General features: G+C 37.6%; 1 protein-coding gene across 1 annotated transcript; it reads right to left on the bottom strand.

Annotated features, from left to right (window-relative positions):
• Nucleotides 1–6,519: 6,519 nt before the first annotated feature.
• On the bottom strand, nucleotides 6,520–26,353 carry tbx20 (T-box transcription factor 20). The gene is made up of 8 exons (XM_041793755.1): nucleotides 26,224–26,353; nucleotides 24,678–24,918; nucleotides 19,638–19,802; nucleotides 18,144–18,252; nucleotides 15,611–15,769; nucleotides 15,104–15,180; nucleotides 10,370–10,482; nucleotides 6,520–9,661 (listed from the first exon to the last, which is right to left on the bottom strand). The coding sequence occupies exons 1-8, from the start codon at nucleotides 26,351–26,353 to the stop codon at nucleotides 9,333–9,335; spliced, it is 1,323 nt and encodes a 440-aa protein (XP_041649689.1). The 3' UTR covers nucleotides 6,520–9,332.
• Between the last annotated feature and the right edge of the window lie 31,990 nt (nucleotides 26,354–58,343).

The raw sequence follows: 58,343 nt of genomic DNA on the forward strand, positions 1-58,343 counted from the left end.
TTCTTATCAGGGCAGAAGTGGGGCCTTCTTTCTGGTGAAACGATGACTAACGTCCAGCCATCGATCCGTCAGTTCGTCTGCGGTGGCGGGTGATGCCTCTGGTGATAGGGCTGCATGTTTGTGTGTTAGAGCCGGTAGTGCAGATGTGGGTCTGGTTTTTAGACCACGTTTAAGGTACATCAAAACAAAAGCACCAATCAGGAATGGTATTTTGGCTGGGTTTCATTTGTAGATCTGATCCATATAGATCCATCATAGTTCTGATAATTAACACGTTCCCTTGTTTTTATCTATCTGTACTCATAAGGTTATGTTGAACCAATAAAAGCTTTAGTTAAATCCATGATAGTGCTTCCATATGTACGCCAAGCTTGCAAAAATGTCCTGAAATTTTGGTAATAAGCTGCATATGCGGTCATATGAGGCTGAACCTTCCTCAAATTTTACCAAGTATTTTTGTAAATTCAAGTGGGGATGAGTTGTTGTAAGAATACAGCAGGAATATTCAGGAAAATTCATTGTGACGGTTTACATTGACATCCAGTATTTTGCTTGTGATTGGTGCCATTTTTGTGCACATAACAAAGCTGCTCCATAATGTTTTCTTTTAGCCAGTATGTTCTTCTCATGGAGTTTATAAAATATAGACAAACTCTTAGTGACTGAAGCAGACTCAGGTCTGTGTCCAAGGCCAGTACTTTTAAAAGGGGTCTGGCTGCAGCCTGTACATCTTGGACTGCCCCTCTTGCAGACCGTGGATCTAAGACTCCACATCTGTCAGCACAGATCTACACATTCAAACTGTCATATTAAAATAGGATTAAACTTTATCTTCGGTTAGGGTCTGGATTAAGGTAAAGATTATTATTCCAAAAGTTAAAGCTGAAAAGCTAATCTGTAAAACCTGATTACAAAATGTCAAAAAAAGCTGAGTAAACAGTCTGGTTACAGGAAAGAAAGCTCATCCTCCAAAAAATATTCTAACGTAGCAAAGATAGCTCATGTAGCTAACATAGCTAACGTAGCTCAAGCTCATGGATGACTACACTAATGTAGCTACAGAGCTAAAATTAGCTACATTTCTATGTTGTACGTTGCTTATGTAGCTCTGTTAGCTGTGTGAGCTACGTGGATAACGTAGCTAATGTAGCCGTAGCCCATGGATATCTTTACTAAAAAACATACAAAGCTATTATTAGCTACATTTCAAAATAATGCAAGTAGCTTACGCAGCTCATTAGCTGCATAAATTACGTGAATACCATAGCTATGTAGATAATATAGCTAAAGCTCAAGCTCATGGATATCTATACTAATAAAGCTACAACGCTAACATTAGCTACATTTCTACTTCATATATGTAGCTCTGTTAGCTGTGTAAGCTACGTGGATACCATAGCTATGTAGCTAACATAGCTAAAGCTCAGGCTCATGGATATCTAAATCACAAAGCTACAAAGCTGACATTAAGTACATTTCTACTTCATGTATGTAGCTCTGTTAGCTGCATAATCTACATGGATAACGTAGCTAATGTAGCTCAGGCCCATGGATATCTATACTAACAAACAAAGCTATTATTAGCTACATTTCTACATAATGTATGTAGCTTATGCAGCTCGTTGGCTGCTTAAGATACGTGGATACCATAGCTATGTAGCTAACATAGCTAAAGCTCAGGCTCAAGGATATCTATGATGGCAAAGCTACAAAGCTGACATTAGCTACATTTCTATGTTATGTATGTAGCTTGTGTAGCTCCGTTAGCTGTGTAAGCAACATGTATAATGTCACACTGGCTACATTTCAATGTCATGAATGCAACTTATGTAGCTCCATTAGCTGTGTGGATAACATAGCTATGTAGCTAATGTAGCTCAAGCTCATGGATATCTATACTAACAATGCTACAAAGCAAACATTAGCTACATTTCTACATTATACATAAACAATAAAGATGGTTTCTTCTGCTCACGGTGTCAAGACCAGAAAACGTCGAAGAAGATTGAATTTCATTACAAATGAACACTGCCAATGCTGAAAGTGTCAGCTGACACAGGCCCTTGGTGGATATCCTATTAGAAATACTTGCTGTTTCTATCTGCTGACTCGTGTTTAACAGTCCAGGATGGACTCTTACCATACCTCCGTAGGACCTGACTCGGAAACAGCAACTGTCTCAACCTAACTTTCAGGTGGGCAGTGGTGGCCATGACCACTCCAGAAATCTGATTGGCCACTCCAAAATTCCACGTTATGATTGGCTGTGTTTTGTCAGAGACTTGGTATATTTTGTGTTGCAGGCTGCTTGTAGCTCTCTTTGCATGGCACATTTGCTTTTGTTTGTATTTGAAATTGAGAATCCTGACATCTAAGAGGGCTTACAGCATATTTTGTCACTCTATAGTACTACATTTCAAAAAGGAAGATATATGTAAATATATATACAGTATAAAATACCTGAGTATACTGTAGTGGTAGATTTTTAATTCATAAAAAGATAAAACATAATAGGAGATATGTTTATGGTGACGACTGCCATGAATCTTTCATTTGTTGTCTTGTTGTTTCTCTTGTCCTTCTCCTCTTCTTGTTTTTCTCCCCTCCCTCCTTCCAGCCCTTTCCAACCCCATAGTCATTATGCAATCATCACAGATAAACTTTAGATGTTGGAGTTAAGGAATATGATTTTAAAGCTAATTTAGCTGTTCCACCTTTCTCTTATTTGCTTTATTTAGACATGACAAAAAAATTACATAATGTAAAATATCACAAAAACAACAGTGGCATTTGGTCAATTTTTAAACATTTAATGGTTGTGTTTTGCAAAGGCTAGAGATGCTGAAGGTACAGGATTCATCCTGCCTTTTTTCAAGTCTTGTTCCACCACCTATTCTCACTATTTCATGAAACAGTCACAAAGTGTAAGCTCTGCTGGTGAACAGTACTCTCTTCAATAGGAAAATCCTGTCATGCCAGTAAAACCCAGCACAGTGCTGTGAGACTGGGTTACTGTCTAGCATGCACTGTTGACAAATACCCACCTCTTGTTGTCGGGGTTTCTTGAGGTTGGGAGGAGAAAAAAACGTGTTTCCATCCGCGAGAAAATCTGTTTCGACTAAAAAAAAAGGTGCTTGGTTGACCCTGAATTGTGTTGCCCAAATTCAGGAATGCTTCATTGTGGGAGTGGCCTCATCTACAGGGAGCCAAATGATTGGTTTACTTTTGTTAGACTGGATTTTCTTTAGTCCACCATTTGTGTCTCTACTTGAGAAGCTAAGTAACCCACAATTCACTACTCACTGATGTTCATTGTTACTGGATTTAAAGTTTGAACTCTGATGTACTTTGTATCACCCAAACTTTTAATGCTGAACATAACTTGTGCAGTCCAAGTTCTTTATAATATATTGAAGGTAGTTATTGTAAATGGATGCTTGAAGACAATTTATTTTTTTGCTAACTTGTCCTTCATATTTTTTTTATTTCTTATCTTTCACTAAAAAATATGCAGAGATGTTATGATGTCTTTGTTGGTAGATTGACAGGTATTTCAAAACCATAACAAGAAGTTGAGCTTGCAGGGTTCTTTGCTAAATAGTATTTCAAATATAACCCTTTGATTCAAATGCTTTGCAAAAAACAATCACGTAACTTAAATAGGTCAGGTAGAGTGCCATATATGGAAGCTGGTCTTCCAAGTCCATGGCCGAGATCTGAGTCCAAACTGAGGCTTTTCACCTCATGTTAGTCCTGTCCTCTCCAAAACAAAGGTAAAGGGCACAAAAATAGAATATAAAAAATAATAAGTCTAATTGCTCATATTATCTATTAATGTAATTGTTTTGTTATCATAAATGTTCTGCTTATTTGACTTGCCTGGTGCACAAGTGGAAGTTTAATGGCCTGTTTAGCATGAGATCAATCAAACTGACCACTAGGTGGCAGTGTAGGATTTTGTTTGTGTTGTGAAGGAAGTTTGAAAGCATCAAGATTATTGCAGCTGGTTTTCCTTTTAATATTTTTTTCTTTTTCCCTTTCAGTTATGATTGTATTTTTATAGAGTTATAAAACATCTGCTTTGCTTTGAACACTGAACTGTCTAATCTAAATAAATGTCTGCTCCACTGTTATTCTTCAGATTATTTCATGTTTCATTTATTTCTGAAAATGTGTGATTATTAAAAAAAAAAGAAAAAGCTTAATTTAATCAGTGAGGGAAAAAAACAAGTCAAAAAGGTTTGCGTGGTGATATATATTTCTCAGGGTTTACAAATAACTATTTTTAAATGTGGTATAGTACATTACACAATATTTCCAGAGAGCAAAATAAATATATTGCACTTAAAATCATCGAAACACAATCTCATCTGGTGTCATTTTCATGTCATGGCATACAAAAGAAAACTCATCCTTAAAAAATAAAAAAAGAGAAATCTTTCCGTGGTGAGTCGGATCTGTGCGTATGGTTTCAGGAGTGCCTGACATTTACATCATTGAAGATTAATGTTCAGCTTTTACAGATCTGTGGTTTCATTTACAAACAAAATGTTTAAAGCATTTCTTCAACAATCAGATGAGGATGAATGAACTTCTTGCAGATGAAGGGTAAGAAATGTGGTAACAAAAGATTGATGTTGATATTCAAATGCATCAAACATCAGCTGCACTGAAACACTAACATCACTTATCTTTTTTAAATGATAAAATGACTGAAACAGGACATTTACAGTGTTTGTGTAGCCAGCTCTGGGATCACTTTTAAACATGAGTTTGTTCACACAGTGCTTTAACAGTTTGCTCACACCAAAATCTCCATTCTTTCTCCACACCATCGCAGCTGCTTTCATGGAACAGAAAACACATCATACCAACAGATTCTGTGCATACAACATACAGCCTCACTGCTTCTGATTGAGAGTTTTTCAGTCATTTTGGGGAAAATACTTCAAGTTTTTCTAGTTTAGCCAACTGATATTAGTTAGAACTTTTCAGTGTTTCTCATAAGAAAACTAGAAAGACTTTTTCCACATGTTTAGAAAATATTGATATTACACAGTCTGGTTTAATCAGGATTTGTGTGGCTGACACTAATATCAGAAAATGATGTGCTGGTATATCTTTAAATAAAACAGTAAAAAATATATATTAATGGGTATTATATGATTCTAGTAAACATTTTTGCCCTGTGGGGATGCACAATATTATCTGCAACATATCAGTATAAGCAGATATGAAACTTTCTGCCAATTTTTACAACAGCAATGATACTTAGACCAATGGGGTGTATGTGCTGATCATTTTTTATTTCTTTTATATCAATCTGCATATAATTCCCATCTATGCATGGTAGAGAGAGACATCCACTGGTACACTCTTCATAACGCACCCTATTAGGAGCAATGTCTCATATTCAAAGTGAAGCTTATCTGCTCCTGCTTGCTGCCACTATTCCTCTGTATTCCTGCACTCATTAACAATTAGATTTCACACAGGAAGCTCAACTGCAATGACTCTGAAATATCAAGCAAAATTTTTAAGAAGGTCATTGATATTATGTGTCTATAAAGTCGAAAACACTAAATATAGCTGCAAAATGCTGTACGACAGATGACCCCCTCTACAGCCAAATACAGTGTCACTCTGTAGGAAACTGAGATATAGCTGATGTAAATATTAGGCTATATTGGCTGTAAATATCAGCTGCATGTACAAATGAGAGGAGTTTTAGGCAGCCCTACTTCAGCCTAAGTCTTTTTCTTTGTTCATCCTTATTCCTTAAAGTTTGTCACACACATCAATCACATCACATCAATATCTGCAAAAATTCAATATTGTGCATCCCTAGTTTCTTTGCTACATTGCTTGTAGATTTTCCGTCTTCGGCTGTAGCTTTAAAAATATAAAATCTTGTGCATTACTGCACTTTAAACCTGCTGACACATGGTCATTTTGAACTCTTATCTCTTTTGCATACAGTACAGCTTGCTCTTGTTTTTATTTTTAATCTTATAGTTCCTTATTTTGGTCTCTTTGTTCTTGTCTACTGCTGCAGACTGTTTGCCACCTATGAAATTTTGTTGTATTGCATACAATACAATAAAGCAGGGGTGTCCAAACTATGGCCCGGAGGCCAAATGTGGCCCACAGTCTCCTTCTGATTGGCCTGTAGCTAATTTGAAAAATAAAATGACATATGGCCGCATTAGTACATGAAGCTTTTGCTTGTATGTATTTTACTTCTTAGTTTTAGCACAAAGTGGTGCTAGGTGGCACAAGGTGCTACCATGCTAAATCTGCAAACAAACATTTTTGACAAGCAGAATCTAATTATCTGTTGGGGTTTTTTTGTTTGTTTGTTTGTTTTTGTTTTTTTATTAATTTGGCAACAAAAATTATAACAATATCTTGATTTATAATGGCCTGTTCAATTAAGCAAATAGCAGCACCAATGACATTCCAAGGCTGAGGCCAGTGGTTGCCAGGGCCAACTAGGGCCCCCTAAATCTGATTGGCCTCCCAAAATCCTTAAATAGATTGGCTGTTTGCCTCGTCAACCACTAACTAGCCATGTGAGCACACACAATCTCAATACCTTCACCTACATTAGACTGGTTATGATAACTTTTTACTTTAGGTGCGGTATATGAAAGTGGCCCCATCATTCTTATATATTTCTACATGTGGCCCTAAGTGGAAAAAGTTTGGACACCCCTGCATAAAAGGATCTTATCTTCATGGATAAAAAAGTAGCTTAGAAACAGGAAAACTGAATATGCAACAAATCACGATGCTGTGGGATATCAGATTGAACTGAACCATTGATGGGAAATGCAGAGTCCTTATTGATTTCTTTCATTATTTTGGTCTAGAATTTAAAACTAAAAAACTTTGATAGTTAAATCAGTTCAATAATTCACAAGAAAATTAAACCTGCAGATATATTGATAAATAATTACAAACAAACAATTCTTGACTCTTGAATGGCTGCTATTTTTTTTACCTTTTTATATAACAGTAATTTATTTTTGGGCTATTTCAACTATTTGTAAATAAAAAATAATAATAATAATTAAAAATAATCAATTTGTCACTTGAAGGAATTATGATTTATATTTCCACCAATGTCCTTAAATTTTCCAAACAAATGCATGTTCTACCTTTAAATACTTCTGTTTTTATGACGCTCTGAAAGATTTTTGAGAGAATAAAACTAAGCATTGCAAAAGTAGACCACTGCTATTTTCCTTTGATGTACTGCTCAATTTACTTCAATTTTGCTTGACAATATACTTTTGATTTTGACTTTTCTCTGACATATAAAAACTAAAAATACAAATATTAATAACTCGTCTTATTTTTCATCCATGTGGAGTTATTTTAAACTTGTAACATCTATTTGTTAAATAAATAACTAATTCCTCTACCAGTGAGCTGCTGTTCTCTGCATCAGCACTGTTTCAGAGTGTGGGTTTCCTGCTCCCTCCTCCTCGCTGGCTTTAACCGAGACAGCCCAGAGTCATTATTTCCAGGTGAAGACGGCCTGTCGACACGCTCTGATGCAGACATGAATCAGCTCGCTAACACCTGCTGGGAACGGGCTGCAGGCAGCAAACGCCCAAATGAAAACAAGCGTGGAGACAAACTTCATGTTTCTTCACAGACGCTGCTGCTGTCTGTTCACAGAGAAAAACAACCTGCTGCTTCTGTAATGACAGTGTGGGGCTGATTTATGGCCAATGCTCCCTTTGCTTGGAAATATGACTAAACTGATGATAAAAATCAATATTTTGGTTCAATCACTCTCTGCTAAGACTCGGTCACACCAGAAATCAAAACAATGAAATTAATCTGTATGTTTATGAAAAAAAAAGGACTATGTGCAAGGCTACTGAGTGCTTGTTTAAAGGATCTTATGTTCTCCTATATTTTTAGAGATTCATACATGCTGTGTTAGCATTTACTAACTTGCAAGTGTGTGATTATGGCACATCAACTCTGGGAAACATAATTTAACATCTGATTTAGGGAAGAAACATCACTGAGAGCATAAAAGCCCTTATAAGGTCATTTAGATATTTAATTTTGAGAATATCTTTAACAAGAGAGAATAGGATCCTAAGATAATTCCTGCTAGTGAGCTAAAGTCCAAATTGCTCTTATGATTTTGTGGTATTTTATCTCTTCTTTTCCTATAAATTCCTTGCTTGCATCTCGAAATCTGAGCTAGCTGCTCCTGTGCTGCTCGTTCTATTATTCCACAAAGCTCACAGCCATCACACTTTGTGGTTTGTTATTGTTTGGATTAAGAGACACTTTGCAGTACAAAATCGATCATATGTGTTGAATAAAAGTGATTACAGCAGCTCAGAAAAAAAGGGTATGATTTAGGACAAAGTTTTGTATTCTTCTCAAGCGTCCCTGCCGTCTAAACTGATCGTTACTGGTCCAGTTACTCATTAATTTGCCTTCTTATATCCATATTTTGCAGCAGACTTGCACTGTTTTAAACTCTGGTGTGACCGAGCCTTTCAGGTATGCCAAAAGCCCCCCTATTGCAGTTTAACTCATTAACCCCCCTAATATTCCATATAAAAACTCACCAGCGTGTTTGTCTACTGCTTCAGCATGCGTCCTATCATTTTTGGTACTCTACAGTGAGAATTTCCTTGCAGTAAATGTTTTGTACAGTGTATTTTTACATTTCTTTTCGACATGATGGTGTGACGTTTGAGCTGTACATGTGGCTGCCTCTTTGGAAAACAGAGGAATGCTGCAATGGCTGCTCCACCATTCTGATTCGCTGAAATCCAACATGGTGTGGCATCAAGTAAGTCCTTTCCTCCTATCCAAAAATCCCCAATCTAGGCTGAGGATTCACACAGCAACCTGCCTTCTTTAAAGCCTTGAGAGCTTTCAACTAGAAGGGATGGTTAAATCTTTAGCGGCTGACAGGATCATCTGAATGTTGTTAAAATGAGTCTAAGTTGAGGATTGGAGGATCCACTTTCTGTTCTTCAAGGGCCAAGTCCAAACATGCTCCTTCTATCATCTCAGAGTAGATTTAAAGTTTGTAATGAGGTTGTAGGTGTTTGTACAATGTCTCAAAGTGTTTATAAGTCCTGTGGAGGCATCACAGGTCTTTGTTTTTTGGATTTTTGGATCAGTATCGTCTTCAAGTCACAATCTGCAGATGAACTATTTACAAAGTCCAGAGGGAACGATACAAACGGTATGAGGAGTGAAGAGCCGGAGTGGAGGAATAACTGGTAGTACTGGGTTTTGTTTGAACATCAGAGTGAGGATTTCCCGTCCCCTCTTCGTAGGTGGAGTCATACAAACGGTGTCATGACCGTGGAAGAGTGGCGGAGTCCCTGGATAGCGGCGTAGGGCCCCTGCTGGAAGTAGTGGTGATAGCGGGGCATGTGGAAGGAAGGAAAGGACGGCCCGCTGCCCTGCATGGTTCCTGCCAAAGCGGTGGGCGTCAGCGGCATGCCAAGACGGCTGTAGGGCGGCAGGGAGCCCTGGATGGGGTGAGGCAGGGAGGTGGTGCCCGTGCCCATGGCTGACAGGGTCTGTGGATGCTGGAAGCCCGAGAAGCCGGAGGTGGTGGTGACCCAGGAGCTCAGGGAGAGGTTGTCTGAGGCGGTGAATGCTGAGCCTACAAAATACATGGAAAAATATAAATTCTCAGATGATTGTCAGCCAATAAACAAGGCTTCTTCCTCACCATAAAATCTGCAATAAATAAATCACACCAGTTTAAGAGAATTGGGTATGTTTTTATATATATAAATGTTAACCACTGCATTTAGTTCAGTTGAATTAAACATTACAAAAATTGTTATTTAAATGAGAATATTTGCAGAAAACATCACAAAAGCCAAAAAGGAGACATATAATATTCCAAGAGCCAAATATCAGAATAAACACCTTACAATAGTTCTCAAAAAAGTACCCTTTCTGCTGGAGATCCAGTTCCTAAAAACTATTCATTATTCTGTACAAATATCTTAATTCTGTGCCTGTAGTGAAAAATATTAATCTGTTTTGTAAAGGAAATATTTTCATCATCAAGCTCTCACAGAATAAGAGCCATACCAGGTTAAACATGCCCCACTTCTCTCAAAACAGTTAGAAACACTGGCTTAAATCTGACTTAAAAGATTAAGTAGGCATATATAGGCATGACTGATTATGAGAAGGGAAAACACAGTGTTGTTGTTAGGTTTTTTGTTGGATTTGTTGCCAATTATCAAACTACACAGTAACACCATCCTTGTCCTACTTTAAGTTCTTTTTGTTTGTTTTGTAGGATCCCTGTAACGTCCTGTATCCATGCTGATTTTAGGGTGTGATAAAGACTCACCTCTTGTGTGTGCCGAGTGCCCGTCCTCGCTCAGGGTTTCCTCGTCTCCGGCGTAGGTTCGGATGGGCGATCGGGCGTACGAGTGCTTGTGGATCAGATTCTCAACACTTTCCCTGCAGCAAAAGCCAAAGAAAGAGAGCCCCAAAATAAATCTCTTTTTTGTTTAAGAGTTGCATTTAAAAACAAAAGAGTGTGCATGTTCATAATAACAAAAATTATGTGGAATAATTTACAACAGTCTTGAGATTGACAATCTTGTTTCTGTAAGATAATTAAAGACTATCGCTTTCAGACCATTTCACGACACTGGGATTGTTTTTATTGTATACTCTAAATCATTTCCAAGACTAAACTAAAAGTTAAATTTGTAAAAATCAATTTGCAATAAGCACTTCATAAACAGAAAGGTAACATTTTTTTTACAGTGTTGCCCAAAAAATCTTTGTTATTTTATTATTGGCTTGTATCTATCCATGAAAGACTCACTAACATTAATTTTTTTTTCTGTGGCACAAAAACAGGCAACAATAACTTTAAGTTTTCAATGAAATAAAAAATATGCCTAAAGATCAACAGCAAATCTTGAACAACATGAATGACGTTCTCAGTCATCTTTGGCGTGCTTGACAAAAATTTGGTGACCTCACATTTGCAGCTCTTATTTCTTTATGCACATTAGAGGCATATTTTCTCTTGCATTTTTAACATGGTTAACATAAACATTTAAAAATAAGGCACTGCATTGGCTTATATTTTGCCACAGCTTCAGTAATACCGAACCTCACTCTCAATAAATGGTCAATTTTTACATCTATTACACACTTAAACTGAGCTGAAATTCAAAAAGAAATATCTTAACTTTTGGATCACACCTCTCAGTTATTTAGTGAATTTTATCAACAATTTCTAGTGAAAAAATTAGGGCTGAACGAATTGGGAAAATAATCTAATTGGGATTTTTCTTCCCAATATGGCAATCGCAATTTGAAATGCAATTATTCCTTAAGTTCCACATCTTATGTATTTTCCAAGAAAGACAGGCAATGAATCATTCTACATTACAACCAACACAATATTAGACTCAACAAGGGCTGAACAATTTTGAAAAATACCTAATTGTGATGATTTTGACTCGTATTATAAACTGGATTTGAATTGTTGTATTGTCATTCACATATTTAATAAGGAAAAAAGTATAAAAATGAATAAAGTAGGATTATGTGTAGACTGTTCTAAGAAAAGCACTTAAATAATTGCATAATCATTTAATGCATAAAATCTCTGCTGCTGCAAAAAATAATTAAACTAGTATTTTGATATAAATTTCTGGTCAATTTAAACAGTATGCAGAAAGTTGCCTGCATTTTTGTTGGAGTCCTTCCTCCTACATGCATCTGTCTGTTGAAATAGATGTTGTTTTATTTACTTTATGATAAAATCGATTGTCAGTTATGACAAGGGGTCATTCTAGAAATGATAAAGTATGAAAAAATTTGACAAACAAAAAGTGTACATGTTTACTCATTTTCCAACTTTACAACCAAAATCCTTCCAGCATTAATTCCTGCCTACATATCCTCTTTCAACTGAATTTATCAAAGAAAGCTAAACACTGTCAAAACGGTGTTATGGCTGAATCAGACCACACGATTTGTTTCAGCCTTTACAATGGCACCATGTCAGAATACACAATTATAGCTACAACAAAACATGGTGTGTGATGCTAGCTATCTTGTACTTTTGAAATAATAAAAAACAAAGAAGAAATGACTGTGGACTTGTCCCTATGCACCAAGAAAAGGAAAATCTAGACTGGCTATCCCTAAAATAGAACTTCAGATATGAATGTGATAGCATGCCAAGAAAACAGCCAAATTAGCTACTTATGCTAGCCTCAATGTATAACAGAAGATCACACAGAGAGAAACAAAAGGGTGGGTGTGGGGAATTTTATAACATCACTCTGGTAAATGACAATACATGGATAGGGAGAAAATACTATACTTTAGGCAGGTGTTGATGTCAATTGATAGAGTAGATAGGAGCGGCTAGGTTATGGCAAAAATCACAATCACAAACATTTTCATTCATATTGAGATCACAGTTGCACAACCTCTGGCTACATTTGTATAGTTTGATCCAGCCTTAAGTGTCACAAAACCTGACAGGTCAAATATCTAAGTGCAACAAATGCTAGCATATTTTTCATTCTTCTGTAAAACCAGTAGAGTTTTTGTTTAAAATTGTGTGTCCATCCTGTACAGAGTTGTCGTCATGTTTCTGCAGACTGAGCGTGTAATTTTTGGCGAGATCGTGCGTCTGTGTTTACTGTCCCACAAAGTGCATTAGCTCATTTGAGTCTTGTCAGAAAGCACTTCTCAGACACAGTGACACAAATTGTTGGGGGAAGTATTGTGCACACTTGTGTGTGTGTGGTCGGAGAGGCGAGTGGTCTGCTTCATGAGAGCCATGCGTCCACATTAGCAGCCCCCCTCCTCTGCAGTCCCCTGCCCCTCCAATTAGGTTAGGAAAGTGCAATATCTGTCAGCGGAGGAGTACAAATGTGTGTGTTTTTATCAGCGTCGGGCCCCTCCGGCACAGAGGCCGCAGCAAACTCCCACAATGCACAGCAGGGCCAGGGGGAGACAAGGGGGGGCGGGACATGCTGGTTTCAATCAGTCACTGCAGCCAATTGAATTACAGTGTGTTTTAGTGCAGTGGCCGACTCCAGACTAATGTGATTTCTGCAGCTCCCCGAAGATCAATTGATCAGGTCTAATTCACAGCCCTCAAAAAGAGAGCGACAGAGAAGAAGACAACGAAGACGCAGGGAGGAAGAGGAGGGGGACTGTGTCTCGGCTGTCTCTGGTTTAAGACATCTGATTGAAGGGAAATGGACAGATGGTTTGATTTTGTCAGCTGATTTTAGCCCGAGTGCCGGAATCAGGAATTACGAGAAGTGTGTGTTTTGGCAGTGTCCATAAAAATCCTTCAGATGAGGATTTATAACTGAGAGTGTGTGTGTTTATGTGTGTGTGTGTATATGTGTGCGTGACGCTTTTGTCTCAAGCATAAACAGTAGAGCACACCAAACAGATCTGTACTATTAAAGGAAACAGATACTCAGGTGGAGGGCAGAGGAAGCAAAGAAAAAACAAGAGAAAAAATTAAAGAAATAGAAAAAAAACAGAAAGGAAGAGAACAAGAGGAAGACAGACCAGGAAGAAAATACAAAGGTAGAACAGAGAAGGAACAACTGAATGAAAGAAAAAGAAAAGGTATGGGTCTAGAAAAAGGAAAAGAGAAAGGGTACACCCAGAAAGACCAAAGGAGAAGGAGAAGAAATACCGGATAAAAAGGAACAAACAAAACAGAGAAAAAAGAAAAGAGGTGAGGGTTAAAGAGAAATATAAGAAAAATATGAGAAGATAGAAATGCAAAATGGTAACCACAGAAGAAGGGAAGCAAAACAAGAGGCTTATAAAAAAGGAAGAGAAAATAAGAGCAGGCACAAACTGAATGAGGAAAAAAATATAAGGAAAAAGGCTGCAAGAAAATGAATTAAGTAATAAAAGAAGGAGAAGAAATAAAGACAAAAATTAAATCATGAGAATAAATGGACGGCAACAAAAATAAATAAAAGGAAAGATAAAGGAATAAAAAAGTCCAAAAGGAAGGAAAGTAGAAAGAAATAAGAATTAAAAAAGAGGAAATAAACAAGGTGAATTAAGACAAAGAAAAAGAACATGAAGCAAACAGGAGGTAAAAGATCATGGAAAATTGAGCCAAAAACAGAGCAAAACAAACTAGCATGAAGCGATTATACAAAGATGTGAAAGAGACCGAGTTTGAAGAAAAACAAAGAATGAAAATAGGAAAATAATGGATTAACAGACAGGGAAAAATATGGAGGGAAAGCAATACATAGCGGAAAATCATTGAAGAAAAAAAAGACAGGATGTCAGAAAAGAAAAAAGGCTAGAAACACGCGTTAAAATGTATATAAAGAGTTAGAAACACAAATCAGAAACCAGGGATGAAGGAAATAAAACAGGAGAATTAATGCGAAGAAATGTAAAATAAAAAAAAGCTACAACCAAAAATAGGATAAAAGACGACCGAGGAAAAGTCTGCAAGACAAGAAATCAGCTGAATGAGAAAAGATGGGGATGAAATAAAGACAAGGCTCAAATTAAAATAAAAAAATGAAAGACAACAAAAAATGAAAGACATGGACAGACAGAAAGAAGGAAGTAATACAAAGAGACATGAAACAAAAAAGGGGAAATTTAGTAAAGACAAAGAAGGATAAGTTAAAAAGAGGTAAATGAACATGGAAAACTCAGATGAAAACAGGACAACAAAGTAGCATGAAGAGGCGATGAAAGAAGGCATTAAAAGAGGCTACATTTAGAGGTGAAAACAAAAAATAATGGATAAATATACAAGTTAAAAACAGATTGGGGAAAGTAAAAGTAGAGGAGAAAATAATGAAATAAAATTAAGAAAAAGTTTAAAAAATAAAAAAATAAATAAAGAAAAAGGAGCTAGAAACACAAGATAACTCTTATCTGTACCCCTGACACAAAGATAGAAATAAACATAAACACTGCAGCTTCTGTATTTACTAATGAGCAGCACGCTATCACACACACACACACACACACACACACTCCATGTGTATCTTATCCACCGTTGAAAGAAAAACAGTGCAGGACCCAGAATCCCCTGTACCTCTCCATGTCTGTGAGCCGTGACGAGTCCCGGAAACCTTTGGCGAAGGGGTTACTGTCGATCTTCAGTTTGGTGATCTGAAACCACAGCAAAGGCAGAAATATTAATGTCTTTATTTATTTTTTCATTTTCCATCTCTTTTGATCCCTCTTTTTACTCTCTCCTTTTTAAAATCAACATCAGTTTTTTATACATTTCATTTTTCCTCTCTTCTTTCTTACCAACATGTTCCTTCCTACAACTTGGCACTTGTCATTGAAATGTTAACATCACAAACATAATGGAGTGCCAGCCTTAAAGCAATTCAATGACAATGTTTGGATCTAGCTTGGCATCGCCAGACCAATTCCACAAAAATCTGTCTGGAACACTCTGTTCCAGGAGGCTGGAGCCGATCCCACAGTGAGAGGAGGAGCACACCACGAACTGGTCACAAATAACAATGAACATCTATTTTATTCCAAGAAGAGACTCATGACCATAAAAGCCCGCTGGTCAATCACTCACCAGCTGGTTCTGATAGGCCGTGACGGCGGTGAAAACGGTCTCAATGAAAACGAAGGTGCGGAACTCCTCAGACTTGAGGTTGAGCAGTGAGGCTGTGTGGTCCTTCTTCTTGATGATGTGGACCCTCGGCTGGTACTTGTGCATGGAGTTCAGGATGATCTGAGGATGACGAGAATAGACGGAATCAGTGAGATGGGGGATGTAAACATGGACGGCCTTTGAACATAATAAATAGAGCTATGAACAAATACTGAAATTAAATTTATCATTGATGGGAACATTGTGGAAATGGTTGATAAGGATCCTTTTAAACTGAGCGTGGCATTTTACTTCATCTTTCCTCTTGACTTTGTGCAGCTCTGCACATTCATATTAAAACACCCAAATACATATCAAACACATCCACTTGATATCAGCCTTTTATATGATTAATTGTCATATTAGGTGATAATCACAAAGCTAAAAAGAAGGAAGCATTTTTGAACAGTTTCAGAAAGGTGTGAGGGACAACAGGGCAGAGACAAAGATGAAAAAAAAAACAAAGAATGAGACAGGAACAGGATAAAATGCAAAGCCGAGACCTATGAACAGAGAGACCCGTTAACACTGACTGAACAGCAGGTGAGAGTTTGCTCCAGCCTAGAAACGCTTTATAAATCTCAATCACTGAATTATGATGTTCACTAATATGTAAAATACAGAAGAGATCACAAGTGTGAAGAATAACAAGCGCTAAAAGACAGATTATTGTTAAAAAAAAAATTAAGATTATTTTACTTTATTTATTCCATTTGGATTGAATACTTCTGTGAATAATGAAAAATTATGTTTAATCAAAGAATAAAGATTTTAGTACGGATTAATTTCTCTGTTTAACAACATTAATTTTATGCTTTTTTGAGAAAGGAGAGGATATACAGGTGGAAATCAGGATGTGAGAGTAAAAAAATGTGGCAAAGGAGCCACAGGCTGGGCTTGAACCCAGTCTGCAACTGCTATGAATACTGTAATCAGAATAAGCTTTGTTGGCTAAATACACTCAAACAAACAAGGGATTGGGCTCTGAATTTAGACATTTAAAAAAAGAAAATAAAGCTAAAAAAAAAAATATGTACACGCCCTAATTAAGTTGCAAGGTAGGCAGGGATGCTGAACAAACATGGTAAAAAAGTATAAAATATGTAATAGTGTGGCAGATTAATATTAAGTATTGATTTTGTGATGCAAGGCTGATTTATAGAGTTAAATTTCACACATTCAGCAGCACTAATTATAAGATGAAACATACTGAATGAAAGTAATGCAAACATTTTAACGTTGGATAATTTAAAAATGATTATTTCTGGGTTAATTTAATATTTTTGAAATTTAGTGGGGGCAAAAATAGTTGATAAAATACAAAGATGTCTTGTCTTGTGTGAATTAGAATTGACGTATCTGGACCAAAAGTTATATCTCCATATTTTTAGCTGGATGGCAATATATTTATCTTTCTCAGTGAATAAATAACAAAAACATAGCCTGCTCTGTATTAAATCCTCATTGAGAAAAAACCAAAATGACACAGCAGTTTAATTAACAGCCAGCTGAAAAACGTGAAAAAATATGGAAATGTTACAAAGCTGTTAACATAACATAATAATTGTAATATTAAATTAAGACATTAATTATATTAATTAAATAAGAAAAGAAATAAAAATAAAAAGATAATTTACCACATAGTTTAAATATTTCAAATATAAATTGTATTACCCTATATCTTGCTTAAAATATCAAAATATTAAAGAACTCGTTTAACTGTCCAAATCTTACGTTAATGGTGTTTTGAAAGCAACCTAAATATCATTTTAATGACACAATATTTCTTAAACAAGTCTGGAAATTAACCTATTCATTATATAAGTTAAATAATATGAAGTAAAGTAACGTTAATCCAACATAGTATAAATACTGTATAGAGGGTTAAAAGCTAATATTTGGTTCTATATGTTCCTGTTTGTTTTGGCTCCATGTATTCAACGTCTGGAAGCTATTTTTGGACTCGTAGTGTAACACGCCCAACCAGACAATTATAAATACTGTTTCCCTGGCTGCATTTTTACAGTTGGCTCATTAATGGATAAAGATTCAAAGTGATGGATGGCTCTGAAGTGTTTTTATTTTCTTGTGATTTCTGTGAAAGGAGGATCAAAACGGCGATTTGCTCCTGTCAGAAGTGTAATTATAATTTCACATCCGCCCCTAAAGAGGCGATGAGAGAAAAGGATTTAACATTTTGACATCTGCTCTTCACATATTCAACAAAATCAGCTTAAAATATTTTGTTACCTGCAGTTTGTTCGATATTCGTTTAAAAACGAAGCACCTTTTTCCTGTAACGAATGACAAGCAACGTTTGTTTATGCTAGGCTGTACTCGAGTTTTTAACGTGCTGTACGGTGTTTTGTTGCTGGAAAGCCTCAGTAAATATTCATAGGAGTTAACACAGGTTTTTGTCGAGAAATGGGTAGCTGATAAAGTAAGAAGTGCTCACATGTCCGTGCTGGTCCAGTTCGTTGTTTGTCAGTTTGACTTTCTCGAAGGAAACCATTTGTTTCATCAGTTGCTCCCCGGTGAATGGCGAGTCTGGGTGAACGTACAACCTGCAGGAGAAGAAGTAACAGCGGCTTGTGATTGGCTGAGAGTTGTTCGAGTCGACTGTTTGATAGCCAATCAACGAACGACAATAACCAAATCTGACTGGAAAATGACTGGGCACATAGCAACTACTTTTTATCGCCCTGTTGAATGAAAGTTAAATCTTCCTGGAGGTAAAATAAGACATTGTGCAATGTGTTTAGCAGATTATTGATGTTTGGGTGTCAATGTGTAAGAAGACAAAACTGGAATACATTTCTTTCATTTATGTAAAAGAAAGTTTCCCCTCACATTATACCAATTTTTCTTTCAATCACATTTAAAGCATTTTTTCTTTCTTTGTGTTTTCAAAACTCTAAGCGATACTTTAAAATTATTTTTCCAGTGTGTTACTTAATATGTTAATCGATTTAATTTGACAACAATGAAGCTTTGTTGATGCAGGAATTTGAGAAGAGACGTACTGTATTTATGACTAGAAAATAGTGTACAAATAATTAAATCAAATAAACCCTCGCATTTCTTCGTTGTAAAATGTGTTATTTGAAAGTTTTATTTGGGTAAATATTTATCAACATAAGAAATATTTTAATTACTAAAACCACTAAAAGTGACTTTGTCACAAATTATTATGCGCCTATTTTTTAAATTTACACCTGCTGCTAGAAGTTGACAAGTTTGGGTGGCAGAAATAGCCTGTCAGTGTTTTAAAGATATCTTTCTAATGTGTATAGCCTATTTGAAATTGCAAAGATAAACTCAAAATGCTCAAAATGTCAACAAAAGTAGAACAGCTGCTGACCCAATTTGATGTTTTGGTGCGCTAACTTGGCCTTTGTCCTAATATTTTTATTCAGCCTGAATGTCTTCTGATACTGTTGGTGAATTGTTTAATGAGTCTCAATAAGGCCCAGGTTTTTGCTTTTTTTCCTCGAAACTCTCCGATCCAACATATTGGAGATAAATGAGGGGGGAAATGCAGTTAAGAACGCATTCGTTTGTCAGAATTAAAATTATTTTCTCGTAAAAGCTGGTAGCCTACAAGAGGCTAAGAGGAAAAGTAAGAGATAAAGATTTTTTGTAACAGATTCAATGTGTAAATAAACGTAAAAAATGTAATAGTTTTCAGTTAATGGAGAATTTGTTGTGAATGTCTGTCAATTATATTATTATCATTACTATTATTAATGTAATAATAATAATAGTAATTCATTATTTATCTGAGCTTCCCTTTCCATGGTAAAAAAAAAAAAAACCCACAAGACCATCAGAAAATCAGAACATTGATGACAAACAGAACCCAGTCTAGTTGATAATCCTCTCTATAGATGATGCTCTGAGTGTGTTGTGTTCAGGTGCTGTGGGAGGTGTACAGCGTGGATGTCTTTACCTGGCGGGCAGAGGAGGGTCTGCTTTCCCGGCTACCAGCCAGGAGGAGCGGTGGTAGGCGTATCGGTACCGCTTGTTGTCTACCGGGACGATGTCCATCAACACGATGTACTTAGAGTCCTGGTCTACCCCGGAGAAAGAGACCCGGATGGTGGGGAACATCCTCCTGATGGACGGGAGATTACCATCGCCATTGTTAGTGATAATTATGAGGGAGGACATGTCAAAGAAAAAAAAAAAGGTCTATCAGTGGACTGTTTACCTCCAAGACCTCCTGAAGAGCAAATAGGCTTCAGAAGATACGAACCGTCACGAGGCTATATTTTTTTTTAATCAGAGGTTACTGTGTAAGTTTAATGGCTGACTCCATTCACTACATATTTGATAGATATGTACCGATGTTTTTAATTCGATACGATGCCGATACTTTTTAATGTAATTTTATCAATACCAGTACCGATACCGATACTTTTGAAGAAAGAATAAAATATTGGGCTAGCAAACTTTCAAAAGTTAAACATTTTAGGCAGTTAAAAAGGCGTAGGTCATTCAGAAATTCATTTGGGGGAAAATTCAATTAAATTACAGTGTTTAAGCTGGTGAAAAATAAAATAAACTATAATCATAGCACAAACTTGTATACAGAATTAAAATATCCACAACATAACCATTTTCTTTTCTTTTTTAGAATTCAGATAGGATTAGCCATCTATACCCACTAATTTGAAAAAAAAAAATATAAGAAATACAAGTCATCAAAGATTTTAATAGAAATATTTATCATGCTATGTTTGTACAATGTGGTCTATATGTTTAAAGGGATAATATATAAGTCTAAGGTCTCTCTCTCTCTCTCTCTCTCTCTCATATATCTATATATATCTATATATATCTATATATAGATATATATGTAAGCCTTAAAGGGATCGATACCAAAAGAATACTTGGTAAATACTGATTTATCATTACTTTAATATCGATACTCCCACCAATAATATTTGATCGTCTGTGCGCGTGCATAGCCCAATCAAACCAGTACACCTCCAATACAAAGCTGCAGGCTATCATATCAGCCTATAAATTTAATATGTAGCCTATAATTTTCATATTAGCCTATAACTTTCATATGTAGCCTGTATCTTATATTAGCCTGTATCTTTCATATTAGCCTGTATCTTTCATATTAGCCTGTATCTTTCATATTAGCCTGTATCTTTTATATTAGCCTGTATCTTTCATATTAGCCTGTAACTTTCATATTAGCCTGTAACTTTCATATTAGCCTGTATCTTTCATATTAGCCTGTATCTTGTAGCCTGTAACTTTCATATGTAGCCTGTAACTTTCATAGCTTATAACTTCCATGTAGCCTGTATCTTTCATATTAGCCTGTATCTTTCATATTAGCCTGTATCTTTCATATTAGCCTGTATCTTTAATATTAGCCTGTATCTTTCATATTAGCCTGTATCTTTCATATTAGCCTGTAACTTTCTTATTAGCCTGTATCTTTCATATTAGCCTGTATCTTTCATATTAGCCTGTATCTTTCATATTAGCCTGTATCTTTAATATTAGCCTGTATCTTTCATATTAGCCTGTATCTTTCATATTAGCCTGTAACTTTCTTATTAGCCTGTATCTTTCATATTAGCCTGTATCTTTCATATTAGCCTGTATCTTTCATATGTAGCCTGTATCTTTCATATTAGCCTGTAACTTTCTTATTAGCCTGTATCTTTCATATTAGCCTGTTTCTTTCATATTAGCCTGTATCTTTCATATTAGCCTGTATCTTTCATATTAGCCTGTATCTTTAATATTAGCCTGTATCTTTCATATTAGCCTGTATCTTTCATATTAGCCTGTAACTTTCTTATTAGCCTGTATCTTTCATATTAGCCTGTATCTTTCATATTAGCCTGTATCTTTCATATTAGCCTGTATCTTTCATATTAGCCTGTAACTTTCTTATTAGCCTGTATCTTTCATATTAGCCTGTATCTTTCATATTAGCCTGTATCTTTCATATTAGCCTGTATCTTTCATATTAGCCTGTATCTTTCATATTAGCCTGTATCTTTCATATTAGCCTGTATCTTTCATATTAGCCTGTAACTTTCTTATTAGCCTGTATCTTTCATATTAGCCTGTATCTTTCATATTAGCCTGTATCTTTCATATTAGCCTGTATCTTTAATATTAGCCTGTATCTTTCATATTAGCCTGTATCTTTCATATTAGCCTGTAACTTTCATATTAGCCTGTATCTTTCATATTAGCCTGTATCTTTCATATTAGCCTGTATCTTTCATATTAGCCTGTAACTTTCTTATTAGCCTGTATCTTTCATATTAGCCTGTATCTTTCATATGTAGCCTGTATCTTTCATATTAGCCTGTATCTTTCATATTAGCCTGTATCGTTCATATTAGCCTGTATCTTTAATATTAGCCTGTATCTTTCATATTAGCCTGTATCTTTCATATTAGCCTGTATCGTTCATATTAGCCTGTATCTTTCATATTAGCCTGTATCTTTCATATTAGCCTGTATCGTTCATATGTAGCCTGTATCTTTCATATTAGCCTGTATCTTTAATATTAGCCTGTATCTTTCATATTAGCCTGTATCTTTCATATTAGCCTGTATCTTTCATATTAGCCTGTATCTTTTATATTAGCCTGTATCTTTCATATTAGCCTGTATCTTTCATATTAGCCTGTATCTTTAATATTAGCCTGTATCTTTCATATTAGCCTGTATCTTTCATATTAGCCTGTAACTTTCTTATTAGCCTGTATCTTTCATATTAGCCTGTATCTTTCATATTAGCCTGTATCTTTCATATGTAGCCTGTATCTTTCATATTAGCCTGTAACTTTCTTATTAGCCTGTATCTTTCATATTAGCCTGTTTCTTTCATATTAGCCTGTATCTTTCATATTAGCCTGTATCTTTCATATTAGCCTGTATCTTTAATATTAGCCTGTATCTTTCATATTAGCCTGTATCTTTCATATTAGCCTGTAACTTTCTTATTAGCCTGTATCTTTCATATTAGCCTGTATCTTTCATATTAGCCTGTATCTTTCATATTAGCCTGTATCTTTCATATTAGCCTGTAACTTTCTTATTAGCCTGTATCTTTCATATTAGCCTGTATCTTTCATATTAGCCTGTATCTTTCATATATTAGCCTGTATCTTTCATATTAGCCTGTATCTTTCATATTAGCCTGTATCTTTCATATTAGCCTGTATCTTTCATATTAGCCTGTAACTTTCTTATTAGCCTGTATCTTTCATATTAGCCTGTATCTTTCATATTAGCCTGTATCTTTCATATTAGCCTGTATCTTTAATATTAGCCTGTATCTTTCATATTAGCCTGTATCTTTCATATTAGCCTGTAACTTTCATATTAGCCTGTATCTTTCATATTAGCCTGTATCTTTCATATTAGCCTGTATCTTTCATATTAGCCTGTAACTTTCTTATTAGCCTGTATCTTTCATATTAGCCTGTATCTTTCATATGTAGCCTGTATCTTTCATATTAGCCTGTATCTTTCATATTAGCCTGTATCGTTCATATTAGCCTGTATCTTTAATATTAGCCTGTATCTTTCATATTAGCCTGTATCTTTCATATTAGCCTGTATCGTTCATATTAGCCTGTATCTTTCATATTAGCCTGTATCTTTCATATTAGCCTGTATCGTTCATATGTAGCCTGTATCTTTCATATTAGCCTGTATCTTTAATATTAGCCTGTATCTTTCATATTAGCCTGTATCTTTCATATTAGCCTGTATCTTTCATATTAGCCTGTATCTTTTATATGTAGCCTGTAACGTTCAAACTGTAATTTATCATTACTGTTGAAATACTGATGTCTTGTTTGTCCATCATATCTCTCCCTCCCAGAAAAGCTTGTCCAGTTTGTTAATATTGCAATTAGACTTAAAAAGACTAGACTAGAATAAAATGGCATGCCTTTATCATTGTACATAAAGACATTTGCTAAACAAAAACAAAGGAAAAAAAAAGACATAACACACTCATCCATAAATACACACACACACATCTATACCACCTTATATAATTTAGAAGAATAAAGTTTGAAGAAAAATATCATGCACTGAGTGCAGTCAGTTTTACCAGATCTCTATGCATCAAATTGGAAAAAATGTCCATATGATGTAAAAACACGAAGGCTGTTCAATCATAAAGGAAAAACAATAATGCACATGAAATATTATACAGAATATTAATTTTCAAAATTAATGATACCCTCATAAAATAGCTGAATCTTTTTGCAGCTTAAATTTAAATGCATCCTAGGTCGTGTTTTATTCCATCCATGGAAATGTGTATATGCCACGGTGTTTGTTATTTTGACACACCGGGAATATTTATCACATTTTCAGGATTTAAACTTTGCATTTTATCTGTCTTCGATCATATTAAATTATTTTTTGTCATAAATTGGCTTTTGGGATTTTTATCATCTATGTCATTTATCCTATAATGTATTTAAAATTCAAACCAATCTTATCATACTTACATGGGTTATTATTATTATTATTATTATTATTATGATTTACTTCAATATATATATAAGACCATCTTCTTCAACAACTATGCTCTTTCTAAATGTTCAGATTTTCACCCTGAACTACACTCCTGCTTCAGTCACTCATTTGAATTAACAACAAAGAATCTACAACGTTTATGGATGGATAGGAAAGCTTTCCCCCTGAAGCTGCTGTTTACCTCACATACAGTATGTGCTTAATGCTGACTTCAAAAAAAAAAAAAAAAAAAATTCTCTCTCTCTCTCTCTCTCTCTCTCTCTCTCTCTCTCTCTATATATATATATTCTTACTTTTAAGAAACATTTAATTATTTTTGGTGTAAATGATGTCTTGAAGACGCGTTGAATTTGGCTGTGAAAATTAAAATAAAATAATAATAAAAATAAATAATTAAAAAAACAGTAATAATTATAATAAATAATGATGATAATAATAATTTTACCTTCCAGATTTGGTGATGATCATTTCGGTGCCGAGCTCGTGAAATTTGTCCCATAATTCTTTGGTCTCTAAGCTGCACGAGATCTTGGCCATCTCCTCGCTAGGGATGCCGGGATTGGTGGGGATGAGCGGTTCCGTGCAGACCGCAGGCGCGCTCCCGCTGAAGTCTCCGTGCGCGTCCAGAGAGGAGAGGTCAGCCAGAGACTGCTGCTGGTTACACGAAGACTTCTCCACGAACTGCTCTGTTTGGTTTCAGACAGAAGGACACGGAGGTCAAATCACACCTGCAGAGCTTTGAAATCACAAATGACTTTTTTTTATTCATGCAAAATGTTGTTTAGCTTTTAGTTTTAATTTGGCATGTAAAATCGTAAAAAGTCAGTAGAAATGGAGAAAAAACGGAAACATCGACGGATAAACTGGTTGTTCTGTCAGTGTTTTAATTTAAGCAAAGCAATCAAATGTGGAATTTAATGTTTGACAATTAAAAATGGACGAAACTGAGCAAAAAAAAAAAAAAAAAAAAAAAAAAAGGGACCAGTATTACCCCTTAAAATTTAAAATTGAACTAAAGCATCAACATTAACTCTTTTGGTGAGTTTTTATTTTTATTTTTCGAGGCTCTTTGTGGCTCTTAAATCAATTTATTTTGTTTTACAGTGTATATTTAAGCACAGAATCATCTGAATTACATCAGAATTATCACAACTAAAGTCAGCCAAGCCCCATGCCACCCATCCTTTAATATTTATTGAATATTTTTATTTAAATAGTTTAACTTTACACCTAAAGGTGCGTGGAAAAAATGTATAATAACTTGTAACAAGGATTTATTTCAGACAATCTGGTCATGGTTACTCGTAAAGTGTTGTTTTTTTCCATTTAACTTCAAATGTAACATTTTCTGGGAATTACGCACGACTTAAATCAGTGTAAAGCCTGCTGAACCCGGCATCCTTTAACTTCATTATCTGACAGTTTATTTAATGAAGCTTTTATTTTCTCCAAATGTTTCAACGTGTCTTTTCATAAAAGAATCTAAGCCCCAATTAAATATTAGAACCAGTAATAAGAAATTACGCACGATTTCGATAGAGCCTGCTTGGCTCGAGATCATTTTACTTTAACTTGATTATTAAAAAAAATAATTTACCTTATTTATTTATTTAAAAAAAGGGGGGCTAATGTATCAGTATCTTTTATGAGTAATATATTTTATGTGTGATGCTGCGGCCCTGTCCTCTCACAGAGAGGCTGCAGCTCCTCTCCATCCTTCATTGACTCTCAGGATTTTTGCGTAAAAGCGTCTTTACGCACTCTCATACACCTTATGCACGAAGGTTTTAGGTTTTCATTTCAATTTCAGTTTTTACCGAGAACATTTACGCATGCCATCAAACAGCTCTGTTTTGATTTTATTAAAGCCATGTTATGTTTTTCTTAAAAATGTGAGCTGCGATTTTGGCGTAAAACAAACGTACAACCGTAATCCTCCTCGTCTGATTTTAATTGGCTTAAAGTTTTCTATTCTGTCTGTCCATTCTTACCGAGAGGTTTGATGGTGTTCTCCTCCGCCTCCTTCTCCTTGCTGCGCTTCCCGCTGGACATCAGGGCGGCTATGGAGAAAGCGTTCGCCCGGGATGAGAGCTGCGGTTTGGGGGAAGACGTGTACTCCATGTCGGTGGAGAGTCTTCAAGATATTTCCCTTTAAATGAAGAAGAAATCCTTCAGGAAGGCTCAGCTCCGCCTGTTCGTAGCTCCCAGAGGAGGAAAGAAAATAGCACAGGTTTGTCCTGTTTTTCGCTCTTTACGCGCAGTCTGGTGGCTCTGAAAGAGAAATTCTCGCCTCTTTTTTTGGAAGCACTTGTCACTGCCGGGGTGTGACTTCGCTTGGATGCATGTTGAAGGAAGAACTCCGCTGAGTTTTTCGCTGTCAGATCTGAGGCCGGCTGCTCTTTGGGAAGCTTCGGAGCGATCCACCCTCCCCTTATAATTCCAGTCTGCCCTCCAATCACTGCCTCTCCTTCCACGTCACACTCTCACTGTCCCGCAGCAGCTCTGATACCGAGCAGCCAATTAAAAACCCCGAGCTGCCAGGGTTTTTTTTTTCTCCCCAAAGACCCCCCGGAGAGAGTGTGTGGCGGAGGGGGAAAATATGTGAGATTTTTATGACTTCAAACTTGGCTGCATGTGGGTGCTGACAGTGAAAAACGACCAACGCATGACTAAAGAAATCCAAATCTCCTCTCTGTTTTCATCATTTAAAGAATTCAAAAGAAGTAGAAAATGATCTTTAAATTATCAGCCTTGTCCTGGACCCATGGAGGGCCCCAGACCACATGTTGTGAGTCAAAAACCTTAAATGTCAACAGAGGATGTGCTTGCCCAAGATGGTGCTATTTGATTATGAATGGCGTCAGGAAGGTGATGGTGACAGCCAAACCAAAATCTGTGTGAATATGAGAGTTTAGAGAGCTGTAAATTTAACCCCTTAAAGCCTGTTGTATCATATTTGATACATACTTTAATGATACCTCTATCTAATCAATATGATCAATAATCGGCTAAAAAAAAATCTGAATACAATCTGATAAATGATGAAAATGCCCTCAAGTGGATTATCAGTTACCAAAAACACCCAATGAATCAAATGAGACACGAAAAAACATACAGTGCTTAACAAATGTATTAGACCACCTGTCATATTTGTCTCAGAGACCATCCAGCATCATGAAGTGCTTTAATGTGGACTCTTTCATTTTCAGTGAGCTCTCCATGTTTTACCATTTTGAACAGGAATGAGGAATTTCAAACTGAATTCACCCAAATTTGAGCCGGCTCACTGGGCTTCTCTGAAAGTCAGAAATGAATCAAGTATAACATTCAACCACTAAAACTCATTTTTTTTGTTCAGGAATGCAAGTAAATAACTATAATTTGACATGTTAATCAAGAAATATTAATGTGCTTTACTATTTTGTCAGTTTTTTTGTAAATTAGTAAATTTGAAAATTCATGGATGACAATAATAATTATATTTTAGCATTAAAAATATCATTTGGGTTAAAGAGCTTCTACATATTGGTGTATTAACCATTGCAGAAACATCAAAAATGATTTGGGTAATACCAATGCTGTTAATTTAGGGCAGCCGTGGCATAAACCTTACTTTGGTTAGGGTTAGAGTGGTCTAATAAATTTGTTAAGCACTGTATATGTTAAAATTTATAGAAATTTGGATTCGTTTGGATTTCAGTGGAAAGTGAAATAAACATTTCAATTCCAAAATGAGAATTTTCTGGCTTTTAATTTGTGTATTCTGGCTTTAAAGGTTTTTAATATCACAAAACCAAAACTCCTTCCCTGTCAGTAAAAGCAAATAAAGTGGAAAAACTCAGAGAAGAATCCCAAATTTTGAACAAAAAACACCTCAAGCTGAGGAAATGAGTCATTTGGCCTGCTGTAAAAAATTATCAATGCAATAAACAAATAGAAAGTTGTCTTGTTGGCATCAGAGAGTGATTAATCATCACACATTTTTAATCACATTTTTCAACCCTCTATTGAAATGAATGGAAAATCGTGACAGCACTAATAGGAAATATTACTGATTTCAGCCTAGGTCCAATAAGTTGCAAAATTAGTTGTACTAGTCGAGTCAGTGAACAAACAATTGCCATGTATGTGAAAAAAAAAATCTATTTAGACATGGTGATTGTACAACTGTAGCTGTGGTAGTGCACAGCTGAATTCTGGCATAGATGTCATCGTCTTCTATGATATTTTTAAAACAATGCAATCAAAAGAAAACTTTCAAACATAACACAAAACAGTAAAATGTGTGTGTGTGTGTGTGTGTGTGTGGGGGGGGGGGGGGGGGGGGGGGCGGATTATCCGGGCCCACAGTAGGGAGGGGCCCTTGAGATGCCTGTATGGAAGCTCATTTGGCTCAAATAAAAAATAAAAAATAAGAAAGTACAGCAATTCTTGAAAAAAATTCTAAGTCATAAGTATGAAATAAAATGTCATAATTATAAGATTAAAAAAAAGCCATGATCATGAGTTAAAAAGTCAGAATAATGTGTTAAAAAGTCATAATTATGATATAAAAAGCCAGAATTAGAGGAAGAAAAGGAATAATAATGGGATACAAAGTCAAGGTTATGAATTAAAAAGTCAAAATTATGACATAAAAAGTTATAATTGACTTCATGACTTTTTATATCATAATTTTGACTTTGTATCTTTTAATTATGATTTTTTATCTCATAATTTTAAATTCTAATCTTATAATTATGAATTTGGATTTCTTTTTTTAATTTCCTTACTTCCACATTTTTCTTTTTTAAGTGGTGGAAATGGACTTCCATATGCCTACAATGAAAAGTTTGTTTTTATTTAATTTTTCTTAATAATTAGAGTCATTATTGTATCAAAAGGGACTAAATGAATCAGTCAGCAGACTGAACTTTGTATCAAATTGAGTAAAATAAAATTCTGGGGGGGCCTCTCTTAAAAACTTCCAAATAGTGTGGTCCAGCACTACTACAAAATAATGCAAGTAAATTTAATTCAGCAATAGCAAAAAAAAAAAAAAAAAAAAAATGCTCATAAATTGGGAAAATATTGTTAAAAAATACATCAAAATGCAAATATATTTGTAAAAATGATGCAACATTTGTTGCTTTGCCAGCCGGCTAAGGGGAGCCCTGGGTAATATTGTTGGAGCCGTTTGAGAGCCCAAAGAGCCAGCTCTTCTTGCTGAGCTGAACCAAATGATCTGGATCTCTGAAAAGAGCTGAAATTCCCGTCACTAATCACTGGGAAGAGTATTGCTTTTTAACAACACACACTGTAATCCCTGATATATTAATAGAACTCAAAATAGAGTTGATTACCTGAACATCATAAAGTAGTACATACTGAAAAATAGTTTCTAAAGCCATTTTACGTTGTAACTCAGTTTTACAGACATATATGTTTGGTTAGCTTCACTTTTTAAGTTTAACTACACATCCTGTTAAATCCAACTTATTACAAAATAGTTTTTTTTGGAAAGCTGAACGTCCCCCACCCACTGCAGTTTTTTCTTATTCCTTTCATAAACTTTCACAGCACTCAAGGTAGGTCAGCTTAAGTGATAGCAGCTGAAAGGTGGACACTGGATCAGGACATCCTCTTTAGTCATGTTCTCTATACCCACCATTGTGGGTTGTGATTGCCCCCCACAGGTGGGACTTGCCTCACTTAGTCAGCAACTTCACTCATGGTGCAAAAGTGCCCAAAGGCATTATGGGAAAATTGCACATTAAGAAATAAGTTGAGAACAAAAGAATACTTAAAGTGATTGAGTACAGTTTACTTCAGACTTTTAAGAGATAAGACAGGAGTTCTCAAACTTTCCAGCCCACGACCCCAAAATAAGGATGCCGAACGGGGACCCCCACTGACCTGAGGGTGGTTGAAGCACAGCTGAACACAGCCATGAACATTCAACAACAGTCATGTGTAGACTCACATTCAAAGGATTTTTTTTGACATTAATCTGTTTTAAGCATAAATCTGACCATGACCATGCTTTTATTTTACATTTATTTCACTTTATGCATATATATTTAGATTAAAAAATGGGGAAAATGTACAGTTTGATGTAAATTTAAAATATTCTTTGTTTTTTGGAAGGCACTGGCGACCCCCGCTCAGTGTCTTGTGACCCCCAGGTTGAAACTCCCTGAGATAAGGTACTGAAAATGTGAAGACATGAGCTCTGAATGCATTTGAATAAGGAGAACAACCACACTTTTTGTGAACATAGTAATAGTGTATATTTTCAGCAGGGATGTCAAACAATTAAGATTTTTAATTTCAGTTAATCTCATCATTTTAAAGGTTAATCTTGATTAATCTTTTTGTCAAGCTTTGGCATCTCGCCATCTGTTTTTGTGTTATTTTGGATTTTGTATTGTTTCATTGGGAGTAATTGACTTCCTGTTGGATAATGACCTGATTTTATTTTGAAAGGACCTTGTGTTCTTGGAACTCCAGTCAGATCCATCATTCTGAACGCCTCCTGGAATTGAAATTTGGACTCTGGAATTCTTAAGAACCTGAGTTTCCCACTCATGTTAACTGGAACATGATTAACTCATGGTGTGATGTTATTCCAGGCTTGGAAAATGGAACACAGTATCTGGACTCAATGAGAGAAAAAGGAACGTGTTATGGATTTAAAATGAAATAAGAGAACATTATGAGGGTAAATGTTAGGTGCCACAAGGTGCAGATTTCTCTTGACTTGTCCACTGAGCTGCCAATTATTATTATTATTTTTGTTAACTGATATGAGACTTTAAGGCACAGCGGTGGACTTTTAAGAGAGACACTGATGCACTTTAACCAACGTGTTTTGGAAAAGACATTAATTAATGAACTAATTATGGACCTTAATTGCATTGCATGTAATGCATTCATGCTGACAGCCCTATTCAAAATAATGTCTCAGAGAGAAGAGGTCTACTTGGCAGCTATAAGGAAAAAAAATGAAACAACAAGATAATAGTAAGCAGGCGGGCGTTATTTACATCAGGATTAACTTTGTCTGGGCTTATGTTTTAGACTGGACGTACTGATTCTGCTTTTCGCCCTCATTATGTGAAGTGAGGTGTGTGAGACCCTCAGCTGTGAGAAACAGCTCTGCAACAGTCAGAGAGGAACCTTATTGAGAGCAGGAGCAGCAGTCCTGGGTTAATCCGTTCTGTGACACACACCAGTGAGCCCCTAATCTTTCACACACATACACACACCGCTCATGTGACAACAGGAAATGCACTTTATTTTTAAGGCCGTCTTTAACAGTAGCAGCAAAGTTGGCGTTAATGTTGATAAGAACAGCCTGAGCTCAGATCATCTACACCCACTAAAACATTCATTCTAATTCTACACCAAAGAAGAAGAAAGCAATCTAGTGGGATTGAGGATTTCCTTTTTTGTTTCCCCTTGTTTTTAACTTGATAGGAACTGAATCCGGTCTAGACGCCGCCTAAGACAGTCCTCATCAAATGCCTTTTCTTTAGCTGGTTCTGTCTGTGTAACGTTTGGCTGTTAGAACTGTCTGAGTGGAAAGTGTACAGAGCTCCATGGTGAGAGAAGGGATGCTCATTTTTAACCAGTTAACTGTAGTAGATTAGCACTATTTCGTTTTAGAGAATGGAGATTAAGTTGTAGGCAGACTGTGTCAGACCAGCTTGGTGAAATGCATGCTGTTAACTATGCATCCATGCACATCATGGCTGAGTCAGCCACAGCTTTGAGGTGCATGAGCACGTTGGCTGTGAAAGTCCTCATATATTAACGAGACACTAATGCAGGATGAGCATGGGAGGCAGTGAAGAAGAGGAGGGAGGGTGACAGTCAACATAGCAGCAGAGACAACAGCCAAGTTTAAAGACAAGCTAATAAACCAAGTCTGCATTTCTCCACATTTTTAAGATGTGCTATTGTCATTGCACAGAGAACATATCTAAACATATCTAAACATATCTGAACATATCTTAACATATCTGAACCTATCTGAACATATCTGTATATACCTAAACATATCTAAACATATCTGAATATATCTGAATATATCTGAACATATCTGAACATATCTTAACATATCTGAACCTATCTGAACATATCTGTATATACCTGAACATATCTAAACATATCTGAATATATCTGAATATATCTGAACATATCTGAACATATCTTAACATATCTGAACATATCTGAATATATCTGAACATATCTGTATATATCTAAACATATCTGAACATATATGAACATATCTTAACATATCTGTATATATCTTAACATATCTGAATACTTCTGAATATATCTGAATATATCTGAACATATCTGAATATATCTTAACATATCGGAACATATCTGAATATATCTTAACATATCTGAATATATCTGAACATATCTGAATATATCTGAACATATCTGAACATATCTTAATATATCTGAACATATCTGAATATATCTGAACATATCTGAATATATCTGAACATATCTTAACATATCTGAATATATCTTAACATATCTGAATATATCTGAACATATCTGAACATATCTTAACATATCTGAATATATCTTAACATATCTGAATATATCTGAACATATCTGAACATATCTTAATATATCTGAACATATCTGAATATATCTGAACATATCTGAATATATCTGAACATATCTTAACATATCTGAATATATCTTAACATATCTGAATATATCAGAATATATCTGAACATATCTGAACATATCTGAATATATCTGAATATATCTGAATATATCTGAACATATCTGAATATATCTGAACATATCTGAACATATCTGAATATATCTGAATATATCTGAACATATCTGAATATATCTGAACATATCTGAACATATCAGAATATATCTTAACATATCTGAATATATCTGAACATATCTGAACATATCTGAATATATCTGAATATATCTGAACATATCTGAATATATCTGAACATATCTGAATATATCTGAACATATCTGAACATATCTGAATATATCTGAACATATCTGAATATATCTGAACATATCTTAAATCAAATTAAGGGTAATTTGAAGTCACCAGTTAACAAGGTCACTAATTGAACTCATACACCGGAAGCATCACATCCAGGCGTGGATGAAGATGCTGTAGAAACAAAGTGCAGACAGTGAGTTGTTATTGATTACTAATGTTATTTTGTTTGTTTTCATGTTATGGTTGATGAAGGTTTTGGTGGTCCCGAGGAAGACTTTCAGGTGCATCACATGTGGGCAAATATATTACAAGAACTGTCATGACGCCACTGGACGCATACATGAATGCAACAGTGGGTATTTCTCCAGCCATATACCCACATATGACTGATAAACTCAGAGAGAGTGTTCAGTGCAGGAACCTTACCTTACTTCACCTTAATTTCACTGCACCTCTGTCTTCTGTTTGACGGACTTCATTGTTTTTGATAGACTGTAAGTAGTGTGACACCTTAGGAGCTCCACTTCTCCACTGATGGTCCACTTTAAAGGCCCTGCGTCACATTTTCTCTCTGGAAAAGTTCACACGATCATGTTCTTCCCACCTGAAGGGCAGGGTTTTCTCTGCCTGATGAAAAACTAAGAGAGCGCTCGATCATATTCTGCAGTGGGGGATTTTACAAATTTTCTCCAATGGTACGGCACTCCAGAGGGAACTTTATCCTTTATTCCCACTGGTAGTGCACCCAAGAAGGCACTGGAGAATGCTTTTCCATTAAAAGGAAAGCACCAAACCATTGACTCTATGCAAGGTTGCCCTTAGATGCATGTAATCATCATAATTTCACTGGACAGGCAATAAAAATACACTTTTATCTGCTATCTTCACCAAAGTAGCCACCAAACAGGCACTCAAACAGCATTTTCTGAAAAATAACAGCCATTTTAATGACAGTGATTTACATTTTTTTCACTTGAAAGGAGGTCTGAAGTAGCAGCATCATGGTTTCTCTAGATTAGGAGTACTGTGTGGGACGCTTTACCCAATTTTCTCCACTTTTGAGGGCATTGCATCATGTTTCTCCAGTGGAAGTGCCTCCAAGAGGGAATTCATGATGTTTTTGCCACTTAGAGGGCGCTTCACCATGTGTTCATGCACAGAGGGTCATATCAGAGGTCACTTTGTCATGTTTAAAGGGAGGAGGAGGGCACCTTTTCTTGCTGATGCTGAGAACGAAGTGGAGGTTTCCAAGGCGATCCTGAAGGCATCATGTTTCCAGAACGCTGACAGCAGATTTCTGATGTCTGTTTGTGTGTGTTACTTGTGTGTGTGTATTTGTGTTTGTGTGCGTGGAGAGAACAGGCTCACCTCTCTTCCTCAATGTCACTCTCTCTCTCTCCTCTCCCTGAGATGGAGGCTCACAGAAACACCGAGCCAGAGATCCGTGGAGCGGCTAAACCCATTAGGAGACTTCTGAATGCAAATCCGCTGCTGCAGATATTTAATAAGAGACCTGTGCTGGCAAATTAGATTACCTTGCAATTGCCAGTGGATAATGTGCTAAAAGCTTTCCCACTTAAGCGTTACTCCTTACTGAATATTATTCACACTTTGAGGGGCCGGTGCAGCCTTAAAGAAACAGCTGAGGAAAAACAGATGGTGGTTTGTGATGGGGCCTTTCAGGGCTGAATACAAGATGGACCAGCTGACTCAACGGCTCAGATTAAGAACGGTCAGAGGTTTGCAGGGATGAAAAAGTGCTTTAGGATCAGCTTATCTGAAATGTTTTGTTTTTATGCCTTTATAATAATAATTTCCACATTTATTTATGAGAATGTTTCACGTGTAATTTGGCAAAAAGGATCAAATCAGGTTGATTTCTGTAAATATTTGCAGCATTTATGTGCGTTCTGTTTTCTGAGGCCTTTTGACATCATTCAGCCTCCATTTACAACACATAACTTTAGAGTGCTAATCATTGAAAATGCTATTATACACCACTCAGTGGCTCTGAAAATATTTTTATTTCAGTATTAATGCTCTTAAATGTGCCATATTATGCATAATAAGAGCCTCTTATTTTAATTTACAGCATCCAAAGTTGGTTTGGATCCTTCATTAAATAATGTGCATTATTTTGAATCTGTGCACACAATTAATGCATTTGAAAAATATTTTAAAGGTCGTTGAACCACATATTCCCTTCCTTAATTGCACTTTAAATCATTTTTCCCAGGTTATCTATTTTGATAATTTTGTTTTTGTAAATATTAGAGGTTTAATTTAAATCCTAAACTGTTTTTTTTTTTTCTAAGTGGCTCTTTTTGATGGTAGTGGAGAGTCTTGGTCAACATTTAGCGCCTGTTTTAAAGCATTTGCTTTAAATAAAGACAGAAAAGGAAAAGATTTAATTTATTTTTTGAAACAAAAGTAGTTCTTGGAGAGACAAGAAAAGATCACATAAGTTCAGGAACTCAGCTTATGGCTCTGCTTTATAACCTGACATGCCAGATGGAGGTCCATCTGGAAAACCTCCCATAGACAGTGTTTGGGAAAGGGCAGAGCCTTTGAAAAAAAACTTGGAGGGTGATTGGATGAACATTCTGTCTGTCACATCTTTATGGGCCAATCAGAGCAACAAAACATGTTGATTAAACTCTTGCCGAATCCGGTTGGGAGAAGGGCAAAAAATTTGCTTCCGCAAAGAAAACAACCCACTGCTGTTCTTTGTTCTTCTTTTAACGAAGAAATGTCATCAAGTTCTGATAAAACTGGCACTTTAGCAGCATCAACGCTAATGTCTCCTGCCATTATTGCACCAATCTCTTCTCGCTGCTTACTTACATCACGACTCTGCCGCTCCATGGAGTACAGCCTCTTACTCCTGATTGGTCCTAGTTGGGCCTGATTGGTCCTTGCAAAGCAAGGTTATCTGCTTTAATCTTTCAGTACCAGCCTGGCCTGCAGAGGTCTGGTAGTAAAAGGCATCTATTTTTCCAGAAAGAAAGCTGAATTTTAAAGAGATAGTGAACACTTTACCATCAGCAGTGCTTCGGGACTCTGTCTGTGTCTTTTGCACTTGTTTTTCCACGTCAATACTTAGCATGTCCTTCACCAACATGGCATACTCCCCTTCCTCGTCTCTTGTGGCATTTAATGGCCGTACATACCACCGTCTCTTCATTTTATTGCTTTGCAAAGTCAGCAGGCAGAACAGCTCCTCTTCCTTGTTGTCAGGAAAATGTAAACAATGCGTAAGGATTGTTGGAAATGTAGGATTTCATGGAAATTTCACAGGAAACTACTACACGGCAGTGCGCTTGACTATGGAAGCTCTGACGACTGCGGACATTCCGTGCAGAGTCCGCTCCGCTCACAGTACGTTCAAGTATGTTCGGGCCTTTACACTTTCAGTATTTTTTAGCTAAAATTTAAAGCCCTGTATTGGGAGCCTAGAGCAAATCTTCCTGTTGCGTTGCTCACAGTCCGTGTTCCACTTCATCCCAAAGGTGCTTCATGGGGTTGAGGTAAGGGCTTTGTGCAGGCAAATGAAGTACTTTTACACCAAACTCATCGAACCATGTCCTTGCTTTGTGCGCTGGGGCACAATCATGCTGGAATAGAAAAAAGACTTCTCCAAACTGTTGCAAAAAAAATTTGAAGTATAACATTGTACAAAATGTCTTGGTATGCTGAAGCATTAAGATTGGCCTTCACTGGAGATAAGAGGCCTAGTCTGAACCCTGAAAAATATGCAGTCAGGAAGGTAACGTTCTCTTGTCATCCTCCAAACCCAGACTCACTCATCTGCCTGCAAACAGAAGCACGATTTGTCATTCCATGGATCCAATTTCTGCTGCTCCACAGTCCAGTGTCAGTGTGCTTTACACCACTTGGCAATGGACTTGGTGTGAGGGTTGCATGAAGCCAATTCCATGAAGCTCCCTCCATTTCTATGCTTACATGAATGCCAGTGGGAGTTCAGAACTCTTCATCTATCGGATTCAGCAGAGCATTGATGACTTTTGCGTGCCCACTCTGTGATTTTTTTTTGGTCTTCCACTTCGTGGCTGAGTTGCTGTTGTTCCTAAATATTTTCAAATAATGTCACTTACAGTGTGGAATATCTAACAGGGATGAAATGTCCTGAACCGTCTTATTGCAAATCAGAGTACCACACTTGAAGTCACTGAGCTCTTCAGAACGACCCATTCAGTATCATAAATGCTTGCATATGGAGACTGCATGGCTAAGGTGTTTAATTTTTTACACCTGGGACAACAGGTCTGATTGAAACGCTTGAATTCAATAATCAACAGGTGTGGCCAAATACTTTTGTCCATATAGATCTGAAGAGTCCTAGAGGAGCAGGATGTTTGTCAGAGTGAACATGAAATATCTTTTCTCTTTATTTTATTTTGAAACGCATTCACAAACCACTGTATTCTGTTTTTATTCACATTTTAAATGTCATTCTAAATTTGTTTGGAACTGGGATTCATGTTTGTTATTTATTACAACTATGACTATGAGAAAGAACATTCCTCCATCAGACAACACAACTGATTTCTCTTCCTCTTCTTAATACACTAGGAGGAACTGAATCCTTGGATAAGTCATTCACAGATTTGGTGATGAGCTACCTCCTCTTTGGTGAAAGAGAAAGCAATTCTAACAGAGTGTTTCTCTCCCCGTTGTTGTGTACGGTGCTGTCCCATCAGTAAGTCTCAGCGTTTGGAGCTAACAGGATATGTGACGGCTCACCACACCGAGAGCAAACATGCTGCAGCACTCAGGGATATGACGGCCAAACCATCCGAACAATTATTCCCCAGGATAAATGGCCACGGCGTGAAGAGGTCAGCAACAAACGACAGCCAATTCCCGGCAGAGTGGAATCCAAGGAAAAATAATCGCCCTGTGATTGAATTGAATGCTGGGACATTTGAGCCACAGTAATGAAATGGCGGTTGTTGTGACCCGACCCTTTCACCTCCTCGATGGTTTTTTACCAGATTACAGAGCAGGCAGCACGGGCGACTATTTGCCTACAGGAACACATTTAATATATGTGCATAGCTTTGTTTGGTCAATGTAAATCCCCATTATCACACATGCTTCTGCATATTACATGTCAGCGTGCACCTGCAGGGCTGACGGGGCCACAGCTGGGTTTTACTGAAGTGGAGGTGTTTATGAATACAGTTTTAACAGCAGTTTAAACTAAGCTTTTGGTCACAAAAGAAGGTAATGCTGACAGTATCTGTCCTTCTCCATGGTCTGCACCAGAAATTTCACAATTTTTAGATGGATAAACATGAACTTTTCAAACTATTGTTTCTGTTTTTATTAGAAAAAAGCTTTGGTTACCCTCTATCTTTTCATGTAGCAACACCTGTAGGTCAACATTTCTTGCAAAATATGCTTGGCACAAATTTCAGTATTTTATTGTTTTCTTTAAACCATCATGGCATAATAATTTAAAATGTCAAAGACTTATTTGAAGGCTTTCACCTTTGTTTGGCATGACAGACTGCCAGTTTATAGAATAGGGAATTGCAGAGAAAGAGTGGGGAAGAAATGTCAGGAAAGAAGAAGGTGGATGGAGGTGAACCTGAATTTGGTCAGCCAGCTTTTTAGGGTTAAGGTAAGGGTTAGGATATGGAAAGGTAAAGTCAAAATCTGAGCTGCAAAACTTAAAATAGTTTCATAAACATGAGTAAACAGTCTGCTTAAAAGGAATAAAGCTCATCACTCTATTGTAGCAAACGTAGCTTATGTAGCCTAATTAGCTTTGTTAGCTACAGAGCTCACAAAGCACATGGATATCTATATGAACGGAGTTATGAAGCTAACTTGAGCTATGTAGCTATGTAGATAACATAACTCGGTAGCTACAGAGCAAAAGCTAACCTCACAAAGCACATGGATATCTATACAAATGAAGCAATGAAGGCAACATTAATGACACAAGATACACATGCTATGTTAGAAAAGTTATCTATGTAGCTATGTTAGCTTTAGCTTGTTTGGTAAAGCTCACATTGTTAAAGCCAACTTGGCTACATTGGCTGTCTAGTAACATTAAGGCCCCATCCACATGGAGATGAAAACGATATACTGCTGTTTTGTTTGCAAAAAGTTTTCTGTAAAGACGGGATCGTTTCAGGAAATATCCGTATAAACACGGAACCACTGAAAACGCTGCAGTGCATATGCCAAGCCTGTACGTGGCGCTGTACTGCTGCCACGGAAATGCACCGACAGAGAGAAGAAGATGACAGAAAACTGACACAACTTTTCTTCTAGTTGCCCTTCTGGTTGTTCTCCATGTTGGATTTAATAACATCTGGTGTGTGCGTTTTGCGGTGTGTGATGTAATCATTTCAAGAAAGATGAGGTTTGCCGTCCACACGGAGACGAAATGGTAGTCGTTTACGATTTTGTTCACTCTGGGACCCGTTTTCAAAAAGTATCATTTACAGTCACCCAAAACGCTGTTTTCGTGTAGGTGAAACGCTGATACAACAAAAAACTTTTGGGTATACTCCTGAATTCATCTCAGTGTGGACTGGGCCAGTATGTAGCTAGTGTAGTTAAACTTTAAACTTTAGCTAAAGCTACCAAGCTATCTACTTCTATACATAATTAAATCCGGGTTAGACCTCTGACCTTTTTCTGTTTGATTACCTCTGCTAAAGAGGTTATGTGATTGGGTGGGTTTGTTCTTTGGTTAGTTAGTTTGTTTGTTTGTTAGCAACATAACTCAAAAAGTTGTGGACGGATTTTGATGAAATTTTCAGGAAATGTCAGAAATGGGATAAGGAAGAAGTGATTAGATTTTGGGAGTGGTCCGGATCACTGTCTGTATCCAGGATTTTTTTTAAAGGATTCTGTACTATTGGGAGATAGGGCTAATGGCGAAGGTCTGCGCTGTTACCACTTTACACCAGGAGATGGCGGACATGAGTAACTTCAATCCCAGCAGCATTTTGGGTGTGTTTCTATTCAAAGTTTTGGAGTTTATAGAGTTTGAAAGACGCACGCCCGGTCAAGGAGACGAGTCGGAGCATAACAGAGAGAAAGACAGTGAATTGTAGCGAGAATACTCACAATGCTGGGAGGAATAGAGGAATATTCACCCTCTGCCATGACTTTTAGTCATCTGGTGAGACCATGGGTGCATCTGTTGGCCAATTCTTTACCTTACCTTGTGTCCACCCCACCAGGGAGGGAGTAGTCGGCGAATGCTGTGGTGGGGGGCACATGGGGATGGATCCAAAAATTTTGTAAAGGATTCTTCACTATTGGGAGATGGGGCTAACGGCGGAGGTCTGCGTTCTCCGCATGCTTTTCTAGTTTATTGAATGTTTCTTAATCTGAAATGTTTGTGATGTTGTTATTTCTGCAATATAACTTCCAGACTTTGTTAAGGATTAAGGTTAAATGTAAAAAAAAAAAAAAAAAACCTGTGAAAATGTTGTACCAGCAAATTACGGCACTTCCATTCTGACAGAGGCGGCATCCCACATCAACGGCCTGCAAGAGGGGACATCTGAGATGTATGGTCTGCAGCCAGACCCTTCTTAGTCACTTCGTTTCTTGATTAGGTCGCATCAAGATTGGTTCATGTTACTACTACTACAAAAGAACCAAACAGTGGGTGCTGGTGTAGCTCAGTGGGTAGAGTAGGCAACCATAAGCAGAGACTACAGTCCTCAATGCACTGGTTGTGCATCTTTGTGGTCTCTCTTCATCTGTCCCATCACTTAAAGACACCCCCAAATCTAAAATAACCACAATAGAGTACAGGGCAAAAGCAGACCTAAACCTATCTTGTTTGTCTGATGGTTCAACAGAAAAGTTAGTGCATTTTGTTTGTGCTGGTGCAAAATAAATTTGGTTTAAATATTTTTTTCCTGCACAGCAGCATTAATGCACATAAATATTAATACAAACACTTACAATAGACAGCAGTTTATGTAAAGCCTTTTAAAAAAAATAAATTAGAGCTGTCATCTGGCGGTTATATACCAGAGTTTCCAATTGCTGGATGGTGAAAGTACAGTAGTGGGTCAAGAAGCAATGCCAGGGTGACCCTGAAGTCTAGTGACCTTGATCTCTCACCTTGAAAATAGAATCAGTTCATCTTTGAGTCAAGACAAACATTCATGCAAAGTTTGATGAAAACTTTGCAAAGATATCTGTTCACAAGGACAATCTGCAAGGGATGAACATATGGCCCAATGACCTTTACCTTTGACCTTTGGCGTGCAAAATTTAAATCAGTTCATCCTTGGGTCAGGATGTAGAATGCTTTTATGCAAAGCTTGCTGAAAATCCACCAAAGTGTTCTTGAGATATCACGTTGCAGGTATTGAATGTCCTGTATGTTTTTCTGCATGTTTGCACATTTTGTTTGCACATGAAACTTGCTACCGATTAGTTAATTAGAAACCTGCACACATTAAAAAAACATTTTTCTACTGCCAATTAAACAGCTGTATTCTGTCATTTCTCTTGAGAAGTTTGAGGGTGAAAATGCCCTTAAATGGGCCAAAAAGCTAAGACAAAATGGGAAAATGTATGTCTTTTTACATGACTCAAACTGAAAGAATGACTTGATCATGAATTCCATCAGTAACCAGGATCAGCTACCAGACTTCTGTATATGAAAATAGAGAAATAGACGTGCAGAGAGGCAGCTGGGATGTTTTCATCTACTTTCACAAACAGATCATATTAGATCACACATTGGCTGACATAACACAGCTTTGATCTGAAGCATTTCTTCACCGACGTGGATTCTTATTCACCTGCTGCTGACTTGATCGCACTCACACACTCACACACACCCTCCCGCCCCTGCAGAGCTTGAGGCATGCAGTGGTCGGTCTGTTGCCTCCGTTCATATGACTAATTAGACCAGCTTCACACTGCGCCGTTCCTTTTGAAGCTGATCCCTGGTGCTAATTGCTGCGTCAGTCCCGGGCCACAGCCAGGTTAAGTTCAAATGCAGGACCCACGTCTCCACTCACCCCCGCTCTCCCTCAAACCCTCCCCCTTATCAGACGCCGTCTACCTCTACTCATCTCCACCATGAAGACTTAAGCAGATAGGGATGTTAACTTAGCAACTAAGAACAAAAACAGATGAAAACACCAGCCGTGTCTCTCTGTTTGTCTTTATCCTTCATTAGTATTATTTCCTTACATTTCTCTGACTCGTCTCTTGAAACTGCTGTGTGCAAAGTGGATCTCTGTATGATATTTTAAGTTTTTTAATGCAATGGTGCAAGTTTTTATGTTAAAGATAAGTGTGTCAGCATTTTAATCTGTGTGAACTGTGCCTTAAGCTACCTCATTTTGAGTGTGAACTTGCACAACACTTTGTCTTTCTCTTTAATCGATGGTGATTCTTAATTAGACAAGGTTTAAATCTCTTCATTTTTTCTGCCTTTCACACTATTTTGCTACTTTTTTGATTTGCTCATTTGCAGAACCTCTTAGTGAGTCCATGCATTATGCTATGCAGAATAGCGCTAGGACAAAATATCAGTTCAACAATAGTTCATAATCCTTCTTATTGCTAGTGTCAAAAATGGATGTTTAAATGAAAACATGCGACATTCTTCACTGAATTCCCTGCCAATTTGTGTCATTTGATTTATGACACTATTGCATGACACCTATGGCTCTTTTGTTACATTGTTTCTTATCATCTGGTATTGTGCTATATCCTACCATACTGTGTTCTAACTTATCCTCTTGAATACTGTTGTATCATATAATATTATCTTACACTGTTATATCTTGTCATGTCTTATTTCATTGTATAGTATAGTTTGCCTTTTATTTGAACAAATCACACTATAGTCTATTGTATCTTGCTTTACTGTAGCATATCGTATTGTATTGTATCAAATCAAATCATATATCATATCATATCACATCAGATAGCGGTGGTTCCCAACCTTTATTCCTAAGGGTGCTCCCTACTCCAATCTTAGCAAAGCTAAGTATCCTAAGGACCCACATGGAAAAAGTAAAAATCAATTTTAATAGTTTTCATTGACAAAATACCATCATAACAGGCCTACAGACACTTGTTCTTGAAAAAATATCTTTGCATGAACAGTCTATTATTAAGATGGTGTATAGGGCCATTTTAATGAAAATATATTGAATGGGATCTGTTCAATTTGAAGAAAAAAAGACCAAAAAAAGCAGGTTAAAAGTCAATAATAAAAAAAAAAAATTGAAATGATTTCCTTTGAATGTCCTAAAAGTGCGTGAACTAAAACTTGGAGTTTTTGAGATTATAAAGTTGAAAATCCAACCACTGCTTTCAGTTTGGTTTATTGCGAAATTGCTGACATTCTAATGTCAACAATTCAAGACTTTATAAACTCAGGCATTTTGAGTTTTTTCTTGTAATTTTTTTTACTTTGAATTTCTAAGTTTGTTTCCTTAGAAATATACAACTTTATAATCCCAAAAATTTAGATTTTTTCCCCACCAAATTTCTTTTGCACAAAAATTAACATATCCTATTTGTTACACTTTTTTTAATCCTTAGGTTGGTCCTAATATGCCATTGCACAGTAGGTTTCTAATCATGATTTTAAAAGAAAATGTACCACTTTTGAATGTTAGAGCAGACAAGGCCCTGCACCCCTGACTGAAATCTTTGGCGCCCTCCTGGTGGTATCCTCTTGTGGTATCATATTATAATGTACTTTATCCTATTGTATCAATAACGACTGCATATCTTAACACATCGCAGTGAATCATGTAACATATTCTAGAGCGTTGTAACATTACACGTCATACAGTATCCTATCATATTGTAGTGGATTGTATTGTATCATATTTTATTTACTATATCATGTCGTATTGTATCTTATATCACATTGCAGTGGTGTACCTTAAGACAAGTCTTGGTGTGCCGTAGCAATTTGTACAGCCATGCAAAATCACTGCAAATATACAACAACTTAAGTTCAGTCAGGACCACCATGTCAAGAAGCACACATGCACTTACTGCTATTATTCCTATGTGGCTGTTCTGGGAAGGAGGAGCTGGGGTGGAGGAGGGTTGTTAAAAGCAGCTTGGAGAAGGAGAAGAAAGCATAGCCAGGTTAGAGCAGTTCAGATATGGTATCATGAGTTCAATTAGCCAGTAGCATGCTTAAAAGCAAATTTATTGGCCGTCAGCTGATGAGGGCTTGCATAAGATCAGCTGATCTCTATCATATAGCAGTACTTGACTCTGTGGCCTGCTTGAACTAATGCTATACACTCAATTTACTGTGGAATATTTTAAATTGGCAATTTTGTATAGATATGGATTTGGTGTGCCTTGGGCAAATGAAAGATTGAAAACCACTGGTGTATTGTATTGCATGGTATCATATCATATCGCACTGCATCGTACTACATTCAGTTGTATTACATCGAAGTGTATCATCATATGGATTGCATTGTATCAGTTCAGCTACACTGTATAATAACATATCATATCATATAGTTATGTACTACATGGTATCATATCGTAGTGTATGATATTGTATCGTGCTGTATATCATAGGCTGGATAGGTCAGTGGGTTACATTGCTGACTTTGGTATGGTAGTTTGATGGTTTAAATCCCAGTCAAGATGATCAAGATCCAGTTTGGGCCCTTGGGCAAGGTCCTTAACTCCTGGAACACCTGGCTGACAGATGTACATTGCTTTGGAAAAATACATCTGTTTGATGACATGGTATAATACTTCACTGTATCATGCTGCATTGTTGCTTTCCTCCTCAACAGCAGTTAGATAATACTGTAGCCCTTCAGAGTGGTTAAACTTCCTCAAAAGGATTTATAATGGCATATCCTTACCTGAAATCTGCCTATCTTTATCTTTATCTTTTCTCCTGTATTGTATGATCATGAGTATATCTTATTTCTAATCCAGAGAGAGCTAAGATGGGAAATGTGAGTTTGGATAGTTTACTCACCACAAGAGCAAACAACACCAGGACACACAGGTCAAATACGCTCTATATTGTGTTTTTCATGTCTTATATGTACATGCCACCTAATAAATGTCATACAAAGCAGGACCAGAAATGCTTTAGATCACAGAATGGTGTCTGGACAAGCAGGATCATGGCTTCACTAAAACAGCCTGATGTTTAAAAACTACTGAGATTCTCTAAATGTAAAGAGAAATCTTGTATATTTTCCTCATATTTTTGTTCAGTAGACCTTTTCGCCATTTCAACCCTGGTCTTCCAGCTGCAGGTTCACAGCTGTGACTTTTGGATTATAGAGCGGGTTTCTTTAACCTCTCTCCCTCCCCCCTCCCTCCCCCCTTTAAACTCTGTTTTCCCCAAACTCAATGGGATTAAACTGGGCCTTGGTGAAGGATAGGTCAAATGAAAAGAAGGAGGGGAGGAGGAAGAGGAGGAGGAGGGGGAGAGGGACGAGGATGTGATGGATCAGAGCACTGATGGGTCACAAACTCAGTGATACTGTGAGATGGAGAGCAGGACGACATCTGAGGATTCTGAGACTGAAAATACTTCATCGTTAAAGGACAATACCGCACTAATAATAGTCTCATAACAGCATCGTTTATAATCAGTGCAACATCATCATGTTTTATCTGCTGCAGCAACTCCAAAAGTTATGCAGATTATTTAATATTGGTGTTTTTGTACAGATTTTTTTTTTTTTTTTTTTTTTAACTGTGAGGTAACATGACAATGAGGTTTCATTTTTGGTCCAAACTCAGCATGTCCCTTTCTTTAAGATGCAAAAACTGACTGCTCCATAGACCCCCTGAATCCTGGTCTAAAGTCAGTTGCACATGATGCATTAGAAAGATTGAAACATTAGGAAGGTTCAGAACTGAATTATGCAGTTGGATTTGTAATAAACCTGATTGGTTTGGTTCATGTCACTCCCCAAACACACCTCTGTGTAATCAAGCCACTTAATCCAACCATTCTGCACTCTGTGCCTGGGGTCGTATCCAGATTATGCAGCAACTAGATGGCCAATATGCTCCAAATTGCCATGTCCCACATGCCTCAGACCAGTGGTTCTCAACATGGGGGTCGCCAGATACCCTATAAAAAAGAACCATGAAGACTTTTAAAATGATTTCAAACTGTAGGTTTTACCTATTTTTACTAAAAAAAATGAGGAAAATGTGGAATAAAATCATTTGGTGAGATTTAAGCTGAAATCAAAGACATGATTGTGATTAATGTTATTAATGCATATGTGTTTTATCAGTAGCATTGGTGCTAGTGTCCGGGCTAACACTTCCTACATTTTTGAGCTGAAAAGTGTGTCAAACAATTTTAACCACTTTTCCCATCCAATTTTGCCACTGTAGTTTGCCACGTTTTATAATTTTTGTGCAATTTGCCCCCATTTTTGCCATTTTTACCAACTTTAGCCACCCCAGACCAATTTTGCATCATTTTAACCAGTTTTCATCACTTTGTCCCAACAATTTTTTGCCACTTTTACTGATTTCTGCAACTTTTTAAATTCCATTTCATCACCTTTTCTGCCAATTTCTTCCACTTTCAAGATATTTTTGTCACTTTTAAACCGTTTCTACCAATTTTCTGCCAGTTTTGCTTCTTCCAGACCAATTCTTGTCACTTTTCACCTCTTGTTGCCTCTGATGACCCATTAGTGGCACTATTAATCCCTTTTTTTTTTTTTTTTACCACTTTTTACAACAAGTTTAACCACATTTCGCTATTTGTTGTGCCCATTTTATGCCAGTTTAACACAATTTTTTACTTTCTGTTCATCGCTCTGCCTCAGTTTACCCCTTTTTTCCAATATAACCAATTTTTCCTAGTTTTTAATCCCATTTCACCACTTTTTCCACCCATTTCTGCCACTTTGAAGTTGAAACCACCAATGTTAACCCCCTATATGGCTGTTTTTTTGCCACTTTAATCTAATTATGCCGCTTTTAACCTATTTTTTCTAACCACTTTTGACCCATTTCTGCTACTTGTAAAATCCCATAACACCACTTTTTCTGCCAGCTTTGTCCATTTTTACACCCCAGCCAGAGCTCTGAGGTCTGCCAACCAGCTGCTCATGGATGTGCCCAAAGCAAGGCTAAAAACAAGGGGAGATCGAGCTTTTGCTGTAGCTGCCCCAAAACTGTGGAATAGTTTACCCTTTCATGTAAGATCTGCTCCAACTCCAGAACATTTCAAATCATTGTTAAAAACTCATCTTTTCTCTTTGGTTTTCAATTCAGGATGAGATTATTCTATCCCAACAGATTTTAGATTTTACTATTAATTTTACCATTACTGTATAATGTTCTATTTTGATTCATTTTACTATATAATAGAGATGTATTCTTGTTTCATGTTTTGCTTTTATACAATGAAGCATTTTGGTCTGCCGCGGTTGTTTATAATGTGCTAGAAATAAAGTTGAATTGAACTGAATTGAATTTTTAAATCATTGTTTTAACCCATTTTAATTCTATTTATGAAAAGAGATATTTAAGAAGGCTATAGTCTCCAGAACAAATGAATTTAAAAATATATTTGTTACTTTGATGAAAGCGGTTATTACCTCCGCCAAGGAGGTTATGTGATCGGCAGGACTTGTTTGTTTGTTTGTTTGTTTGTTTGTTTGTTTGTTAGCAACATAACTTAAAAAGTTGTGGACGGATTTTGATGAAATTTTCAGGAAATGTCAGAAATGGCATAAGGAAGAAGTGATAAGATTTTGGGAGTGATCCGGATGTCCGTCTGGATCCAGGAATTTTTTAAAGGATTGTGTACTATTGGGAGATAGGGCTAATGGCGGAGGTCTGTGCTGTTACCACTTTACACCAGGAGATGGCAGACATGAGTAACTTCAATCCCAGCAGCATATGTGGGTGTGTTTCTCTTCAAAGTTTTGGCGTTTATAGAGTTTGAAAGATGGACGCCCGGTCGAGGAGAAGAGTCGGAGCGTAACAGAGAAGGCCAGCGAATTGCAGGGAGAATACTCACAATGCTGGGAGGAATAGAGGAATATTCACCCTCTGCCATGACTTCCAGTCATCCAGTGAGACCATGGGTGAGACTGTCAGTGCATCTGTTGGCACTGGCAGGCAACGCTCCCACCATGACAGTCGACCTGTAGTGAAGCCAATGCTTTGCGTTACCGTGTTTCCACCCCACTGGGGAGGGAGTAATCGGCGAATGCCGTGGTGGGGGGCACATGGGGACGGATCCAGAAATTTTTAAAGGTTTCTTCACTATTGGGAGATAATGGTGGAGGTCTGCGCCCTCCAAGTTTTTTTTCTAGTTATTCAGGTAAAAACAAATGAAATGTAGATATCACAGCTTAACTTTAAAATGAACCTTGATTTTGCAGACTATTCTTGAATGTGCATGGCTGTTCAATCACCTTCAGGTACAGGGGGGTCCCCGGTCTCTGGCCTCTAGATTTGGGGGTGTGTGAAAATGTTTAGAACCCCTTCTTTTGACAACGTGCTGTGAACTGTCTAAATGAGGCCTTTACATGTTGAAATGGAAGCAGTGATACTGCCACAGCAACACTAAATAAATCAATTAAACCATCAAAACAGACTTCAAATGTTTGCTCCACACTGTCCTGATACCTATTCAGTATTACATATGAGTCCAAGCCTCTCTGTGCTGCTGTAGGACCGTCCTCTAACAGATTTAGGAGGTGCTGAATCTGTCAGATATCTCTGTGGGTCCCTGCCTTTGTACTGTGGATGAAGTTTGTGCAGATTCCAGCTAATTTCATTGAAGCTCATCGCTGAAATGTTGATTAATGTCCATTTTACTCATTTAATCGCTTACATAAATAAATAAATATTCATTTAACTTTAATGGAACAAGCTCTTTGTTTAATTCTATTTTGAAAGGACTTCATTTTTGGTCAAATATTGGACAAGGCTAATTTGTTTAAGAGAAGATGACTGAATGAAATATTAAACTATCAATAAAAAGTTTCTCTTGTAAATATTTAGGGTAAAAAAAAGTTGATTTATTATCCAGTACAGAAGAAGAAGACTACTTCATCAATTATTTAAATTAAATTTTAAAAACAGTCCTTTTTTAAAAAGTAGCCTTACAGTAAAACTGTGAACACGTTTTTCTGAAACAGCCGTTTCATTCTCCAAGAGTTTAAAGCGTCCATCGTCTTTAAACACCTGGACTGTCGCCCCTCACCCCTCAGCAGGCCCCGTCTGTCTCTACACGACTATCGGACATTCAGCTGGTCAAACAAGTGTTGGATCTTTAAATGGGAATGTTTGACTCCGCTGTGCTGCTGAATAATTGAGGAGCTCGGTGGTTAAAAAAAGGCGGATTAATGCACATCTACAGGCTCTCTGCTGCTCGCCGTGAGAAAGCGTGACAGACACGGACAGCGAGAGGCTCATAACACGCTCGCTGCAACACCCAAACGCTTTTTGCAGCATAGCAGGGACAAGCAGAAGATTTTAGCAGCAGGGGGTGGTGCTAAAAGCTAACAGGGGTTTTAGAAATACACCACTTCACCCCGGATGCTTGTACAGCTCTTTAAGAAGCAGTGCTGTAATTGTGTTGTGATTCTGCAGACCGCATCGACCCTCTTGACCCCCCGGGGAGGCTGTTTCTGAGACGTGCCAAGAGTCACATCTCTAAATATGGCCAGAGCGAAGGGGGGAGCCGTCCTGGCATGTTAGACTGTGGACTTCACCTCCGTGTCCTTCTATTAGTTTGACCTCAACTTCAGAACTCCACACTTCAGCTCCACAGATTTTCACTTTGGCAAGGAGAGAGAAGGAGAGAGAAGGAGGTCTGCTCACGGGAGCCTTCACACCGAAGAGGCAAAGTCAAAGTCAAAGTCATTGGACGACTGGAGTTCAACATTCAGGAACTCTGACATGAAGCACAATGACACTGCAGAGAATTCAGTCGGAAATTTTCAAAGAACAAGTAGAACATATCTAAATTGTGATGGATGAAAGGTACAAAAATAAGTCCTTCTTTGCTTTGTCTTCCAGCCCATCTCTCTGATACTGCTTATTTTCTGAGTGGCGTGCTTGGGTAGAGACCGAGGCATCCTGACCCCCAGAACTACAGACTGTTGTTGTATGTTTGTTGCATTTATGTATAAGGACAATCAAGAATAGTCTTGTGCAGACAAGGCCACCCATAAGGGGGATGAAAGGGGGAGCTTTGTGGGGTCCTGGCAAACTGGGGGCCCAGAGAGGTCAGAAAAATCATGGTCAATTACAAAGTTAAGCTGTGATATCAATATTTGGATAACAACTCTTAAAAAATCTTAAAAAATGTATATTTTCTATTCTTTAGTTCCGTAGTAAATAGCCTTCTTAAAAATGTAAATCCATTTTCTTAAAAACAGAATTAAAATGGGTTAAAAATTGCTAACAGTGGTGGAAAAGGTGATGAAATTGGATTTTGACGGTAGCAGAAATGAGTTAGAAGTGGCAAAAATGAGCAAAAATGGTAAAAATTGGTTAAAGTGGCAAAAACGAGCATATAAAGTGGTAAAAATGGAAGTGAACAGTGAATTTAAAGTGGCATTCAAGGGTTAACTGAGGCAGAAATGGGCAAAACGGCTAGTAAAATGTGGTTAAAATGGGCAAAAACAGGTGTAAAAAGTGGTTAATAGTAGCAATAATGGGTCAACAGCAGCAACAATAGGCAGAAAGTAACAAGAACTGGTGTGTAATTGGCAAAAACAGGCAAAAAAGGTGGTGGAAAGGGTTTAAAGTGGCAAAAATGAGTAAGATTTGACAAAATTGATGTAAAGTGGTAAATTTGGAATTTAAGAAATATTCTTCGTTTTTTTTTTTTTTTGTTTTTTTTTTAGGTATCTGGAGACCCCCTTCCAGAGTCTTAGGGCCCCGACTCCCATGTTGAGAACCACTACAGAACACGTTTCCGTTTCTAGCTTATTTTTTATGTTGCAGCCTGATGTAAGTTTAGACAATTCTGCAAATTTATTAAAAAGAAAAAAAAAGCCCTGAAATATCACACTGACATAAGTATACAGAGCCTTTACTCAGTACTTACTTGGCAGCCATTACAGCATTGAGTCTTTATGGATATCACCCAACAAGCTTTGCACACCTGGATTGGGGGATTTTCTGCCATTCTTCTTTGCAAATCCTCTCAAGCTCAGTCAGGCTGGATAGGGACTGAACGCCATTTTCAGGTCTCTCCAGAGAGGTTCGGTAGGTTTCAAGGCAGGCCCCTCTAGAACATTCACAGTTGTTCCAAAGCTACTCCTGTGTTGTCTTGGCTGTGTAATCATTGCCTCATTAAGCTTTTTCTCAACCTTGACCAGTCTCCCAGTCCCTGCTGCTGAATAGCACCCCCACAGCATGATGCTGCCACCACCATGCTTCACTGTTTTGATGGTCTTGGACAGGTGATGACAGTAACTTTTCTCACAGTCTGAGAGTCCTTCAGGTGCTACCTCCTAGCAGGCATTCTTGTGTTTTGCACTGAGCTGAGGTTGATTTTTTTTTTTTTTTTTTTTTTGCATATTTATCACACTTAAAAGTTTCGGGTCATCCAACCAATCAAGCCCCCTAATAACTGGTGATAAGTCTTTTTCATCACTGTGGAGGAATTTTGGCCCACTCTTCTTTGCATATTTGTTTTAACTCATCCATATTGGAGGGTTTTACAGCATGAACTGCCAGAAAATTCTCATTCTTTGTAGCTGAAATATTTATTTAACCTTCTTCCCAAACCCCCCAAAAGAACAATGAATCGGCACATTTTTCATGGGTGCAACCCACATACCCAGCTCTGCTGCTCATCCCACAAATGCATGATCCTTACAAATGTGGCATCATTTAAAAGGGTAACAAACAGGCTTTCCAACGGTATAAGATTTATTACCTAGAAGCATTGTTACAACAAAGAAATAATCTACCAAACACAAATTGCCTTACTTTTTGTTTTAAGTTTATTTACTTGGGTTGTCTTTGTGAGATATTAAACTGGTTTGATGATCTGAAATATTTAAGTGTGATAAATATACAAAAAAAATCAGGAACCAGAAAGGGGGCTAATACTTTTTCATTGCACAATATGAAAGTTTGTGGGTTTGTGTCAGTAAAAGTCTTTGTAAGAGTGTCTCATGCTGGTGTGTGGGTGGATGTGGGCGTATGTTTGGAGGTTGGAGGGGTCACTGGGGTTTACAGGATGAAGAGCTGTAGAGCAGAGGGATGTAGGGTGCTAACAGCTGGCACAGCGAGGGGAGGAAAAGACGCTTCAATGTGCAAAGAGCCCCTGTTAGTAGAGCCGACTTTAACCTTTATTCACTTTAAGACCCCGGCAACCCCAACACCCTCACTCCCCCGCCATCCTCTCTTCCTCCACACCCTCTTCAGACTGTCTTTTCTGACTTACAGACTAATAATAATCTCAAAGTCAAGCTTAAATTTCAAGCAGCCTTCTTTGGATAATACAAAATGCTGCATTGGTGTGTGCCTCCATCTTCAGACCACAGCTGATCGGTGCCCACATGGTGCCATGAAATGCTTCAAGGACAGCAAAGGGAGCTCAAGGTCAAATCTGGAGCTGAACTGGGTGAAGAAATAAACTATTTCTCTTCTTGTTCCTGAATGAACCATGTGCTGAAATGTAAACAAGAAAATCCACAAACTCTCCCGCTCTCATGTGGACTTACAGGCACACTAGTGTGCCTTGAGGCAAGTCTAGGTGTGCCGTTGGAATTTGTATAATATGTTATTTCTACAACTTTATGGCAAGTACTGTAACCAGGCCTGCCCACAGATCTGGCTGGACCCCTGAAAAACCCCAAAGAATGGGACCTCCCCAGTTAGGGTTTATTGTTGATATCAGTGTATGTGTGTTGGATGAGTAGCATGTAACAGTTACCTCATTAATTGGTGAAAAGCATGGCAAGCTATAATAGGGTGAAGTGGGTGTTGAAATTATTAATTCATGCTATTTTAAACCGAGTTAACCTAACCCCCTAACCCATTTTTGCCACTTCTATTAACAATTTAAACCATTTTGCTGTTTTTTTTTTGCCAGTTCTTGTTACTACTTTTGACTCATTTTTGCAACTTTTTTGATTTTTTTTGCCTCATTTAACTATTTTTTGTTACCCTTTTGCCACTTTTCACCCAATTTTGCTATTGTTTGGCCATTTTTTGCCATTTTCTCCCATCACTTTTGACTCCATTTTACCACCTCTTAGCAATTTTTACCCTTTTTTTGCCACTTTTCTACCACTTGTGATCTATTTTGCCACCTTTTGGACACTTTCAACCCATTTATGCCACCCTCTTGCCAGTTTTTGCCCACTTTTGCCTTTGTTTGACCCCTTTTTTGCCCAATTTTGCCCTTTTTTTTTTATCAGTCTAACCCCATTTTTCCACCTTTCTACAACATTTAACCCTTTAAGAACACATGGAACCCATTTTTGGCTATTTGACACTTTCAGGAAGTTTTAGCCAATTTCAACCTATTGTTTGGCCACTTTTTTATTCTTTTCTCTTTTTTAAGACCAGTTTTCATCCATTTCTGACTTTGTTTTGCCCCTATTTGTATTTTTTTTTCCCACATTTAACTATTTTTTGTTAACTTTTTGCCACTTTTCACCCAATTTTACTATTGTTTGGTCATTTTTTGCAATTTTCTCCCATCACATTTGACTCCATTTTACCACCTCCTAGCAACTTCAACCCTTTTTTGCCACTTTTCTGCCACTTGTAATCTATTTTGCCACCTTTTGGACACTTTCAACCCATTTATGCCACCCTCTTGCCAATTTTTGCCTACTTTGCCTTTGTTTGACCACTTTTTTGCCCAATTTTTGCCCTTTCTTATCACTCTAACCCCATTTTTTCCAAACTTTCTACAACATTTAACCCTTTAAGACCACTTGTAACCCATTTTTGGCACTATTTTGACACTTTCAGCAAGTTTTAGCTAATTTCAAACCCATTGTTTGGCCACTTTTTGGCCAATTTTCATTCATTTCTGACTTTGTTTTGCCCCTATTTTGCCATGTTTTTTAAATCACTTTTAACCCTTTTTTCCATCTTTTGCCCCCTTTTGCCATCTCCATGAACCCCCAGTTGGCTGGGCCCCAGAAAGCTCTCAGACTTTAACCTTATTTAAAAAGTCTATTTTGTATTGATTTAAATATGGTATGCCTTGAGATTTTGGCTTAACCTTTGGTGTGCCTTGGTTGAAAAAAGTTTGAAAATCACTGCCTTACAGGACAGAAAGAAGTCGATCTATAAGCGTTAATCTTGCGGTCTCATGGTCAGTGTTCGTCTTGGCTGCTGGACGGGCTGAATGCTGTGAGAGGTGGGATTAACATCACTGCTAAAATAACAGCGAGGAAACTGGAAGAAAGCCAAACAGACCGAAGAAAAGGCCTATTGTTGTCCGAGTGTTGTTATTGCCTGGAATTATCAGCGCTTAGTTACACCATGATGGACACACACACTGTCCAACTCACACAGGCACATGCACAAACACACGTAGACTCGTGCACAGACAAAAACCACATTGTAAGCCGCTGTGTTAGTTTTGCAGATTTCACACAGTTCCCATGCCTTTAATAATCCGCACACACGCTGATGTTGTCGTTTTCATACACTCCGTGAACTGACGATCACACCTCTCGCCGTGCTCCCATCAATATTATCGATCCTCCATGTTTAATCCTCGTGTTTATCTGCCTCAGGTTCATGATCGCTGGGTTCCCTAAGTGTGAAAAGCATAAAGAGATCGCGTCCTCTCACCTCCTGCAGCCGGTGAGTCAGAGTTCTGCAGCAGTGGTCAGGATGTGATGTGATCCGCTTTCAGTCTTTGACCCTATTAAGATGGCCGACGCGGGCCAGAGTTCAAGAAGAGGATTATGGCTTCTTGCCAATGACCCGTTTGAACCTTAAAGGGTGCCACAGCAGTGATTAGGGAATATTATCAAGATGACGAGGCTGAGACAGACAGGCAGAGAGGAGGAGGTGATATGAGTCACTACATGGACATTTTTAGGCATGCTGGCGGCTAAAATAGGACGTCTGAGCTCCTCACTCTCTAAAGGCTAAGCCAGGCCAACCTCTTAAGGACCTCTTGGTCATAGCCATGATCATAATTACCGATGAACAAAGATTGATTGTGCGCTTTGTCTTCCAGCTCATCTCTCTGATCCTGCTTACTTTTTGAGTGACATGCTTGGGTAGAGACCGAGGCATCCTGACCTTGAGAACTGCAGACTGTCGTTGTATGTTTGTATAAGGACAAAGGGGCTCGGTGGGCTGAGTATAACCCACGCTCTTCTACACTAACCTCATCAAACCATATCTTTATAGTCCTTCTTTGTGCACTGGGACACAGTTGGGCCTTCCCCAAACTGTTGCCACACAGTTGGAAGCATAGCGTTGTCCACAGTGTGTTGGTATGCTGAAGCATTAAGACTGACCTTCACTGGAGATAAGGGAACTATCTCAAACCCTGAAAAACAGCCCCATACCATTATCCCTCCTCCACCAAACTTTACAGTGCAGTCAGGCAGGTAACATTCTCCCAGGACCCACCAAACCCAGACTCACCCATCTGACTATGGAGGTCAGCCAAATCATGGCCAATTGCAAGACAAAGCTGTCATACACATGTTTTATATTTAACCAAAATAATAACCACTCTTCTCAAATAAACAAAATATATATTTTTAATTATTATGTTCTGTAGTATATATTTTTGATCGCTAGTAAAGCTCCATCTGTAGGTTTTTGGTCTGATCAGGTCAGGGTCTGGGGAGCAGCGATGGAGAGACTGTGAGTGTTGAGGGAGAGCTGAGGTTGAAGTTGATGGTCAGGTGGGAGGTTGGGGAGGGGGAGCCTCTTCCTCGTGCCTCCAGTCGAGCAGAAAATCTCAGCAAATTAGTTACCGCGACGACGGCTGGTCGGGGAGCTTTCATCCAGCGCAGCAGGGGAGCCGCCATGGGACGGGGATAAGAAACACCCCGCTCATAACAACATCTTCCTCACCCCTCTTCACCGCAGCACCCCAGCCCCTTCTCTCCTCTCCCCCCAGTGAGTCGCCGTCTAACCATCCATTACTGTTTCCTGACTGCAGAGCGGAGGGATCGACGGCCTGTTTGGCTGTTAAACGGCTCTCCAGCATTAGCACCCGAGAAAAGGTGTCACATAAACACCAAGCAGCTGCTAAGAACTGCTGAAATCCCTGGGTACGGGGCCTCAATCTGAGTCTGTGGAGGAGTACAGAAGGAAAGGACAGAAGGTAACAAAGTAAAATACTGAAGGGCTGCGTATCATACTTGTACTATTTCTGATTCATTCAGTACTCCATTATCAAATTCAACTTTATAATGCCTGGGATCTGCAAACAGAGGCATTTGCTTCTTTTCCCTCCACCAGAGTACACTTCAGTGCAGATCTCCCCTTCCTCACTCATCTCCCACTGCTGTATTTTACTGAGTGTCCATGGGGTAGCAGCACCGCTTTTTAACAGCTTTTCTCCCTTAACCCTTTAACACCTGAGCCTCTGGACTCTTTTCTTATTTCAACCATAAAAGGCCCAGAAAATGTCAAGCGCTCTTGCACATTTTCCCATAAGGCTTAGAGCTTTCAATATCTGCCAGTTATTCACAGTTAACTGCATGTTAAAAGTGTTTTAACAGTTTGAAATGAAGAAAGACTAAATTTAATTTTTGAGTGTTGGTGAGAAAAGGTGAAATTACAACAATAACTATGTTAGCAGTGATTCACAATTTCCCAGTTTTCAGAATCCATTTGAATTTTTCTGATAGCTCAAGCAGTCGCTTGATTACGGTAATGCATGAGTGTTAAAGCAGTGGTTCTCAACTGGTGGATTGGGACCCAAAAATGGGTCTTGGAGCAGTTTTCAGTGGGTCGCAAATAGATGTCTGTAGAAAAAAATGGTGACACATGCATCGATACCTTTACTGTGAAAGTGGGTAAATTTAAATGTTTGGTCAATATTAACACAAATGCATCTCCTTTTCTTGAAATTAATAACAGTACTTTTCCCATGCACACTTTTCATACCATGTATTTTGGTCTAATCATGCTCCAAACTACAACATATTCAACATGAGTTGTTGAACATTATTTGGAAATTTGGGTCGTGATTTGTCGTATGAGAGACTGGGGGTCCTGAGGCTAGACCAGTTGAGAACCATTGTGTTAAAATTTCAAAAACATACATTTAAAGAAAGCAGTGGTAGAATGTTTAGTAAAAAAAAATCCCTCAGAGTGTTTTTAAAAGAATTTTCAATTCAAGAAACATGATCGGGGGAAGCTGTTCTGAAGCTACTGGGAGCAAAATAAAAAAACCCTCAAAATCTAAATATAGACTATCACTACACTGGGTTCGAGATATCCTGGTCCAACATGGTTCGCTGAGCTCAATTTCACTACCCACACCCAGGCGGGATTACTGCCAGACCTGTTGAATCCAGAAATCCCTTAACTAGAACCTGACGGACAAAGTGAAACAGGCTGAGAGATCTAAAAATACAACACATCCAAAAAGATTCAAGAACAGATGAGAAACAGTGCCACTTACATCTATCAGTCTGAAAAGGTTACAAAGCCATTTCCAAGGCTTTGGGACTTCAGTGAACCACAGTAAGAGCCATTATCCACAAATGGAGAAGACTTGGAACAGTGGTGAACCCTCCCAGGAGTGTTCAGCCAACCAAAATGGATCCATGAGTGCATCAATGACTTATCCAGGAGGTCACAAAAGAACCCAGAACATCTAAAGACCTGCAGGCCTCTCTTGACTCATTTAAGGTCAGAGTTCATGACTCAACAATAAGAAAGAGACTGGGCAAAAATGACCTATATGGGGGAGTTCCAAGGCCACAGCTGACTCACATTTGACAAAAACATCCTGATGATCCCCAAGACTTTTGGGGAAATATTCTGTAGATTGATGAGACAAGAGTTAAACTTTTTGGAAGGTTTGGAGTAAAACTAACAGCATTTCATTAAAACTGCATCGCACCAACAGTCAAACATGGTGCTGGTAGTGTGATGGTCATGGGCTGCTTTGCTGGATTTTCTGGTAGAAAA

The sequence above is a fragment of the Cheilinus undulatus genome, linkage group 8 (genome assembly GCF_018320785.1).
Source record: "Cheilinus undulatus linkage group 8, ASM1832078v1, whole genome shotgun sequence".
Lineage (NCBI taxonomy): Eukaryota > Metazoa > Chordata > Actinopteri > Labriformes > Labridae > Cheilinus > Cheilinus undulatus.

Excerpts from the sequence above, each read along its gene's own strand:
- tbx20 (XM_041793755.1), bottom strand. The coding sequence starts at position 26,353 with ATGGAGTACACGTCTTCCCCCAAACCGCAGCTCTCATCCCGGGCGAAC. Across the intron at positions 19,803-24,677 it reads ATCATCACCAAATCTGGAAG|GAGGATGTTCCCCACCATCC; the intron begins GTAAAATTATTA and ends CCCGTCCATCAG. Across the intron at positions 9,662-10,369 it reads GCACTCGGCACACACAAGAG|GCTCAGCATTCACCGCCTCA; the intron begins GTGAGTCTTTAT and ends TGTATTTTGTAG.